This window comes from Physeter macrocephalus, chromosome 9, assembly GCF_002837175.3.
Source record: "Physeter macrocephalus isolate SW-GA chromosome 9, ASM283717v5, whole genome shotgun sequence".
Lineage (NCBI taxonomy): Eukaryota > Metazoa > Chordata > Mammalia > Artiodactyla > Physeteridae > Physeter > Physeter macrocephalus.
Genome location: NC_041222.1, coordinates 75,926,908 through 75,995,320, shown reverse-complemented (window position 1 = coordinate 75,995,320; position 68,413 = coordinate 75,926,908). Strand labels below are relative to the sequence as shown.

The 68,413-nt window shown below is 38.9% G+C and overlaps 4 protein-coding genes and 1 pseudogene across 20 annotated transcripts; 3 read left to right on the top strand and 2 right to left on the bottom strand.

The window, feature by feature from the left end:
• Positions 1 to 7,984: 7,984 nt before the first annotated feature.
• Positions 7,985 to 24,841, bottom strand: RMI1 (RecQ mediated genome instability 1). Of its 6 annotated transcripts, XM_028494093.2 has the most exons (6): positions 24,118 to 24,841; positions 23,931 to 23,975; positions 19,335 to 19,395; positions 10,837 to 10,933; positions 9,541 to 10,066; positions 7,985 to 9,309 (listed from the first exon to the last, which is right to left on the bottom strand). In XM_028494093.2, the coding sequence occupies exons 5-6, from the start codon at positions 10,028 to 10,030 to the stop codon at positions 8,165 to 8,167; spliced, it is 1,635 nt and encodes a 544-aa protein (XP_028349894.1). In that variant the 5' UTR covers positions 10,031 to 10,066; positions 10,837 to 10,933; positions 19,335 to 19,395; positions 23,931 to 23,975; positions 24,118 to 24,841; the 3' UTR covers positions 7,985 to 8,164. The 6 variants fall into 6 exon arrangements, with proteins under 6 accessions (XP_028349894.1, XP_007102504.2, XP_028349895.1 ...); XM_007102442.4 differs by having other exon boundaries at positions 7,985 to 10,066; XM_028494094.2 differs by having other exon boundaries at positions 7,985 to 9,766.
• A 63-nt stretch (positions 24,842 to 24,904) lies between these two features.
• On the top strand, positions 24,905 to 37,240 carry HNRNPK (heterogeneous nuclear ribonucleoprotein K). Of its 11 annotated transcripts, none has more exons than XM_007102445.4 (17): positions 24,905 to 25,027; positions 27,011 to 27,089; positions 27,197 to 27,281; positions 27,743 to 27,840; positions 28,516 to 28,572; positions 30,018 to 30,061; positions 30,937 to 31,009; positions 31,540 to 31,611; positions 32,115 to 32,228; positions 32,563 to 32,691; positions 33,286 to 33,593; positions 33,714 to 33,768; positions 34,078 to 34,161; positions 34,443 to 34,458; positions 34,535 to 34,617; positions 35,002 to 35,171; positions 35,878 to 37,240. In XM_007102445.4, the coding sequence occupies exons 3-17, from the start codon at positions 27,224 to 27,226 to the stop codon at positions 35,909 to 35,911; spliced, it is 1,395 nt and encodes a 464-aa protein (XP_007102507.1). In that variant the 5' UTR covers positions 24,905 to 25,027; positions 27,011 to 27,089; positions 27,197 to 27,223; the 3' UTR covers positions 35,912 to 37,240. The 11 variants fall into 11 exon arrangements, with proteins under 11 accessions (XP_007102507.1, XP_023988608.1, XP_007102508.1 ...); XM_055087260.1 differs by having other exon boundaries at positions 24,920 to 25,027; positions 34,550 to 34,617; XM_007102452.4 differs by having other exon boundaries at positions 24,920 to 25,027; positions 35,938 to 37,240.
• Positions 25,139 to 27,132, bottom strand: LOC112067365 (proline-rich protein 2-like). Its single transcript, XM_024132870.1, has 2 exons — positions 27,114 to 27,132; positions 25,139 to 26,046 (listed from the first exon to the last, which is right to left on the bottom strand). The coding sequence occupies exons 1-2, from the start codon at positions 27,130 to 27,132 to the stop codon at positions 25,139 to 25,141; spliced, it is 927 nt and encodes a 308-aa protein (XP_023988638.1).
• Positions 37,241 to 41,023: 3,783 nt separating the features above from the next.
• Positions 41,024 to 44,537, top strand: LOC102975214 (phosphoserine aminotransferase-like; annotated as a pseudogene).
• A 7,120-nt stretch (positions 44,538 to 51,657) lies between these two features.
• On the top strand, positions 51,658 to 65,041 carry QNG1 (Q-nucleotide N-glycosylase 1). 2 transcript variants are annotated; one of them, XM_024132920.3, is made up of 4 exons: positions 51,658 to 52,134; positions 53,212 to 53,471; positions 59,422 to 59,617; positions 64,226 to 65,017. In XM_024132920.3, exons 1-4 carry the CDS (start codon positions 51,765 to 51,767, stop codon positions 64,456 to 64,458), a joined length of 1,059 nt encoding a protein of 352 aa, XP_023988688.2. In that variant the 5' UTR covers positions 51,658 to 51,764; the 3' UTR covers positions 64,459 to 65,017. The 2 variants fall into 2 exon arrangements, with proteins under 2 accessions (XP_023988688.2, XP_007102501.1); XM_007102439.4 differs by lacking the exon at positions 51,658 to 52,134 and adding an exon at positions 52,141 to 52,675 and having other exon boundaries at positions 64,226 to 65,041.
• Positions 65,042 to 68,413: the final 3,372 nt, after the last annotated feature.

Here is a 68,413-nt window from a genome sequence, read left to right as displayed (position 1 = left end):
CTCAGCGGCCATGGCTCACGGGCCCAGCCGCTCCGCGGCACGTGGGATCCTCCCACACCGGGGCGCGAACCCGGCTCCCCCGCATCGGCAGGCGGACGCGCAACCACTGCGCCACCAGGGAAGCCCTTATCAGTCTTTTTGATTATAGCTATCCTAGTGAGTATATAGTACCTCACTGTGGTGTTCATTTGCATTTCCCTAGTGACTCATGATCTTGAGCATTTTATGTACTTATTGGCCATTCATAGATCTTCTTTGAAGAAATATCTATTCAAACACTTTGCCCATTTTTAAATTGGGTTGTCTTTTTATTGTTGAGTTGTAGGATTTTAGATACTAATCTCTTATCAGATATATAACTTACAAATATATTCTCCCAGTCTGAGGGTTGTTTTTTTCATTTTCTTGATAGCCTTTGGAAGCACAATTTTTTTGTAATTTTTATGAAGTCCAATTTATGTTTCTTCTTTGGTTGCCATGTATAAGAAACCATTGCCCCATCCAAAGTCACAAAAACTTACAACTATGTTTTCTTCCAAAGAGTTTTATAGTTACAGCTCTTACATTTGGGTATTCAATCCACTGAGTTAATTTTTGTATATGATGTGAGCTATAGGTTCTACTTCATTCTTGCATGTGGCTATGCAGTTGTATCAACACCATTAATTGAAAAGACTATTATTTCCCCTTGTCAAAAATAAATTCAACTACTTTAACAAATATGGGGCAATTTAGATTTTTCTTTCTTCTTGTACCTGTAGCTTTTCAGGTATCTGACCATTTCATCTAAATTGTTTAATGCCTCAGCATTAAGTTATTCATAATACCTTCTTAGAAGATTTTTAATATATATAGAAACAATAAGTGATGTCTCCATTTCATTTGATATTTTTGTCTTCACACTTCTCCCTTCACTTTAATCTCAAAGAAGCAACTCTTAGCTTTAATTTTATTATGTTTGATTCCTATTTCAATAAATTACACTTTCTTCCCCCTTTGTGCTTAATTTGCAGTCTTTATAACTTACTGGGATAAATGCTCCACTCTTGACTTTTAGCCATCTTTTCTACTAAATTAAAGATATAAAGTCCCCTCTAAGCACAGCTTTACCTACACCTCATGAATTGATACTTTATTTTTTAAATGAAATATTTTCTAATTTTCATTGTGGATTCTTCCTTAACCCAAGGTTACTTTGGAGTATGTTTTGTAGTTTCTAAATACATGAGATTTTCTAAACTCCCCCTTTTTTTTTTTGTATCTCATCTTAATTATGGTCAGAGAATATACTCTGGTTACAATTCTTTAAATCTTGTTTAGATTTGCTTCCTGGTATGGAAAATGGACAGTTTTTGTAAACGTCCCACAAGTCCATGAAAAACTATTATCCATTTGTTGAGTACAATAGCCTACACATGCTTATTAGGCCAATTGTAGTTTCTATATCCCTACTAACTTTTGATTACTGAGTGTGTGATCTTCTATGATTGTAGATTTCTCTATTTCTCCTCATAGTCCTCTGATAAACTTAGAAGCAACATACTGAATTCTATAAATTTAGAATTGTAAAATCTTCCTAATTAGTCCTTTTATCATTATCAACTACTAGTAAGTCTTTACTAGTAGTAAGTCTCTTTACTACTAGTAAGTCTTTTGCCTAAAATTGTTTGATATTAATATAGCCACAGCAGCTTTCTTTTGGTTAGTGTTTATATATTTTTTATATAAACTTTTCTGTATCATTACATTTTGTCTCTCTTGTATATACAAGCATACCTCGGAGATATTGTGGGTTCAGTTGCAGACCTCCACAATAAAGCGATTATCACAATAAAGTGAATCACACAAATTTTTTTGGTTTCCTAGTGCATATAAAAGTTATGTTTACACTATACTGTAGACTATTAAGTGTGCACTAGCATTATGTCTAAAAAAATGTACATACCTTAATTTAAAAATAACACTGTTGGGAAAATGGTGCAAAAGACTTGCTTGACACAGGGTTACCACAAACCTTCAATTTATAAAAATCACAATAAAGCAAAGCACAGTAAAGCAAAGCACAAGGTATGCCTGTCAACTGGATTGTGTTAACTGACAATGTTTGTCTTTTACTGGAAGAAGTAGCCTATTTACATTTAATGGAATTTCTGATCCATTTGGATTATTTTTTTAACATCTTTATTGGAGTATAATTGCTTTACAATGTTGTTAGTTTCTGCTGCATAACAAAGTGAATCAGCTACATGTATACCTATATCCCCATATCCCCTCCCTCTTGCATCTCCCTCCCACCCTCCCTTTTCCACCCCTCTTGGTGGTCACAGAGCATCGAGCCGATCCCCCTGTGCTATGCAGCTGCTTCCCACTATTTCACATTTGGTAGTGTATATACGTCAATACTACTCTCTCACTTTGTCCCAGCTTACCCTTCCCCCACACCGTGTCCTCAAGTCCATTCTCTACATCTGCATGTTTATTCCTGTCCTGCCCCTAGGTTCATCAGAACCTTTTTTTTTTTAGATTCCATACATAAGTGTTAGCATACGGTATTTTTTCTGACTTTCTTCACTCTGTATGACAGACTCTAGGTCCATCCACCTCACTATAAATAACTCAATTTCATTTTTTATGGCTGAGTAATATTCCATTGTATGTATGTGCCACATCTTCTTTAACCATTCATCTGTCAATGAACACTTAGGTTGCTTCCATGTCCTGACTATTGTAAACAGGGCTGCAATGAACATTGTGGTACATGACTCCTTTTGAATTATGGTATTCCCAGGGTATATGCCCCGTAGTGGGATTGCTGGGTCATATGGTAGTTCTATTTTTAGTTTTTAAAGGAACCTCCATAGTATTCTCCATAGTGGGGGTTTTTTTGTTTTTTTTGCTGTACGTGGGCCTCTCACTGCTGTGGCCTCTCCCGTCTTGGAGGACAGGCCCCGGATGTGCAGGCCCAGCAGCCACGGCCCACGGGCCCAGCCACTCCGCAGCACACAGGATCCTCCCGGACCAGGGCACAAACCCGCGTCCCCTGCATCAGCAGGCAGACTCCCAACCACTGCGCCACCAGGGAAGCCCATTTTTTAATTTTATTTTATTGTGTGTGTGTGTGTGTGTGTGTGTGTGTGTGTGTGTGTGTGTGGTATGCGGGCCTCCCTCTGTTGTGGCCTCTCCCGTTGCGGGGCACAGGTTCCCCCGCATCGGCAGGCGGACGCGCAACCACTGCGCCACTAGGGAAGCCCCATTTATTTATTTTATTTTTTTTGTTTTTGTTTTTGTTTTTTTAATATTGAGCTGCATGAGCTGCTTATATACTTTGGAGATTAATTCTTTGTCCGCTGATTCATTTGCAAATATTTTCTCCCATTCTGAGGGTTGTCTTTTTGTCTTGTTTATGGTTTCCTTTGCTGTGCAAAAGCTTTTAAGTTTCATTAGGTCCCATTTGTTTATTTTTTGCATTTATTCCATTTCTCTAGGAGGTGGGTCAAAAAGGATCTTGCTGTGATTTATGTCATAGAGTGTTCTGCCTATGTTTTCCTCTAAGAGTTTGATAGTGTCTGGCCTTACATGTAGGTCTTTAACCCATTTTGAGTTTATTCTTGTGTGTGGTGTTAGGGAGTGTTCTAATTTCATACTTTTACATGTACCTGTCCAGTTTTCCAGGACCACTTATTGAAGAGGCTGTCTTTTCTCCACTGTATATCCTTCCCTCCTTTATCAAAGAAAAGGTGACCATATGTGTGTGGGTTTATCTCTGGGCTTTCTATCCTGTTCCATTGATCTATATTTCTGTTTTTGTGCCAGTACCATACTGTCATGATTCCCGTAGCCTTGTAGTATAGTCTGAGGTCAGGGAGCCTGATTCCTCCAGCTCCATTCCCCTCTGTATATTCTTTCCTCCTTTATCAAAGATATGGTGACCATATGTGTGTGGGTTTATCTCTGGGTGATCCATTTGGATTTAAATTTACCAGCTCACTCTGTTTTTCCTATATACCATTTTTTCTTTGTTCTTTTCTCTTTCTTGCTTTCTTTTGGGTTGAGTACATTTTTTTGCTGTTACTCTTTTTATGCCCATTAGTATACAGTGATAGACTACTTTTCAAATCTTTTAGTGTCTATACTCTAAATATTATATCATGCAACTTTGAATATTGAAGTCCAATATAAAACAGCAGCTTTAACCTTTTCTCTGACATAAGGACCTTAAAATACTTTTCTTTATCCCTCACTCAACTTAACTGCCATTGTTTTCATGTAGTTTTAGTCCTTTGGTTTTTTTTAACCCTCAAGACATTATTTTCATTTCAAAACTGCTACTCATTTAACCCATATATTTACCCTTTCAGTTGTTCATCATTCCTTCCTGCGTCTCCAAGCTTCCATCTGGTTATCATTTTCCTTCTGCTTAAAGACAACCTTTTTGTGTAGTTTGTTAGGGAAAAAATTATTTTTTTGTGTGAAATTTTCTTAATTTTACCAATTGCACCCTTACTGTTAAGGGCATTTTTGGTTTGTATAGAACTCTAGGCTGGTACTTACTTTTTCCATCATTTTGAAGATGCCATCCCATTGCCTTCTGATCCTCAAATTTTTAAATTGAGGTAAAATTGGCATATTAAGTTTCAGGAGCACACCATCATGATTCCCACTGTATTTAGTCAGTTGCCATGTTTTTGGTCCTTTGAAATATGCCTTCTTTCACTGCTCTAGCTTTTTTTCTTTTTGTAGCTTTCAATGGTATTGATAATATTTGCACAGGTATGATTTTCTCTGAATATATTTTGCTTGGGGTTTGTGGGACTTCTGAAACCTGTAGCTTGATTTCCATAAACTTTACAAATTTCTTAAGCATTAACTCTAAGTGTTCTCTATTTCCTCTCTTTTAGGGACTACAGTTACATTAATGTTAGCCCTTCTTGGTGTTATATTGTTTGCTGGTTCTTTTCCATGCTTTTGCCTCTCTATACATTAATCTGAATTTTTTTCTTCTGACCAAATTTAATTCACTGTATCCTCAGCTGTGTTTCATCTGGAGTTAAACTCATTTACTGATTTTTTATTTTTAGTTATTATAGTCTTTTAGTTTTTTAAAATTCCCAATTCCCTATTGATATTTTCAAACTTATCTTTTTCGTTTTCCTCTTACGCATATTACAGTTGTCCATGAGTGTCTGAGCATTTCTTGTACTGCCTGCTAACTCCAGAACTGAGCAGATGTACCCACCCAGTCACAAGCAGTGGTGGACTAGGGCAGGGGCCAATACATGTAAGATATACAGAATGGAAGAGCAAAGAACATGTACTCTCTGAAGGCAGATCCACTAAGAGGAACACGAAGATGATCTGATTATGTCCATTTTTTCCCCTTCCCATTTGCTTCTGCCAGCCTCCCACAGCGTCATTCTTTTTTGAATTCTCAGTTGGAGATTATCATGCAGGTAACTTGAGTGTCTGCTTAGCCTCACATAAGAGCAGACCTATGGCTACAAATTCTCAGGGAAAACTTTTTACCCCTCTACTAGAATCTAGGCAAAGTCAACCAAGTTTTCTTATAGTCTCCCTTTGCTATTGGGCAGATTTTTCTAATTTACTCTTTCACTGAAGAAGATATTTGAGGTGCCATGTATGCAGAGGTTTCAGGGCTTTAAGTACCACGCTATTGAACAGATGATGAGAAATCACTAAAAGATATTAAGCAAGGGAACACAGATGATCAGATATGTTGATTCATTTGTAATAACAATAAATACTTACTGGAGCTACAAAGGTAAATCACTTAGCCATACCCCCAAGCCGCTTATACTGCATTAAAGCAATGGTTCTCAACCAAGGGCAGTTTTGTTTCCCAGGGAATGTTTTCTGGTTGTCACAACTGGAAGGATTCTACTGACATCACATGTGTAGAGGCCAGCATGTTGCTAAAGGGAGCCCATGACAGCTCTCTACAACAAAGAATTATTCTGCCCGAAATATAGCAGTAAAGTTAAGGGAAGCAAATAAGTACAATAAAACATATAATACTAGTCTGTACAATGCATAGAGGGCATGAAAGTGGGCAGGGGAATTCATGAGACACTTCAGTGGGCATCTAAAGATTAAGCTGAGTGGAAATACAAATGAATATGGGAGGTAGGGGTAATACTATGAGCCATGCATGAGGTATATTCCCCATATCTGGAGGACAACTATGACTAAAATTTAGTGGCAGACCAGGTAGGTGAAGAATAAGGAGGCAAGATGAGGCTGAAAAGGAAGGCAAGAGGCAGATTGCAAAAGGCCTTACATCCTATACATGAAGAGTTTGGACTTCACCCTGTAGGTAAGCAGACAGGAGGAGGCTGATATTAAAGGATAACAGAGAAAACAAGAAATTTATTCAAGAAAGATCATTCAGGAAGAATTACGGGAAAAGGCTTAAGGGCAAAATAAGGCACAGGCCAATTAGTAAACCTACTGGAATACTTAAGGCCAGAGAAGACTAGAGCCAGAATTAAAGCACCAATTAGAAGGATGGACTGATATGGTAAAGTATTATACCCAGTCTTTAGTGACGGAATATGAAGAGAAAATAAGGTTTAATCCCAGCTTTCCAGCACTACTCAAAGAGATAGCGTACAGGAGAACATTTACAAGAAAGATAATGAAAGATAACGCCATCCATTTAGATCTCTTGTAGTAAAAGAGCTATGCAAGTATACAGAAGTGGTTATTATCAGAAGATGTAACAGCAAAATCTGGATTGTGCCTTGAACTCTGATTACCATCCTTCAACCAATAATGACAAAAGATTTTTAGAACATTTTTCTACTATATCCATATCATATTTTTATATATGTATTTATCTTACTTCCAGATATTTTCCTATTACATTATTTTAACTAAAAACACAATGTCTTCCTTTTATTATTTAAGTATTTGTTTAATGTTTTAGAATTCAAGATACTTTAATTTAGATTTTTTTAAAGACAAAAGAATAATAAAATAATTTTACCTTTCAAATGTGACTTTTTAACAGCAAAGTAGAAAAGCGGGAAACAGTCTCCCTTCTGGTTTTTTTTTGGGAGGATGGGGGGCCGGGGGGAACAATCTCCCTTAAAAAAGAAATCAGCACTTCCAACAAAACTAAAGGAAGTACTTACATGTACACCTAATTCAGAAAGGAGATAACTGGGACTTCCCTGGTGGTGCAGTGGTTAAGAATCTGCCTGCCAATGCAGGGGACACAGGTTCGAGCCCTGGGCCAGGAAGATCCCACATGCTGCAGAGCAACTAAGCCCATGCACCACAACTACTGAGCCTGTGCTCTGGAGCCCACGAGCCACAACTAATGAGCCCACGTGCCACAACTACTGAAGCCCGTGCGCCTAGAGCCCATGCTCCACAACAAGAGAAGCCACCACAATGAGAAGCCCGCACACCACAATGAAGAGTAGCCCCCGCGGGCTGCAACTAGAGAAAGCCCGCGCGCAGCAACAAAGACCCAACGCAGCCAAAAATAAATAAATAAAATAAAATAAATTAAAAAAAAAAAAAGGAGATAACTAAAGACATGCATAAATACCTTATTTTAATCCAGAAAAAAAATGAAATACTTACTGGATCTTCTTAATAATAATAGATTATCGTTGAAAATAAGGTTTTTAACTATTCAATATAATCTCTGAAATTGTATCTAGTTAATATTTGCTTTAAATATACCAAATATTTCCAATCAGCAAAACAAAAACAATTTGCATCTAAGAGTCTGACATTCTAATCCACTGGATTTACATTTTTTCCTAATAACATAAACAAATCTTTTGGGGTACTCTACATATTAGAAGTACTCAACTACCTATTTGTAATTGTTACCTTTCAACAGTATGATTCATCAGTGAACACCAATACAGTACTTTAGCAGTCACCTTATGTGAAATAACAAGTGGAAAACAAAATTTCTCAACAACAGTGGGTCATCAAATTGCTTCAGCAGTTACTATAAAAAAATTTATTAAAAAAACTTACACATAAACATAATTAAACATTTTAAAATTAGACTGAAATCAGTTATGAAACTTCTTTTTCCCCTTTTACAAAAAGAAAGTTGTGAAAGTAAAAGGACAAATTTAATTTTAAATATTTCCTTGTTTTTTTTAAATTGTTTGCTAGTAAATTATTTCTTTACTCGCCTCTTTAGGTTCTCAAGGTGTTCCACGTTAACATCTTGTAATGCCAGTACTGTTGCCTTAGACAAGGAGGGATTCAATGAAATAGTCATTAGACAGCACAAATCTATTAGATCTCTCTGACATTTCTGCAAACCTTCCAGGAACTTTTGGTATTTACAAGGATCTTTTTTTAACTGTTTCATTTCTAGTACTGAAAACCCTATCAGACCAGTAAGTATTTCATCTACAAAGTCTACATCTAGATATGCAGTACCATCAGAAATTTTTGCTGTTATACTCCAAATGCCACCAGAACTTGAGAGATTTCCAGTTAAGGTTACAATAAATGCTTTGACTTTCACTGTTGTAACTTCCTTTGGTTTGCTGGCCATTAGAACAGACAAATAGATAAAAGGTGGAGAATATAAATCCATGGTGATAGAAAGATTAGTGCTATTCTCTGAACTTGAAGAACAAGTTTGTAAGTGGTACTCATTTTTTGAACAACTTTTTGGTACATAATTGACCAGCTCTTCGTTTAATATTTTATTATTTAAGGAATGTCCATCTGAACTGCTGGTTTGTTTTATTTTATTATATGTCTCTGAGTTCTTATCTTTATTTGTAAAATTATGGGGTAAGGGTACATTATGATTAACTGAAACAATACTACTGTTTTGGTCTCTAGCAGATGGACAACTAAAAGATTTGTCTTCATTAGTTATTTGCTCAGATAAATTTTTTTCATTCCAATTATTATTTCCATTTTTGCAAATCAAGGAAAAATTATTCAGAGTATTAGATCTATGTGAAAATCTCTCTATACTTTCATCTGCAGTTCTGTTCAAAGTCAGTGGCTGTAATTCTTTGGTCTCTGTTTGTTCTTTCTGGACAGCTTCTTCTAAAAGCAAGGCCTCCTCCAATGAAAAGTCATCTAATTCCTCATCAGTAAAAAGCATAGACTGGTTTCGTGGTTTCTCCTTTGGTCTTGGAGAAATAACAAGTCCTGGTTCAAAATCTGACTGTCCGATGGGAATAGTATTTGAAGAACTACCTGTGCTGAAACAACTTCTTTCCAAAGAGGTGTTATTATTTGCTGCAAGCTCATCGTTTTCATCAAGACTTGCCAAGAGTTCTTCATCAGAAGGTCCTAATGCAGGATGTAGAACATCTGTAATTCTGGGGATGCTTTGGTTAGAATTATTTGGTATGACTGGAACTATAGGATCAGGTTCCCCAATTAATCTTGCAAGAACTTTTTCTTGGGCATATTCCTCTAAAAGAGCATCTACTTCTCCTCCCAACACCTTCACATTTTCTGGTTTCAATAAGAGAACACCAAGACGGAAAGAAATGTTTCCATAAATCAAAATTTTTGTACCTGGAGGAAGATCACTATGAAGAGCTGGAATAGACTGATATTCCATCCCCTGTATTTGTACAATTCCATCAGTAAGCTGTAGCATCAACATTCGTGAAGGCTTTGCTTCCCAAGGTTTTGGGGTTACTTGTGTTTCAGCTGTAATTAGGTCATTGGTTGTATTCTTTCCTCTCAACTTTTGTATTTGGGCATATGCAGGTTGACTTACATCAACCAATGAATTAATCTGCAGAGCAAAAAATCCATTCAGTTCTCCTTTTGGAACTTCTAAAATGCCATCAGGTAAAAGACGATGCTCCAAATCTCTCAGATCAGTAAGGAGCCATTGCTCAAACACTTGTTTATTCATTTGTGCCTGACTCAAATTAACATTATCATTTTCTTCTTGGATCCAGTTAATACAAGCTTCCAGCCACATTAAAGGCACTTTAACATGCCATGTAGCTAAAAGCCAGGTTTCAACTCTTAATGCAATACTAGTTATACTCATTTCTTTTATATAAAAGAAATATTAGGCATCTATTACCTGAAAACAAACAAACAAAAAATTATGGTAATTCAGTACATCTAAATATAGTTTCTATAATTCTCTACAATGCACAAACAGGAGTAATCAAACTTTTAGATTTTTCTCTCTTCAGCACCTTTGTAATTCTTTGACTTTCTACATGGCAAAACTTCAAATGCCACAAGTAATCAGATGGTAAAATAAGAAAAGCAAAAGGTTTAAGACAAGATATACCTAGGTTTGAAGGCTAGCTCTTCAAATTATAAGTTCTGTGACCTAGTATAAATTTCTTAACTTCTCTAACCTAATTTTTTCATCTATAAAATGTCAGTACCACCTCCTATCTAACACAGTTGTTGTGAGGATTACATGATTAACATTTGTAAAGCATAATGTCAGACCTACAAAATACATGTAGTAATTAGTAGTTATTATGTTAATATAATAGATTCTAATAATTTAAAATTTAGCTAAGAAACAATATTTACTAAGGTTCTCTCTATATCTATAATTCATACTCTATTAAAACGTATACCATTGTATTCCATAAAATTATAACAAGTAACAATAGATTCTGAGCTGATGTAAAGCATCTTATTTGTTTGGCTAAATAATTCTCAACAGTCCTATCAGGTAAATATACTTCTGATTTTCTCAGTATGATAAAAAAGTAGCCAAACACTAAAGACTAACCTTTTTTCACAAAAGTATATTTTTTCCTTCTACAGATGAAGATATCTAAGAGTTCGAATTTATAAAAGTTTTAACATGCCCGTAAGAAAACTTACCATTTGGAACAGGAGCACAGGATTTGAGGACGGGATTTGGAACTGGTTGTTCAGTGGAGTACTTGTAATCTCTAATGCTCAGAAATGGCCCTGAGAGCTAAGACAAGAAGCAGTAAGGGTTATAAGAGGAAGCTGCAGAAAGAATCACTGGCCTATTTTTCGTAAGGGCAAAGTTTGATGGTATGGTTTGAAGGTTCCTATTATCAATCAGGGTAGAGTAGAGGTAGTACAGAATAAAAACATGAGGTTTGGAATTAGATAAACAAAAGCAAGTTACCACGAGAAACTCAGACACTCTACCTTAGCTTGTTTCCTTCCCTATATACTTACTTCATAGGGCTACTGTGAAAATTAAAGGATAGGAGAAGATGGCAGGCAGAGCAACAGCATAGGCACAAATCAGCTGACCCGAGGAGGCAATCCAATCATTTAGGCTGCTCACTTAGGCCCCAGAAATGGTTGCAGGCCAGAAGCAGGCCACCCAAAAGGCATCCAAGGCCCGCAAGCAACCTGAGGCTGAAGCAGACCAAAGCAGCTAAAACTGAAATTGAACAGTACCAACTGCAGAGGGAGAAAAGGTTCAAAGCCAGAGAAGCTGGAGCTCTGGGATTCCATGGCAGGGGCAGCACTGGGGTGGAAAAAGAGACCCAGGTGATGACCATTCTCCAGATCTACCTCTGGCAAAACAAGGATGAAGTGCTAGATAACCTCTTGGCCTTTGTCTGCTACATCTAGCCAGAGATCCATGAAAACTACTGCATAAATGCATAGGGGAAGAAGCTCTGTTCCAGGGACTGGCATTTTAGATGCCTTCATGGAAAATGAAATTTTAACAAAGCTCAAGTTACATTCTTGTGAAAAGGCATTAAATTATCTCTGTATATTATACAGTAGATCCTCTCACTTTTTGGAAAATAGCAAATCTAGCTTCCTTGTAAAAACTTAGGGCTTATCCAAATATTTCCTTTTTTTTAACCTTGCATTTCTTAGAAAATTTAATAGGCATATATTGTCTGATTTCCCACATCTTTTAGCTAAAGCAACATATATATATATATATATCAATACTGACTTCTTTTGTAGATGTAGTTTTTTGTTTGTTTTTTTTAATTTTTAAGAAAAAAAGGGATTAATTTTTTTCCCCCTAAAGCTTTGTGAAGGTCAGGGGATTTATCTATGAAAAAATAGTAAATAGTTATTTGTAACCTGTACTAAGCAGCATCCAGCCTTAAAACAGTCTTTTCTGGCTAAATGTTAGAACAATGAATACTAGTATAATTGTTTGGGCTGCTTTTAATATCTTTAAATAAAAATTACTAGAAAACAGAAATCAAGAATCTGTTACATGTTGTTATTGATAATCATTTAAAAGTAAAACCCCCTTATCGTGTAAAAAAAAAAAGAATTAAAAAAACAAAGGAGAGTCAGTATATAATCTAGCAGTTCAGAGTGCAAGTGTGATGCCAAATTATCTTTCACTTACAAACTCTGTGACCCTAAACAAGTGGTCACATTATTAATTTAACAAATGGTTAAAATTTAAAGGAAGAGTTACAGTTATTGTGAGGAATACAAGAATAACATTTTAAAGGAGGAATTAAGAAAGTCATAACTACCAAACTGATGAATCTTTACACTGAAGAAAATAATTGAGAGTACAGATATATAATTTTTAAATTACATGTGAAAAACAATGTAAAAATTCAAAGGTAGGAGAGGTCCCTGCCCATAGTGATAAAAATAAACCATGCAGAGTCAAATCAGCATGTCTCTTTAACAAAGAAACCAACAATCTCTACATGAGCCCTCTGATTTATCAAATGGAAATATTTTCTACCTTCTGGCTAAAAAAAGCAAAACACAGTGTGCTAACTTTTGTGTACAAAAGAAAGGAAAATAAGCACATTCTTATTTACTTTATACATATATTATACATAAAGGACCTCTAGAAAGATATACAAGAAACTAGATAAAACTTTAAATACATAGCTACACTCAATAACAAAGAGTAAAATCTTGTGGTCCAGGGCTTCCCTGGTGGCACAGTGGTTAAGACTCTGCCTGCCAATGCAGGAGACACGGGTTTGAGCCCTGGTCCGGGAAGATCCCACATGCCATGCAGCAACTAAGCCCATGGGCCACAACTGCTAAGCCTGTGCTCTAGAACCTGCGAACCACAACTACTGAGCCCGTGTGCCACAACTACTGAAGCCCACGCACCTACAGCCCATGCTTCACAAGAGAAGCCACCGCAACGAGGAGCCCTGCACCTCAGCGAAGAGTAGCCCCCACTCGCCGCAACTAGAGAAAAGCCTACACACAGCAACAAAGAACCAACACAGCCAAAAATAAAAAATTATTAATTAAAAAGTCTTGTGGGCTAGGAACAGAGGAGAAACCTAGAGTTTTAGTGCTGATTTAGAGCCGCCAGGAAAAGGGGACTTCAGGCTAAAGCTCCAAGGCTTTGAGTTTAAGGGTCCAGTGTGCCAATTATAGGTCAGAAGACCAGAACAGACTACTTGCTAGAACTGGGCCAAAAAAATCTTCCACTCAATACCTACCTATGGCCTACGGAGGGAACAGGGATAACCTAAGAATGGAAATGGGGCCTACATAACTTGTATAGTACATATAGCATGGTCCAGAACTAGGCTATTCACATAAAAACCCAAGTCTCTAATGACACAGCTGATCTAGAGCTATGCCAGTCAGAGGGTCAGGTTGAAGCAACACCAAAAACACACAAAAGGGAAAAACACACATGGGAAAAACCTCTATCCAGCATGAGCTCTCAAACCAAAATTATAACATATTTAAGGAAAATCACCACCATAAGCCACATCAGCAGACACAACAAACAGGAGAATTTATACCTGGAGAAATCTGTTTTTAAATGAAGAATCTTAAATATTTTTAAAATGTCTTCGAGCATACTAAATACACTTTAAAAAGTAGGACTAATCCTTAAAGAAGAATAGAAGATAATTAAACAGTAACAGGCATTTATGAAAAGTATCAATTGGACATCTTGGAAATGGGAAACAGCCTCAGAAATTTAAAACTCAGTAGATGGGATAAACAAAAGGCTAAAAACAAATGAAGAAAGAACTTACACTTTGGAAATTACATAGAACAGAGTATGAAAAGCAAAGAAGGGGAAAAAAAGCTAAGTAGGGAAAACAGGCTCCTATGCTGAAGTAATCACAGTTTCAGAAGAAAATAGAAGAGGTGAAGGAAACAGTTTTTTTTTTTTAAGATAATGGCTGAAGGTGGTCAAAAGGAACAAATTTCCAATTATAAGATAAACAAGTAATAGGGATGTAATGCACAACATGATGACTGTAGTTAACACTGCTGTACAATATATACAAAAGTTGTTAAGAGAGGAGATCCTAAGAGTTCTCATCACAAGGAGAATTTTTTTTTTCTTTCTCTTTCTCTTTCTTTTGGCTGCGTTGGGTCTTTGTTGCTGCCCGCAGGCCTTCTCTAGTTGCAGTGAGCGGGGGCTACTCTTCCTTGCAGTGCGCAGGCTTCTCATCGCGGTGGCTTCTCGTTTTGGAGCACAGGCTCTGGGTGCGTGGGCTTCAGTAGTTGTGGCACGCGGGCTCAGTAGTTGTGGCTCGCAGGCTCTAGAGCGCAGGCTCAGTAGTTGTGGCACACAGGCTTAGTTGCTCCGTGGCATGTGGGATCTTCCCGGACCAGGGCTCGAACCCATGTCCCCTGCATTGGCAGGTGGATTCTTAACCACTGCACCACCGAGGAAGCCCAATTATCTTTTTATCTATATGAGATAATGGATGTTAGCTTAATTTGTTGTGGTAATCATTTCACAGTATATATAAATGCTATACACCTTAAACTTATATGGTGATGTATGCCAATTATTTCTCAATAAAAGTAGAAAAATATATATAAATAAAAGTGAAATTTTATCATAATAAAGAAATAAAGAATAATGGTTGAAATTTTTCTAAAATTCAAGAACGATATGATGCTGTAGGGTGTAAAAGTTCAATACTGCTAAGCAACATGTGTAAAAATCCACCTGTAAACATAGCATGGTAAACTGTAAAACATCAAGGACAAAGAAAAAAAATCTTCTTTTTTTAAATCTTAAGGTTCAACAAGCTGGATCTAAAATTTGAGGTAACAAAAATGTAGAAAATACAAAAAGAATTCAGAGGGAACTTAAGGTATTATGTTTTGTCAAGGAGGATAATAGAGATTCTGATTATGTTTACTATTTTATAAGAAAAATATAAAAATTATGTGTTTAACGGTAAAAATGAAAGATTGAAAAAAGATTCTTATAATCCCCATAAAACTCAGATAATAGATATTTTAAAAGCCATAAAATTCTAAGAACAAAGAAAATGGGAGAAGAAACAATGGCAACAGGGCTTCCCTGGCGGCGCAGTGGTTGGGAATCCGCCTGCCAATGCAGGAGACACGGGTTTGATCCCTGGTCCGGGAGGATCCCACATGCAGGGGAGCAACTGGGCCCGTGCACCACAACTACTGAGCCTGTGCCCTAGAGCCTTCGAGCCACAGCTACTGAAGCCCGCGCGCCTAGAGCCCGTGTTATGCAACAACAGAAGCCACCGCAGTGAGAACCCGCACACAGCAACAAAGACCCAACGCAGCCATAAATAAATAAATTAATTAATTTTTTAAAAAAAGAAACAATGGCAACAAATTTTGGAAACTGGAAAGCAAACAGATTAGTACATGATTTAGCAGACACTAGAAAGTTGAATTCTAAGGTGGCATTAAGAATGGCTGATATAAAAACCCAGAACCCACAAAAGGCAATACTAAGTATGCCTGGAAGTAAATGGTACTCTAAAAACAAGATTGATTAGACGATTCTTTAAGACATTTAAGACTGTGCCATCCCTATCCCACATCAGGATGATATATAATGTATACTTCAAAACTGTTAAGAGGGGAAATTTACGTTATATGTTTTTTACCATAATTTTTTAGAAAGAGAGAAAAATCAAGAGGGAAATAGAGGAGGAAAAGAAGGAAAAAATAAAATTACCTCTATTTGCAGATGACATGAATGTTTATGAAAAAATGCCAAAGAATGTACAAAGAAGCTATATCACCTGATAAATGAGTTAGCGAGATGCAAGTGTCTTTTTTGTGCTCTATTTAGTGCCACATTTTCACACTTTTGTGCTTTTTGTTGATGATTTAACTATTTAAAACGGCCCCGTAGCACACTGCTGAAGCGCTGTCTAGTGTTCCAAAGCATACGAAAACTGTGTGTGATGTGTCAAATGTAAAATCTGTGTGTTAGATTAAGTTTCATTCAGGCATTAGTTATAGTGCCACTGGTCATAAGTTCAGTTAATGAATCAACAACATATAGTGAACAAAGTGTCTTTAAACAGAAACACAAATAAAACAAGGTTATGTACTAATCAGTTGGTGAAAATGTCATGACCAGAGGCTCACAGGAACCTAACCTTGTCTTTCCCCTAGGAACAATAGTTCAGTATTCCCTAACTCAGTGTTCACAGGGACTTTATATAGAACATAACTACCAGGAATAATGAGACTTGACTGTATGAGCAATGAACAAAGAGTACAATTTACAGTAGCACTCAAAACTTAAATCTAACAAAATATGTGCAGCATGTATATGCTGAAAACTACAAATTACTGTTGAAAGAAATCAAAGACAGCCTAAACAAATGAAGAGATATGCTGTGTTGAAGACTCTATGATCAAGCTTCAATTCTCCCCAAACAGATATATAGATTCAATGCAATTCCATTCAAAATCCCAGCATTCTTTTTTTTTTTTTTAAGAATGGCAAACTGATTCTAAGATTTACATGGAAAGGCAAAGAAACTAGAATAGCCAAGGTAATTTCAAAAAAAAAAAAGTTGGAGACTCACACTGAGTTCAAGACTTAGTATTAGTATAAACTACAGTAATCAAGACAGTGAAGTATTGGCAAAAGGATTAACATATCAGTCAATGGGAAGAGAAGACAGTCTAGAAAATAGACCCATTCATATATAGTCAACTGATTTTCTACAAAGTTGCAAAGGCAATTCAAAGGAAACAGGACAGTCTTTTGAACAAATGATGCTAAAACAATTGGACATCCATATGCAAAACTATGAACCTCAACCAACACCTCACATCATATATAAAAATTAAATGGACCACAGACCTAAATGTGAAAACTAAAACTATAAAACATCTATAAGAAAAGTTAGGAGAAAAAAAACCCAAGCTCATAGATAAGAGAGAACAGATTGGTAGCTGCAAGAGGTTAAGGGGTGGGGATGGGCAAAATGGGTGCAGGGGGTCACAAGGTACAAACTTCCAGTTATAAAATCAGTAAGTCATGGAAATGTAATGTACAGCATGGTCACTGCAGTTAAAATACTATATTTCATATCTAAAAGTTGCTAAGAGAGTAGATCTTAAAAGTTCTCATCACAAGAAAAAAATTTTTTTGTAACTAAGTGTGGTGATGGATGTTAACTGGATTTACTGTGGTGATCATTTTGCAATGTATACAAATATCAAATTATTATGTTGTATACCTGAAACTAAAAGGTTATATGTCAATTATACCTCAATTTTTTTTAAAGGGGAAGAAAAGTTAGGAGGAAAATCTTTGTGATCATGGTTTCTTAACAGTGTTCTTAGATACAACACCAGAAGCATAATCCATAAAAGAAAGAAATTAATAAACTCAGCTTCACCAAAATTTTAAAATTCTGCTCCATGAAAGACACTGTTAAGAGTATAGGGCTTCCCTGGTGGCGCAGCGGTTGCGCGTCCGCCTGCCGATGCAGGGGAGCCGGGTTCGCGCCCCGGTCTGGGAGGATCCCACATGCCGCGGAGCGGCTATTAATAAACTCAGCTTCACCAAAATTTTAAAATTCTGCTCCGTGAAAGACACTGTTAAGAGTATAAAGACAAGCCAAACACACACAAAGACAAGCCACAGACTGGGAGAAATACATAATTGACAAAAGACTTATATCCAGACTACATAAAGAATTCTAAAATTCAATAGGAAAATAAACTAATTTTAAAAGGAACAAAAGATTTGAATAGACATTTCACCAAAAGATATGCAGATAATGAGTAAGAGATTAGGGAAATGCAAAACTGAAATCACAGTGTGATATTACACATCTATTAGCACAGCTAAAATAAAAAATAACTGACAATACCAACTACTGGAATTCTCATACATTGCTGGTGGGAAAGCAAAATGACACAGCCACTTATAAAACAGTTTAGCAGTTTCTTAGGAAGAAAAACATTTTAGCATTTTCTTACAAAGTTAAACTCACAATACAACCCAGCATTACTAGGTATTTACTCAAGAGAAATGAAAACGTATACTCATTAAAAATCTCTATGTGAACATTTATAGCAGCTTTTTTCATAATCACCAAAAAACTAGAAACAACCCACATGTCCTTCAACTGGTGAATGGATTAACAAAGTGTTGTACATCATTACAATGTAATACTATTCAGTAATAAAAAGGAATAAACTAATAGATGCAATAACATGGATGAATATTGCTACAGATGGTATCACTCAGAAAATTCGTATGTTGAAATCCCAATGCCCAATGTGATGGTATTAGGAGGTGGGGCCTTTGCGAAGTGTTTACATTATGAGAATGAAGCCTTCATGGGACTCCCCTGGCAGTCCAGTGGTTAAGACTCTGTGCTGCCACTGCAGGGAGCACAGGTTCGATCCCTGGTTGGGGAACTAAAATCCCACATGCCATGCAGCATGGCCAAAATAAATCAATAAATAATAAAGTCAGAATTCTGAAAAGATATTAATTTAACAAAAAACTTACAACCCAATAACAAAAAAATAAATAAACAGTAGAGACGTCTCCACACAGCTACTTACCCCTTCTGCCATGGGAGGTTACTGTAAAAAGACTGTCATCTAAGAACCAAGAAGCATGTCCTCATCAGACACCCACTAAATCTGCCATCACCTTGACCTTGGACTTCCCAGTCTCCAAAGAAATAAATCTCTGTTGTTTATCAACCACCCAATTTATGCTATTTTGTCACAATAGCCCAAATAAACTAAGACAAATGTTAAATGCAGCGAGCTAAGTAAAAGAAGCCAGACAAACATTGTATAAGTCCAAGATGGCATTATAGAAAAGGTAACACTATAGAAAAAGGTGGCAGTGATGATGTGACTAATGTTTGTCAAAACTCATAGAACTATATACAATACAAATAAGAACATGAATTTTACTGAATGTAAATTATATCCTCAATAAAAATACTGAAGACAAACACCAAAAGGATAGATATTTAATAACTAATTTTCAAACTTGCTGAGGAAAACACAGAATAAAGAAAACAATCCAAAAGAAGGCACAAAAGGAACTGGAAAGCACTATAAATAGAAAGAATAAACAAGGTGGTAGAAATAAGTCTAAATATATCAGCAATCATAATGAACATAGATTAACTCACCTGTTAAAAGATACTCTCAAATTGAAAAAACCAAGTTCAGCTGCATGCTTAAAAGATGACCCTAAAACAAAATAACATCGAAGCATGAAATTAATTAAAATAAGGCATGTTAAAATCTCCAAGCATGATATTATGAGACAACAGTTGAGTGACATCTTATCCTCAAGACAGAGATCTGTACTTCTATAACCTGACTCCCAAGTGCTACTTTATCGCATCTGTTGTCATTTTTTTAACCTCAAAAATTAAGCTAGATCCAAGGCTCTTAGGTGTGCTCATTCAATAATAAGTTACCTTACTTCCTCCACTAAAATTTAAACACCACAGAACTGGCAAATGGGCCTAGTCTAATTGGCACAGGTGGTGTAGTAATGAGATGACAGTCATTAAGTAAACTGAAATCAAGACAGTGTACTCTCAGTAGAATTATGATTATTTAAATGAATTATCAAGTATAAATGCCACAATTGTTTGCAGAATGTTTTGTACTATAAATTACTCGGTGTATACAGTATATACCCCTAAATTATTATATGCAGCCATTTAACACAAATGCGATTTTCTACCTGAACCTGTTAAATAGTAGGAGTTAATACTGTTAGTACTTCTAGGAGGAGGAAGGAAGCAATAAAAAAGAAAGACTGATTGTGAACTGAAAAGGTCAAGGCTGGATAGAAATTGAAAGAAAGGAATTTCAGTGGTGTTAATTCTATATCCCAGCAGTACAGCTGTTTAAACACAGAACTGAAGAAAAAGGTTTAATAAAAATTAAAACCTATTATTTGTAAGATTTTAAACTTTTTCAAAATACATACTTTTACATCTGTAATATTATCTAAACCTCAAAATAGTCATTTATGATAGAAAGGGTAGGGATTGTCATCTATTTGGGTGAGAATAAAACAGGCATGAAGATTAAGACATACAGATCATACATGGTAGCAGACACAGAACGAAATTCTGCTAACCTCCATTTCTATATCATTTTCTAGACCCTGTTTGACTTAAAAGAGAAAGTAAAGCCAGTCCCTCATTTACATATACCCACTTGCATATAAACTATAAAACTCATTCATAAATGGCCATTCTATAAGAGCACTACACTATTACAATGAACAGACTTTTCTCAGATCTCATTTAAACGACAAGCTCACCTAGTATATTCTAAATTATTTCCTTTACAAAGTCAAATCAAAGAAACACAACATCACCTATTGCATCTATCTTCGTAACAGCTTCAAGTGTTATCATTAAGTACTTTTCCTTTTGCTATAACTCTACTAAAATATGACATAAAAGTTTTTTTAATTTTTAAATATTACAAACTGATATTTTAAGGCTTATGTATTCATTTATTTTATTTTTTTAATTTTGTAGTTATTTCAAACATGCACTTCCTTGTTTGTGTTGTTGAATACGGCAAGTGACAAAACTCCTTTCAGATGATAGTTGGGACAAATTCTGAGAAACAGTGCTCAATGAACCACAGTGAAATTGTTCTATTAACACGTGGCAGTTCTAATTAATAATTTTCTCCAAATACTACATTCTAGGATTTAAATTTCCACTTCCAGAGCTACATGATATACTACAATTTTATAATAATGTTATAACTAAATGCACATTTGCTACATAGAATTCTTCATTTAACAGCAAAGTAAAGTGGAGGGCATATTTTTTTTTTTTTTTTTTGGTGGTATGCGGGCCTCCCTCTGTTGCGGCCTCTCCCGTTGCGGGGCACAGGCTCCGGACGCGCAGGCTCATTGGCCATAACAATTTTAATAAGAAGATGTTTCTACATGTAATAGGATTTTTTTTTCCTACAGGTAAAAAAGAAAAGCTTATTAAATTTTTTAATTAAATGGAAAAAGTATTATCATGTGGGATTAAAAGTTTAGACTGGGTTTCAATAACCAAGCCCCTTAATAATTTAGTAAATTGTATTACTTGCATCTACTCCTTCAAGAGAATTCCTAAGGTTTTTGTTCCTCCCTTTCTTGAGAAACTGAGTAACCATAGTCACCGCAGGTAGAAGCAACTCAGAGGGGAGGTGTTAGCTACAGCAGCACAACTTCTCATCTGCTCATACATAAAAAACAGCCCCTGATCCTCAAGAACATCTCTGTCCAAGAAAAAAATATGAAAAAGTATACGCTGTTGAAATTGTACATTAAGAAATGTTCACACCGTATGATTTCAAAACTTAATCTTAAGAAAATAATCAGAAATGAGGACAAAGATTTTATGTGCCAGAGTGTTTATCACTGTGCTTTTACAGTGTGGGAAAAAAAACAGAAACAATCTAAATGTTCAACAACAGTAAAAAAAAAAATTTTTTTAATTAAATATATTACGTTGGATCCATGAAATAGACTTCTGAAAAAACATTTTTAAGTACTATTTAATGACATGAAAATATGTTCACATTTTATTGTTAGGAGGTCAGATGTAAAACTACATACATCTTAATATCCATTAATTTTATAATCATGAAAAAATTTTTTAAAAATTGATTTAGGGCTTCCCTGGTGGCGCAGTGGTTGAGAGTCCGCCTGCCGATGCAGGGGGACACAGGTTCCTGTCCCAGTCCGGGAGGATCTCACGTGCCGCGGAGCGGCTGGGCCCATAAGCCATGGCCACTGAGCCTGCGCGTCCGGAGCCTGTGCTCCGCAACGGGAGAGGCCACAACAGTGAGAGGCCCTCGTACTACAAAAAAAAAAAAAAAAAAATTGATTTACATCTTGTGCTTGCTAAACTTGGCTGACCACACTAATCTACATTCCAGATCTCGACTGCAGGAACTGAGCAGAAGAGAATAGAGTAAGAAAATTCTATCATTTGCCACTAAGACTTAGGCAAATTTGATTCTTAAGTTAATTTTCAGTCAGCCTGACATATTTCAATTTTTTAAAAAACAGAAAAAGAGGCAGAAGTATTGTTACCATCCTTTTGGACACTGTATGCGGCAATCAATAGCTAAGACTTAAAAGCACTAACAAATACTCAAGTTATAACCAGTCCATGTTTCCACTGTCTTCATCTAAAAAATACAGGTGAGTCCGTGTTTTAACTCCTTGGGGATGACTTTAAGGTAACCCCAGAATTTTGAGAAGGCACTCTGAAAATTATGGGAAAAAAATTTATATTTAATGACTGAAATCAGAAAGAAGTAATTAGTGGAGCTGTTTGTGGATCCTCCATAACCTAATGTAAGGAAAAGACAGAGAATAGGTTTAGGAGTCTGAATCTCATTTCTGCTATGTGACCTTAGATGTGTCCCTTAACTTTGTCTTAACCACAATTTACTCGCAGAACTGTAATAAGCATTAAACTTCCAGCACAAGGTCTGGCACAAACTCAGAAAACGGTAGTTATAAAATTTTAAGTAATCATCTAGCTCGCTAGCGTACAATCTCAATTCTATTAGTTTATCTAAAGTAAATCCCACAGCTAAGTATTACTAGCTCTAAATTCATCAGGAGTCCAAATAATCAATTGTTTACTCAAGACAGGAGCCACAATGTATCAAGCAAGTTGGTAAGTCCTTTAATGAGCACAGATGTAACACAGTTTGGAGGAAAACAATAGAGAATGAAAGGATGGTTAAAAGACTTTCCTCAAACTAACAAGTCCCTGAATGAAGATGGTGGAAAAAACAGACTTTATTGTTATTTAAAGAGTAAACCTATAAAGCAAATTAAAAGAGGTAAGGAAGAAAACAAGTAGAAAAAGAAAAAAAAAAATCTGACAACGGCATCTAGAAAAGAGGAATAAGACCTTTCAGCAGTTAGGCTCCAGTCAGAAGACAGTGAAACTGGGAATAAATTCTTAAGATAAAGCTGCTTACTTTGCATTCCTGCCCATCAATCATCACTGTTTATCAAGGCAGAAAATGATGGTTGCAACAGAAATACTAGCTTGAAAGAAAACATCATTAGTACAATACCCCTATATGTGCCTATTTGTGTTAGTGAAGTGTCCCAGGTTTTAAATGACAGATTCAATTAAATGCTGCAAATCCTGACTGGCAGATTAAATGTCTATAATCCAAGTATCCCCAGCCCCTTCACATACTCAATTTTCTTGGCTGAACATTAAATAAAAATCCAAACTATGTATCGTAAAACCAAATGCAAGTTAAGTTTTACCTCCCAACAAGACTATAATATTCTTCATAATGGGGCCATTAAAAAATTATATTACAATTCAGAGAGCCTTTTAAAAACTCCACAATCCCAGACACTATGCTCTAACAGTATTTGTTAACTATCCTCCCAGCCAATAAATGTTGGTGCTTCATGAAGTTCTCAGTTCCTCCTGAGCAAGTAAAAGATAAAAGATGACGGAAATCAGACATTTTAAAAAAATGCTGGTTACATCTAATTTGCAAAGTATTCAAGAGGAAAATCAAGTTACAGCGGAATGAATCAGCACAAATTCATCATTACAAAAAAAAAAACCAAAAAAAGTGTATTCTAACCGTGGGTTTACGTCCCATGTAAATTATAACATTTTTATGCTTCAACACAAGTTTGGGGTTGTGGGTGAGAGCTGGAGGGCTAACAAGACAGGATGCGAATACTGGGTTCTACTTACTGGCAATTTCCCAAGTTTGTCACCGATTCGGAGTGACCTTAAGTGCTTTAACAAAAAAAAAAGCATCAAAGCCTGACACAGGGGGCTTAGAAGTAACCGCACACAAAGCAAGAATAAACTGAACACGCTAGAACCGTAACATATCTGAGGGCGAGGGTTTTAGTCTGTTTTAATCACTGCCGAATACCTTGACACACGGTAGGCGCTTGAAAGAGGTGAACGAACGCAAAGCGGATGTCTACAACGCATTTTGCGATTTGCATTCATTGTAGGATATGAAAGCAATACTTCCAGAAATTTTTCACACGTAGCGGCAGCACCGACACTACAAAATACTCGTATCGCAGGTCCCATTAACAAAAAAGAAAGAAAAACAAAGGAAAAACAAAAGGTTTCGTCAGAACGGAGAGCCCTGTAAAGACCCCGGGAGTACAGGCTCAGCGCCGGAAGCAAAGGGACTGAGCTCTCCCGGACTCCGAGGCTCGCCCGCCACAGCCTAGCGGGACGGCCAACATTTCCCGGAACCCCGAGCCGCCAGCGGACAGCGGGCCGCGACCCTCCAGCTGCGCCCCCGGCCCGGGCCACGCCTGACGGGCGCTGCGGCCCGTTACACACAGCTAGCCCCGCAGCCCGGCCGATAGGGGAACACGGGGGAAGAAAGGAGACGCGAATGAGGGCTGTGGAAACGGGGGCATTCGTCTGGGCCTAACACCGACCTGGGCGTCCCGCCTTCCCCTCGCGCAACACTGGTTCCTGGGCCTCGCGACCGTGAGAACAGGAACCGCCACGGCGCCCGCCCTAATCCTTTTTTGCTCCTTCCCGCCCGTTTTGCCGCGCACTCACGCCCCTCCTCCAAACCCTGAAGACTCCTCAGGGCCCCGAAGACGCCCCTTCACCCGCCCTCTCCCTGTGCGCGTGAACTGGACAGGCTTTAGTTCTCGCGAGAGGTTTTCCCCCCTCCCCCCAGCTAGTGAGTGCGCGAACGAGAAAGGAGGAGGGCTCTCCAGGCGAAAGCACTGCAGGCGCCATTATCCTCTGTTTCTCTGCTACACCAACCTCGACGTCTTGTCTACTTCCCGGTTATTTGCGGCCTATAGGTAATTAGGGTTATTGGGGCTTGGGTATTATGGGTTCGGGAAGGGGTTTGGCCTGCCTAAAGGCTGCGCTGACTTTTTTCAAGTCTGTTTTTTCTCGGGCCCTTAGCGGCCTTACAGCCTGAAGGGAGGCGCCGGCGGAGGCGGGGCTGTCGCCTCCTCCAGCGCCTTGATTGACGCGGCCTTGGGCCAATCGCTTCGCCCTCGCGCCACCGCTGTAGCTGGGGCAGCCAATCGGGCCCGGCGGCGGGGTAGGAGAGCGCGGGGAGGGCGGTGGGGGCCTACGCTCGTTCTCTGTCTAGCTGTGAGCGGCTGAGGCGGTGCGGCGGCATAGGGACGGTAGCCTTGCCCGGTGAGGAATGGGGCTGGGCGAACGGCGCGTGGGGGCGAGGGCCGGAGACCAGTTTCTCCACTTGAGGGAGGCGGTTGGGGCTGCTTGGTGGTTGGCCTGTTCTGGGATGAAACGTTCCGGGTTTCCCCTCCCCCCACCTCCGCCATTTCTCTGAGCGTATATCTGCAGTCCGCGCTGCGGTACTGGAGGCTTCGGGGAGTCGCGAGGCTTGTGACGGTGGGATGAGCTGCAGTTTTGTGGTGTTGGGAACTAGGTCTTGTGGGAAGGAGAGGGGGTCGGCGGGCGGCCCCCGAGGGCGGTAGAGAACGCCGCCACTCTCTTTGTGTAGGTCCCGGCGCACTTGGGCGCTCCCGGCCTGGGCCCGATGCGGGAGCGGGCGAGCTGGAAGGATCGGGGCTGCCACCGTTGCTTTGTCTCTCCCGCGGTGGGGGGAGGGCGCGGGGGACGAGGTCTCGGGACCGCGTGGTGGGTGGGGGAGGGGGTCCGCGTTCGGCTCCGCCTAGTAGCACGTAGTCGCCATTACGCGGGCCGCCATTTCCTGTCGGATCCTGGTGAGGAGAGGTGCGGCGCTGGTGCTCTCGCCTTGGGAGCTTTTTCAACTCCTGTTGCTGGGCCGTTGCCGATCCCGGTATCCCGGGCGTTGGAGAGAGAACGGCATGTTTGCGCTCGGCTGGACACGCATGTACTTAGCGATTTTCACGGTCTAAGAAACGGTGACTAAAGGACCTGAAGGATACTTGTTCATTTTCATAAATAGAGCTTGCGGTCTTTAAACCACTTTCCCCAAATCTTCCACCACACCTCAGTATTTAACTGAGTGATGGGCCAGGTTAGCGTTTTAGTTGGTCATTGGAAGAGTGGAAGGCGTAAATATGGCCTTGATTTTTAGCTCTAAGCTGTTCAGCTATTCCTGGGGGCCGCAGGTCGCCGCTTTTTGCCAGTCATGAGAGGCGAGCTTTGCAGTCCTATCGCCAGTGTGGTGTTGGAGGTATCATTGTGAGGTTATATCGCTTTTAACGTAATGTAAAATATTTCGCTAGGGATGGTGTTGGTGTTCAGGGGTTCTGTTGGATTAGTCGAGTAGTATTAGGAGTTCGGGTGTGCTCCAGTATTTGCTTTGAAGGTTTATTGCTCCAGTAGATCGACCTGCCGGTTGGGTATGACTTGAATTCGCTTTTGTATTTGTAAACTTTAAAAATTTCAGAACGTAGTTTTTCAAGTCGCCAATGGAAAGAAACCCAAAAGCGGTTTAAAATCCCAATGTAAAAATAATTTTGTGTATCTTTTCATAAATTTATATTTTTCGGGAACAATAGTGAGACTCGTGGGTTTATCGATATGCCTTACATGTGTCTTACATAGTTTTCTTTGTATTTATTATATAAAATAACTAATTGCTGTGGTGGGACTTGATCCAAAGGCTAAAAATGTGTTTTTTCCTTTTACAAAAGAATCAGATACGATCTTTTGGTTTGTGTTTTTGTGTTTGAAGGCAATCGTTTGGAAGTTCAAGACCCTAAAACAAAGAAGCAAGTTTTAGAAATAGGTCTTTTTGTTTGTTGTGTTCAAATTGGCGTTGATTAATGTTCAGTAATAACCGAAAAAGCAAAACTGATTTGTGTTGGTTTTTATAGGCTACTGCAGCACTAGGGTGTCAGTTGGTCTCGCCCAGAACACTTCAGTTCTGCCCTGCAAGGATATATTTAATAACTGGTACGTCTTAGAAACAGTCGTTACTTTCCCTTGTTTTTAACATTTAGCAAGATGCACAGCTTACTTTCCAATAAACCAATTGTACTAGCCTCTTTATTTTTCAACAGATTGGTGTGTCCCTTTAATACAAGAAAATGGAAACTGAACAGCCAGAGGAAACCTTTCCCAACACTGAAACCAATGGCGAATTTGGTGAGAAGACATTTTAACAATTTCATTTTTGTTGTTGCTGTTCTGTTAATTTTATTATTACTTTGTATGTTTAATTTGAGATTTCTGTCAGTTACACCTGAGCGTTTATTTATAAACCAGAAGTAACTTATTTGCATCGGTAACTGTAAACTGATTAAAAGAAAGCAAGTAAATGTAAAACTAATATTTTTCTTGCATTTTGAAGTTTCTTATCCTTTGAAGTGTTGTCACAATATCTTGTGTTTGGAAAACTATTTGGAATGGAGTGCTTAAATTCATGCTTAAAAGTCCAAGAACCAGTGCCTTTGGCCTTTTTAAAACATACTTAAGATTAGCAACAAATTCCTTTAAACAGTGGAGTTAAAGTTTCTCTAATCTGTAGGTCAAAACTGAAATGTAATTAAACATACCCTTTCTTGAAGATGCTGGTGCTTTCTGAAATTTGAACTGTTAATTTTTAGGTAAACGCCCTGCTGAAGATATGGAAGAGGAACAAGCTTTTAAAAGATCTAGAAACACTGATGAGATGGTTGAATTACGCATTCTGCTTCAGAGCAAGGTATAAATTTTATTCTTGAAACTTTGAAAGTGGTTTAAGTAGGAATTAAGAAAAGTTCTGGTTGAGCCTTCTGGGAAGTTTGCAAAACCTTACAGGCTGCAGAATATAAAAGATTGTGTGGCTTTTCTTAAACAGACTTTCTAGGTTATGGTAATTGTGTTATTTTGCCAACAATTAAAAAGAAAGCCCTTAACATAGTGAGCCTACTACTGGGCTGAACTAGGAGATGGGTGTGGATGATCCTTAAAGCATTAACGGATTAAAGATTGTGTCTGATTACATTGTGAATTCATTAGAAAACATCCTGGTTGGCAGCTTACCTGACTGATAATACACCTCACAATGTGAAAGTACCTACTAGTGTTTAAATTATTTAATAGGCTTGCAGAAAGGCATTGTAAAGTTAGTGCTATTGCTTAAGTTTTAGACTCAGTATGTTTCTGGCGTTCTCAGTGTTTCAAGGCTCTGCCTTGGTGTTTAGTCCCCAAAGCACATAGACTCTCTAATTTTTGCTAACCTGATGGTCTTGATATCCTCAAATAGATTTTCATCTCTATAACCAAAAAAGAGGTTAGACGTGTGTGGTGTTTGTTTTTGGCTAAAAGCTTAAGAGCGTAGGAAGACACATTAATTCTAGGAAAAGACAAAATATAAGTTTCTTTTTATTTTCTCCAGAATGCTGGGGCAGTGATTGGAAAAGGAGGCAAGAATATTAAGGCTCTCCGTACAGACGTAAGTATTAAAGAGTTTAAACTACTACACAGGAAGCTTCAGTTTATGTGTTTGTAGGATTAAAGAATTGCATCATAGAAATCATTTAATAGTCTAGATTCCAGCCTTTATAATAATTGGTTACATAGATGATTTTCGAGGTTTGACATTCCTGATTTAACAAAGCCCAGATTGAGTTGGGGGGGGTCTATATTAAACCACCTCACTTTCTAATAACTTTACACCAAATTATTCACTTCAAACAAGATAACATCTTAATTAGAAATAACAATATAAAACTTCTTAATTTGTACCATTTCCCATGTATGAACCAAGTACAGTATTACTGGAAACCATTGCAGGTGGCTGATTAAACTCCAGAATTTTTATTCCCTTTTTTTTCCAATTTGCCCATCTGTTCTTTAACAGCTTGCACATGGAGCACAAAGAAATTAAGGTTGCATGATTAAGATACGGGTAAAGAATAGAGTAGGCACTTAATCTTACAAGTGGGAAGCCGTTTGTCAATGCTGATGATATGTTTGAGTCTTCATATTTTATAGTGGGTTGACTCTTGTGATTAGACACATTAAATGTTGGTATCACCAGAAGTGAGCATATTTATGGGACTTGGGTACACCAAATTTCCTAAATTTTTTTTCTCATGTACATACTCTTGATGTTTCCTTGCTAAAGTTGAGGCAAATAATAACTGTGTTGAATACTTATTTGGTATTTTTTCATTTCTCTCTTGGTCACAGATCTTTGTATGTTCCTCTTGATTACTGTAAACTGAACTTGAAAATTTGTTTAAATTTTACAAACTTGCCTGTTAGGATCTAGGAGTGCGTTTTTAAATCTCCAGGAAACCAAACAGTCTTTTAAGAGTTAGGGTTTTTGGTGGTGTGGGAATTTTTGTTTTGTCTTTTATAAACCTCTTTCCTTTTAATCCAGATGTTCTATATAATTATCTGGGTTAATAATTTCCCCATTTCCTCAAGAATTCGAGTCATGACAGGTTTTGTGTCTACCCTCATGAGCCAGCCTGCTACTGAAACATTGTTTGTTTAAAAAAAAAAAGTACCATCATTAAAGGTCCTTAAATGTTAAGCCACAGTCAGATATAGAGAAGTCCATTATTGTGTTAGTCTTCAGAACAACTTAAGCTTGTTTCATTAATTGAGAGTATGAGTATAGTTTGTATTAAATTAAAATTTATTGCTTTTCCCCCTTTTCCCTCTCCTTGTTTTTTTGGCCATATATCTCCGTTGCCCATGTACTGGATCGACTTACCCCTGCGTTGCCCACCATGACGTTGGCCCATCCGCCCCTGAACGCCCATGTGAAAACCCTGGTTGGCTATGCCCAAAAATGTGCTCGTTGCCAAACGGGTACCATACTTGACAACTTCTGATTGAATGCCCATGCCCAATGCCAACATCCACGAACGCCAATGACCAATGCAGTACAATGCCAGTGTTTCAGTCCCAGACAGCAGTGGCCCCGAGCGGTATGTCCCAACAGTTTATGCCTCACTGCCTGATTAGAAAGAGAGAAATGTATTTTATTACCTGCCTTTTATATAATTAAATAGTATCCCCTATAGACGGTGTATTGTTTTTCAAGTTTCTGTCTTATTTTCCCCATTAAGTCTTTTTGTCACTGAACTTTTACCGTGAGTTGCCCACCCAAACGATCCACTAATTTTATTTCGATGGAAGGAGCACAGCTTCAAGTGTTGCATATTTGCTGCATTGTAAATCAAATTGTTACCGAAATAGTCTCTCGCTCTGTCTTTGTGGCCCACCTTGCTTCCCAACATTGCCTGTTCATAATTTTTTCTGATGAAATGCTAACTCTGGTTCACTTTCCTTCACTTCTCATTTGTGTTGTCTTTGTTTTTGTCTCGCATTTGTATTTGTTTTCTTGCAGAGCCCATTAGTGATCTAATTTCTAACTGGTATTCATAACCTTACTCCAAATATAATGTTCACCACTTGCATATTCCCCCACTTTGCCTAAGAGAAGGTGTGCCAGTTTTACCAATGTAACAGCGAGGGTATCCTTAATTAACTTAGTGGTGGCGGGGAACATAAGTATTCAACTCTGCTTCAGTTCTGGTCAATTTATTGCCCACTTAATCTGAGCCCTTCCAAGAGCCCATTCTCTGTCTCTCTGCAAGTCTCCTAATAATGTTACCATGTTTGTATTGGGCATAAAACAAAATGCATGTGAAAATGTATAAATAGGCTACTTTAAATGGGGAGGATTAAATAATTGTATGTTCTTCTCTGTAAAAGTTGTTTGACTACTGGTGATGACCACAAAACTCATTTTTCTTTTCCACCTTTTTTTGTACTATCTGGTATTTGTGATGTTTGACAGCATATTGAGTATCAGTGCTGATATTGAAACAATTGGAGAAATTCTGAAGAAAATCATCCCTACCTTGGAAGAGGTAGGCTCATTTTTAAAATGTATTTGGCAGTTGGGGGGTGCTTAAAGGATGTTTTAATGAGGCAAAATGGGGGAGGCGGAGAGACACTGGCTATAACAGTTTTGTAGCAGCAACGTGTTACACTCTGCCACTTAATGTGCAGGGTTATTATACCCACATTACTTGTTTGAAAATGTAGTCTTGCCACTGGAGTAGATAAGGAACTACCTGTGGCCATGCACTTTCTTGAAGTTTAGCATATATTTTATGGGCTTTAGTTTTAGAGGAGGTTTTGAGTTAGAATAATTGTGGGACTGTGTCAGAAAGGACTGTGTTTGATCTAGTTCGAGGATTTTTAAATTTTATGCAATCATTTATTTACTAGGTGTATAGAGAAAAGCAGTGTATGTTGATTCTTAATGTAGATAAGCAGTTTCTTGTTATTTAACGATATAGATGTGAAATATGTTGTAGTAGCTTTACCAATATATGCGACAATAGCCTGATCACACTAGACACTTAACCTATTACTCTTATTTTTCTACTTTCAGGGCCTGCAGTTGCCATCACCCACTGCAACCAGCCAGCTCCCGCTCGAATCTGATGCTGTGGAATGCTTAAATGTATGTCATAGTGCCATTGAACCCCACTGAAGTATGGAGCCTGGCCCATAGGATCAATTTTATTTTCAACATAGCGTACTTTTCCCGTCTCTATAGAAAAAAGGCTTAAAAACGTGATAAATGAATGGTCTTCCAACTCACTGTTGACCCTGCTCCATGCTGCAGTGGGAATTAACTACATTTGCAAAGTGCTTTGCAGTCATTTTTATTATGGTGTTATTTGAATGTTAATAATAATTTTGTGGTAACAGCGACATGCTAAATGGCTGCAGTGTGGGTATGGTGTTGCAGGACCTGAAAATAAAATAGTTTTTTAAGGTGGTGCAGAATGTCCTTTTTGGGCCTGGCTATTGAGGATAATAAGCACATAACTGGTAAAGTTATTGAAATATAAATTCAGGTTGCTCACTGCAACAGTATATTGGTATGCTTATAGCAGATAAGTGTGTATTCTTGGGGAATCCTTGATTTGGGACTAAAATTTTATAACTCTCCCTCCGCAGTACCAACACTATAAAGGAAGCGACTTTGACTGCGAGTTGAGACTGTTGATTCATCAGAGTCTGGCAGGAGGAATTATTGGGGTCAAAGGTGCTAAAATCAAAGAACTTCGAGAGGTAAAGTGATAGTTCTGTTTTCTCCTCCTGCCATATTACTAGAAAATAGCTTTTTATGTGGACTTGGTTCCGTGGGCTTCTCTCATTCCCTTTTGAGTTTCCTCCCTTAAGTTTATTTAGTTTGCTAATTAAAATATAACAGAAAGGCCTGGCCATGCTAGACAAGTTATTTTGCCAAAAATTTATCATGCAAAGTCCTAGTGTTACTAACAAGCTTTTTATATGGGGGGAAATTTTACTGAAACACAAATCTGTCTAAACCTGGAAAGTTTTTTGTACTGCATTTCCTTTTTTCTGATTGAGTAATGCTGCTTTTTTTGTAAACCTGTTACAGAACACTCAGACAACAATCAAGCTTTTCCAGGAATGTTGTCCTCAATCCACTGACAGAGTCGTTCTTATTGGAGGAAAACCTGATAGGGTTGTAGAGTGCATAAAGATCATCCTTGATCTTATATCAGAGGTACCTTCAGATCCCTTTATTTTACTTGGGTTTAATTTTGTAAAACAAGTGTCTTGTTCTAAAGTACTTTGAGAACGTTTAGACAAATGGCTTTTACTTTTCCTTCACATAACAATTTTCTATCACCCTGCTTTTAGCTATCACTTTAACTTAGAAATACTTTGGGAGAATTTGGAGAGTTGTCTTTACATTGTTGGTGAGGTTTTTAATAGCCTTTGGTCCTTCAAAAGAAGTTCCTATGGTTCCTCACTGCATACCCAGGATACTGATCCCCTCAGCCCTTGGGGTGGTCACCTCTTCATAATCCCCATTGTGAGATGTGAATGGGGTTTGTAGTCTGTTACTTAAGCTCTAAGGGTAAAATAAAGCTGTTAATCCTTACCTCGCAAGCATTAAACCTCAATTTTTTTGTTTGAAACTCACCAGAAATGCTTTTTTAAAATTCTTCCTATCTTTGCATATATTCCTATCCCTATCTCGAGTACCTCCCAGGATAAATACAAAGGGCTTGAAATGTTCTGTTTGTTAAAAGAATGGTTGGTGTGAACTAAGGCTTCTTCCTCAGCCTGTAAAGTTGCTATGTTTTTGTTTCAGTCTCCCATCAAAGGACGTGCTCAGCCTTATGATCCCAATTTTTATGATGAAACCTATGATTATGGTGGTTTTACAATGATGTTTGATGACCGCCGTGGACGTCCTGTGGGATTTCCCATGCGGGGAAGAGGTGGTTTTGACAGAATGCCTCCTGGTCGGGGTGGGCGTCCCATGCCTCCATCCAGAAGAGATTATGATGATATGAGCCCTCGTCGAGGACCTCCTCCACCTCCTCCTGGACGAGGTGGCCGGGGTGGTAGCAGAGCTCGGAATCTTCCTCTTCCTCCACCACCACCACCTAGAGGGGGGTAAGTTTCTTTCATCCACACATTAAACGTACAAGAAGCTGCACTTTATGGGTAGAGGGGGGTAGGTTTTTATTTGATTTGTGTGACCAGCTGAGATTACAACAAATACTATGCTTGCAGAGATCTAATGGCCTATGACAGAAGAGGAAGACCTGGAGACCGTTATGATGGCATGGTAAGAACTTTGATATTTCATCAATGTTATTTATGAGTGCTAAAAAGGGTCTTAAAGTCAGATAGCTAACGTTTTGTTCAAGATTATTAACTGAGGAGTTTTGTCTTAAAAAGGGGTTTTGTAGATAGCCACTTAAATCATTGTTTCGGGTGTTTGCTGGGATATTAAGACTTGTTCCATCTTTGTTTCCCCCAAAATACATGATTACTGCCAGTTTATATAGAGATGTGAAGTAGTAATTGGTCATATAAAAATGGTGCTTCAGACAAATATAGTGCAGGTTCATATTAATAGTTTTATCTCTAACAGGTTGGTTTCAGTGCTGATGAAACCTGGGATTCTGCAATAGATACATGGAGCCCATCAGAGTGGCAGATGGCTTATGAACCACAGGTTGAGTATCAATGGGTGTTTTATTATTCATGTCACTAATAATTTTAAGATTCTCATTTACTCGTCGATCAGTGTTTTATTTTCCCCCCATAATAACATTTTTGTTTCTTGGGATGCTGTGTACCTGAATGGTTTCTTCCCCTGAGGATTGTCTTTGAAATTTACTTACTAGGGAAGATATGGAAGGACTTTGGTTTCCTAAACTCTGGGGGATTTAATGTTAAAATACTTGAAGTTTTGAAGGCAAAGTAATTTTCTATTTTTTTCTGTTCTGTTTTTAGGGTGGCTCTGGATATGGTAAGTTTTCTTCTTTGTGAAATCAAATATTATTTCATGCTTTGTAAATGAACTTAATACTCATTATTTAAATCAGATTATTCCTATGCAGGGGGTCGTGGCTCATATGGTGATCTTGGTGGACCTATTATTACTACACAAGTAACTATTCCCAAAGATGTAAGTATCTTTAATATTATAAGGGACATTTAATGAGTCAAGTTCCCTGGCTTTTAATACAGGTTTTAACAAAAATATTCCATTTTAGGATTAAAATTGTGTTTCAAGGTGAGGTGTCATTCTCCAGTTTAAGCCTTGTCAAAAGATGTTCAGTACCATTAAAAAGCAGTTAGGAGGGTTCTGAGCCCCTGGTTCATTTATTAAAGGAAATGTCAATGGGTGATGTAACTACATTGTAATTCAAACCTTGACTAGTGTGGGACATTAAATTAGCACAGCATAGTCAATACATTGTACAAAGTAATAACGCTTGATGGTCACTGAACATACAGGATAATACTTTGAAAGTATGTAATAAACACTTGTTTTTAAAACTCTTTTCAGCTGGCTGGATCTATTATTGGCAAAGGTGGTCAGCGGATTAAACAAATCCGTCATGAGTCAGGAGCGTCGATCAAAATTGATGAGCCTTTAGAAGGGTCCGAAGACCGGATCATTACCATTACAGGAACACAGGACCAGATACAGAATGCACAGTACTTGCTGCAGAACAGGTCAGTTTGTTTAGCTTTATGTTAGCCTAAACATACTAAAACCTTAAAAAGCTTCTCTTCTCAACTGATTTTTCTTTTTAGAAGCCATGGTGTCTCAACCTTTTGGGGACCTAACTTCTAAACATTCTAATAGCTTTGCTTTAATTTTCTTCTGCTTTCTTACTAAAAAAAAGAAGACATTCAATACTAATCTTGCTGGAAGAAGCCTTAACCAAGCAAACTTCTCATTTCTCTGGTGAAAACTGCTGCCAAAACCACTTGTTATAAATTATACAGAGCCTGTAGAAAATATAGAAGATTCAATGGATGTTGGTCTAGTTCTGTGTGGAAGACTAGTGATTTTGTTGTTTTTAGATAACTAAATCGACAACAAATCACAGTCTGCCATATGGCACAGGCCATGCCTCTACAGGACAAATGATTGGTGCTGTAAAATGCAGCATTTCACACCTTAACTGACATTTCTTTTCTACCAAATATTAACAACTTTTGATTTTCTTAATTCTGCTCTACTAATGTCTGATTTACTGTTAATCTCTTTTCTTGGGTTTTACGTTGCTCTAATTTGTAATTGCTAATGTCTTAATTCTTATCTCTGTAATGGACATGTTTATCATTTTAATTTAGCATTGAAATTGTCTTAATGTTGATTAAGATGTTACGAACAAAAATTCTAATTCGTACTTTTTTTTCTTTTCTTTTATAGTGTGAAGCAGTATGCAGATGTTGAAGGATTCTAATGCAAGATATTTTTTCTTTTTTATAGTGTGAAGCAGTATTCTGGAAAGTTTTTCTAAGACTAGTGAAGAACTGAAGGAGTCCTGCATCTTTTTTTTTTTATCTGCTTCTGTTTAAAAAGCCAACATTCCTCTGCTTCATAGGTGTTCTGCATTTGAGGTGTAGTGAAATCTTTGCTGTTCACCAGATGTAATGTTTTAGTTCCTTACAAACAGGGTTGGGGGGTGGGGGAGGGTGTGCAAAAACTAACATTGAAATTTTGAAACAGCAGCAGAGTGAGTGAATTTTAATTTTTGTTCATTGTTGGTGGTTTAAAAAAGAATCCCCCCATGTAATTATTGTGAACACTTTACTTTGTGATCACTGTAACATTTGGGGGGGGTGGGACAGGGAGGAAAAGTAACAATAGTCCATATGTCCCTGGCATCTATTCAGAGCAGTGTGCAGAATGTAATGCTCTTTTGTAAGAAACGTTTTATGATTTTTAAAATAAATTTAGTGAACCTATTTTTGGTGGTCATTTTTTTTTTTAAGACGGTCATTTTTCAAATGGCTGAATTCCCCCCAACCTGTCCCCAAACTAAACACTAAGTTTAATTTTCAGTCCTCTGTTGGATATAAATAAATGCATCTCTTTCTTGGACTTAGGCAAAATATCTTGATACATTCAGTTCTGGTGATTTCTTAAGTGATTTGAAAGTCCATTGCTTGGGAGGAAATTCCACCACACATTCATGCTTATAATAAGCTGGGGATTTTTGTTTGTTTTTGCAAATGCTTGCCCCTACTTTGCAACGATTTTCTGTTTGTAATTGTGAAGAACCAAGGTGGGGAGCAATACAACAGATGGAGTAGTTGGTATAGGTATATACCAGAGGCCTAATGGCAGCAAGTTTTATTAATCAGAATAATACTTGGTTATGGAAGTGACTGATGCTAAATAAATTCTGATTATTTTTTATTAGATAATTTCTCACCTATAGACAAACTGTCAGCTTGGTAGTGTCTATTAGTTAAACTTTGTAAAATATATATATATTCTTGTTTTTCCATTGTATGCAAATTGAAAGAAAAAGATGTACCATTTCTCTGTTGTATGTTGGATTATGTAGGAAATGTTTGTGAACAATTCAAAAAAAGATGAAAAAAGTTCCTGTGGATGTTTTGTGTAGTATCTTGGCATTTGTATTGATAGTTAAAAGTTCACTTCCAAATAAAACTCCCAAAATGCTAGATTTGATGTGTGCCCAATTCGAACAAAGGTTGATTGACACCTGTAAAATTTGTTAAAACATTCCTCTTGTAAGGAAATACAGTAATCTTAAATTATATATTTTTTGCGTGAAGTGTTTTTCTAGCATTTATAAATCAGATATGATAGGGGTGGTAAGTTAAAAATTACAGTAGTTGGGCTCTTAGTTTTAAAGGAAGTCCAGCATAATGAGAGCGGAGTCATTCCAATTCTACAAGTCCTCCTATTCTCACATTACCTGTGAGCTGCTTTGAGTTTCTTAGGTTTAACTTTAAAATAGTTCTGGTTTGTTGTGAGAATGTTTACAGATGAACGTAAAATTTTTTTTTCTGGTTCTTAGCTCGTAAATCCTTAAAATGCTACCTGTTAACTTCCAACTGTCCAGAAAGCCTGAGAACAACTCAGCAATTACATGGAAAATAATTCATGGATGCAATTCTGTTTAAGTTTAGAAAAGAGACTTGTGTGTGATAGAAGAACGTGAAGTGAGCAGAATTTTCTGAACTATATGACTAGTACACGCAAAGTTTAAAATTTCAGTGATACCCCTTTTGGTTTAGGGAGGGAGATGGGGTGTTCTCTTGATAAGTGGCAGTGGTATCACAGCATCACTTAAAATGCTACCTGTGATAAGGTTTCCCCAAAGGTGAAATTAGTCTGAATTGCCACTTGGGTGTTAGTTTTCCTCTTGGGTATTTTAAGTATGGGTAAGTTTGGGTTGCATAGGGTCAGTATAGTGTACTTATGCTGAAATGTGCCCCTCCCCTAGAGAAAAACTATCGGTAATGACATTTTAGTGAAATTGTTTACTTATATTGGAGGAAAGTATCCCTGCAGAGAGCGCTGGCTTTCAAAGTTTTCGTTTGTCATTCAAAAATTAGTTGTGTAGGGACTACCCTGGGGGTCCAGTGGCTAATCCCCCTTCCAATGCAGGAGGTGCGTGTTCCATCCCTAGTCCATCCCTGGTCTGGGAGCTGGGATCCCACATGCCCTGCAGCCAAAGAACCAAAAAGCAAAAGCATTATTGTAACAAGTTCAATAATAAAGACTTTAAAATGGTCCACATCAAAAAATCTTTAAAAAATTACGTAAATAGACTCGGCTGAAAGTTTTTATTTTTGCCTTTAAAAAATCAGACCTTGAACACAACCTACCAAAAAAAAATACCTGACGGTAAATTGGGGACATACCTTTGGAGGGAGGGGCCTTTTTCATTTCCACCTGGTAAATGGTGTCTGAACATGGGCTGGCGATTTGAGAAAATTCTCTGAAGTAAGCTTAAAATTCACTGAACAAATGGAATTTTGAACCTATTTTGTAAAAAGTAAATACTAGGCTGATTTATTGAAGTTTTTAAAGTTTAAATGTAGTTTCAAAAATGTTTTTAGCTTAACTTTTTGAAAATCAACTGATAGGCAAACAATGTTGGAAACCAGATTGCACCAAAGTTTTTTCAGAAGGAAAGGAATTTAAATCTTTTCCCTCCTATTCAAATGTTAATAGTTTGCATAATGAAACTGATAATAAAGTACTTGAATTTTATTGAATGATCTGTCAGTTACTCCTAAATCTAATCACTGATATCACTGCAACACATAGAGACTGAATCTTTTAGGAAAATGGACAGCAATTTTTCTCAACCATATTAGTGGTTTTGTATTGAAATGCTTTATGTTGTTGGTACTCAAAATGGAATTACTGTTCCACAAACGATAGGTTGTGGTTTGCTTAATTAAGATGGCTGCTAGTTAAAGAGACCGGTATTTTAAATTCTCTTTAGATCAGTGGAAACTTTTCTGTCAATAGGTGTTCAGTGCCATCAAAATGTTTATTGAAAAGGGACTCGGCGATGGCTGAGTGTAAATTAAAGTAACCTTGAATACTACATTTTACATCTCCCACTTACCAAGGTTTGCCCATTGTTGGCAAGTTTGAAATGAAACTGATCCAGCTTTTTTTTTTTTTTTGGCCGTGCCTTGTGGCCTGCAGGATCACAGTTCCCCAAGAAGGAATCAGACCTGTGCCTCCTTGCAGTGGAAGCGTGGTGTCTTAACCATTGGACAGCCAGGGAAGTCCCAACCCAACTTGATGGTGGCATTGAACCCTTGGGAAGCAGTGTTGCAGTGTTTCTCAAATTGTTCTTAGGACCACCTTCAAAATCAGTGCTGGTTAAAAGAATTTCTGGACCATACTTAGCTCTACTGAACCACAATCTCTATAGAGAGGTGCCAGGAATCTGCCTATTTAACAAATTCCTCAAGAGTTTTGAAGACCTGTAATATAGCAACATGTTGTTAAGAGAACCACAAGTTTCCATATTTTTTCATTAATTCATCAAATACATATTTAGTTCCTAGGTGTACAGTGGTAGGCCCTGAAGAGGCAGTGGTTAGCAAAAAGTTATTTGGAGAGACCAGTAATTACCACAAGCTGGTATTGAAAAAGAAACCTCATAGTACTGTGAGATGTGTTTAAGTAGAAACCAGCATACATGTGTGTACATGTATGTATAGTCATTCACAAGCATATTGCTTGAAACAAAACTGCACCAGGAAAATCCCAGTGTGTTGACTAAAATTCTGCCTTCTGCTCCTCTTAGCAGATGAAAAAATAAAGACATGGGGCATATATACACAGATTAACATCATTTACCCAAGCCAGGCCTCAACACCCAGTCAGGGAAGAAATCTGATCTGAGGAAAAGGAGAGAAGGGAATATCTGAAAAATGAAAGCCCAAGCAGTTATCCATTTGTCTATATTAAAATGGGGAGCTCATCTGCTGAGTCAAGGTGGTTGGATGTGCAAATACATATTGAAAAATGTGAAATGCAAGTGTTTTGTGGGGTTGGGCTTCCCTGTTTGCTAACTGAGCAACAGGCACTAGCAACAGTGTTGGAGTAAAATGACATACCAGCTATCCTATGACCTCAAAGCTTTCTATCCACCTCACTCTTTGTCCAGAACCCATAAGAATTTCCTATCCTCCCTCTCTACAGATCTCCCCCTATTTCTCCCTCCTCCCCCGAACTCAGACCTATACCCCCAAACCTGTAATTGTGAAGGAAATAAACATTTGGTCACCAAAACCTCACACTTTTCAAAATCTCAAACATTCTCCCCAGAAATAAACATTTGGTCACCAAAACCTCACACTTTTTGGCCACAGCACATGGCTTTTGGGATCTTAGCTCCCGGACCAGGGATCAAACCTATGCCCCTGGCATTGGAAACGCAGAGTCCTAACCATTGGACTGCCAGGGAATTCCCCATTTTTCCCTTTTGGACATCTTATTCCCTTTGCCCCTTTTTTCCCTAAAGTCTTTCTACCATTAAGGACAGGCTTCATTGGAAAAGAAGGGCCACCTTGTTCACCTAGTATGAAGAAAGTCTATAGAGTAGCAAGGGAAAGCATACGATATCTGCGTATCAGACCAAAAGTGGGAGAAGTGATTTTGATAGTAATGAGACAGATTTGGCAGAAACTGTAGAAAGTGCTAGCTAAGTCCCTCAGATATCGCCCTAGGGTTCAGCCTGGGGCAGGGCAAGTGAGAGCAGAAATTCCAGGAAGGTTGAATAAGAAGCCAAAAACAGAAGCAAGGCTCAAGACACCTATTTGGAACACTGCAAAGTGTCCCTATGACCACATAAGCTAGTAAAGCACAGCAGAATTTAGACATATCATGTTTGGGCACAGAGAGAACCTGACTCTCGTTCTCTCCTCAGAATTTCCTTTGATGCCTATATGGCATAAGAGGAACATTAGTTAAGTGCTAAGGGGCTTGCCATGGGGCCACTGTGATGAAGGGGGTGGTTACTGCATAACAGGAGCTATAAGGTAGACAGAGCCCACCCAGGGACTGGATGGAGACAGCAGAATTTCAAAGGGTTGTCAATACCAGTGAAAGCCAAAGTGAGATCAAGTTGGTCAAGGAAGACCACTGGGCTGAGTGCTGAGAAACCAGACCACCAGTTAACACTAGCTTTGGTCATTCAGTGGTAACTAGGGAGAGTAGGTGCCAAAATTCAGACACCAGACAGACTACGCCTCAGTGGTCAGAGTTTACTAACAAAGGCCCTTTCCTTCCATTATCAGAACACCTAAACCCTTTGCACCCAGACCTTGGAAAGTCTTGGAAAGGTGGAAATGAAAGAGCTTCTAGGGAAAACAAACAGCCCTAATAATAGGTCTGACCTTTAAGTTAACTGAAGAGTTATCTAATTTGAATTAGATCATTTTAAACTGGAAGAGATGAACTTACTTTTACTTGGCAAGTTTATGTGTTTTTTTCTAACCTCAATGGAAAATGGAAACAATGAGAAGGAGGGTATAAGGGAATTTGGGACCTCTAGAAGTCCCCATTTTAAAAGCAGGAGAGGGGCTTCCCTGGTGGTGCAGTGGTTAAGAATCCGCCTGCCAATGCAGGGGACACAGGTTCGAGCCCTGGTCTGGGAAGATCCCACATGCCGCGGAGCAACTAAGCCTATGTGCCACAACTACTGAGCCTGCGAGCCACAACTACTGAAGCCCGTGTGCCTAGAGCCCATGCACCGCAACAAGAGAAGCCACCACAATGAAGAGTAGCCCCCACTCACCACAACTAGAGAAAAACCCACGGGCAGCAACGAAGACCCAACGCAGCCAAAAATAAAAAATAAATAAATAAAATCAGGAGAGGTAAGGCTAATACTACCAAACTATATGTTCCAGGTGGAGGTGGCCCCAGATGGGTTGGGGCCTTCATTTGGTAAATCACGTGGCCTTTTTTATCTAGATCATTTATTCATACCTGTGTTTCAAACTGGCACCAATTCTGTGTACGGTCCAGACTCCAGAATTCTGTGGGATCAGGCTGACACTAATCTCCAGCTGAGATCAAATCATGGCTTGACCGATTCCCTGCCCTATCCAGCTTCCCTCACTCCCTTTCACCTGAGAGCATTTCCCCAGCAAATCATTTGCACAAGAATCCCAGGGCTGGGCTCTGCTTCTAGGCACTTAATCTAAGACAGCTGAGCTGGAGCTAGAGCAGAAATTTATTTCACCTAGACACACTTGACATAGAGTTTGATGCAGTAAATACTGATACATTGAATTATCTCCTTCTGAGGAAGGAGTGCGAATTTTTTTACTTTATGAGGCATAGCTGCATTCTGTTAGTCAGGAGTATTTTTGAAAGTATATATATGGGAATAAAATTGTTTGGATGCTGAACAGCCATAGGGGTGAATTTTGTTAAACAACACAGCAGCAGTTTTTCCTTTCTAATAGAACCCTGTTTTCCTTTTAGAATTTTTCTCTCCTGGTTGTATGTAGACTTGATGAGATAGAAATCTTGGTCATTAGAGACTCCTTATCACCCAAAAGAGTAGGCATTTGACCCAGCCTTGCCCAACCAGACAATTTGTCCTGGGACTTTGAACCTTGAACAAAATCATGGAAGCAAGTTAAAATTATCAGTTTTTTCAGCAGCACCAGTAAAAGAGAACTTTGGGTAGTGTCTGCTCTCAGTACTCTAGAACTGCCTAATTTCTGTTTACACGTTTCATTCCCCAGCCTTCCCTTCCATCCTGAGAGCTTTTTCATAACTCTTTTAAAAATTCGTTTTCCTTAATTAGCTAGCTAGTTGCTATTATACGCAGCCCATCAAATGAAGAGGCTTTTCTATTTATTTATTTATTTATTTATATTGAGGTATAGTTGATGTACATTATATAAGTTGCAGGTGTACAACATAGTGAGTCACAATTTTTAAAGGTTATACTTCATTTATAGTTATTATAAAATATTTGCTACATTCCCTGTGTGTACTATATATCCTTGTAGCTTATTTATCTTACACATAGTAGTTTGTACCTCTTAATCCCCTACCCCAATCTTGCCCCTCCCCCCTTCCCTCTTCCCACTGGTAACCACTAGTTTGTTCTCTGTATCTGGTAAGTCTGCTTCTGTTTTGTTATATTCACTAGTTTGTTGTATTTTTTAGATTCCACATGAGTGATATCATACAGTATTTGTCTTTCTCTGTCCAGCTTATTTCACTAAGCATAATACCCTCCAAGTCCATCCATGTTGTTGCAAGAAGAGGCTTTTCTTGTACAGGCAGCATGGCTAATTTCAGGGAGGAGAGCCACAAAGTATGGGTGAGAGCTTCCTGCTCCACCTCAGCTGCCACTGCTGCAACCAATGTCAGTTGGGCCTTCACAGCTATGCCATCTGGGCATAAATCAGTCATTTTATAGGAGAGTGCCAGGCCCTATCTCAAGGCTGCCACTGAACATCCAGAGCAACTAGCAATGTGCCCCGAGTTTCTGGCTTTTTCTTCCACTTTCAGACTGTGATAAAATGCCACACCTCACAGGCAAGGAATCTGACTTCTCTAACAGCCACCAAAGGGGCTGGTTGATGCAATCTGGAATGATGAAGGAGTTAACTCCCAGCGGGGAAAACTCTGACTATAGGGAAATAAGAGACAGGAGAGAGATGTGCACTGTCCCGTGATGGATCCTCTCCAGCCAGCTCCACCCATGCCGCTCGGGATGCACTGCGAACACTTGGAGGTAGGCAGTCAGTTTTAGCTCAGGCCACCAAGCTGCCTAGCTCTGTGTTGTTAGAGATACAAAAAGAACTACTAGACCACAAAGGAGTTGGCATTAGTGTTCTTGAAATGAGCCACAGGCCATCAGCTTTAGCTGAGATTATTAACGACACATAGAATCTCATGTGGAAATTGTTAGCCATTCCAGATAATGATTTTTGTGCAAAGAGGAGGGTTGGTTGGGCCAGTTCAGTGCTGTCCCCTTAAACCTGATTGACGTGAAAACCCCCAGAAGCCTAGAAGTTTGGGAACTGTGAGTGTCATCCATTCTAAACTTAGAAGTTATAGGAATATTCTGGATCCAAGCCCCTGGAACTTCAATCAGGTCACTTCCTCTATGTATTACTGCACAAATGAGACTAGGTCCAGAGTGGAATTTTACTTTATCCCTGATGTCAGGGGAGCACTGCTGGTTTTTGACATGTCCTCAAATTTCCCATATAAACCAGTTTGGTGTTTACAAGTTTGGTGTGATTTTTTTTTTTTTTTTTTTGGTGTGATTTTTGATGGTGCCCAGCAGAATACTGGCTCTGCAGGGGTCACAGTGGTGATCTTTCAAGATATCCTGCTAGGATTCACCCTCAGAAAGTGCCCCTCCATCCTAGAATACAAAGCGCAAGCCAGAAACAACTCTATTCAACACAGCTCCCTGTTTCGGCTTCTATGGCATTGGCTTTGTCTTGGAGTATATTAAGAATAACAGTGGTGAAGGACTTCCCTGGTGGTCCAGTGGTTAAAACTCCATGCTTCCACTGCAGGGGGCGAGGGTTTGATCCCTGGTCGGGGAAGTTCTGCAAAAAAAAAAAAAAAAAGACTAACAGTGGTGAAGCAACCATGAAGCTTAGCTCTGTCAAATCTCAAATGATTTATGATAATTATTGATAATTCTCAAGGGTCCTATGTATATCCAGTGAAGCCCAGAATAGAAGCAAGACAAATATTCCATTCTGAAGCAAGATGAATATTCCATTCTGCATTGGCAATGCCAAAGGAGATGATGCTTTAGACTAAAAGATTTCTCAATAAAGCTCTTGAATTCAATATAATCTCTTTGAAAGGGCATAGGTCTGTGGCAGGCATCATGGCTTCTCTGTATAATGCCAACAGGAGGGAAGATGTTCAGAAGCTGGCAGCCTTCATGAAAAATTATTTGGAGATACATCTATGAACACATCCTAACCAATACGTACTCTGTCCTTGAACATCGGACAAAATTTAAAGTAACTTGGGAATGGCTAAGAAAAACTTAACAAACATGGCATTTTTCTCGAATGGACATATTTATTATAGACTCTTCCTTTTTTCAAGGAACAATAGCAAAACATCCACAGCTGGTGGGACTTAGACACCTTAATTCTGACTTGAACTGGAAGCATTTAAAAAATCTTCCTCTTGCTTTTCTAACAAAAACTAGCTTATGTTGCCTTTGCTGCTACTTTTTCTAGCTAGATCTCAGTATTCACACTTGATTGTGGATTTAATTATGCAAACTGCAGTTAATTGTTTCTAGAGGCACACAAACACACAGTGAGGAGGGTGGATGGTGTTCTCTAGAAACCCGATTCTTGATCCTTTACAAAGTGACAGCAGTGGGGTCTCCTGGGTTCCGCAGCTGTTAATTCAGGTCTGCACTGACCGTGTGCTGAGTGTTCAGAAGTTCCAGACTAAAGGGCAAACTGGAGATCTTTCTTTATACTGTTATTCTCATAAAGAGATAAAAGTGACATACTACATGTTTATATAGCAAGGTCTGTTTTTAGTACCAAATAGTTTATATCTCTATGCGCTTATATTTCCAATAATGTGGTTCTCAGTAATACACATAGAGACTTTTAGAATTTGTTAGAATCCTTCACTTCCTGCATTATAGCATTACATTAGCCACAGTTGCGCTCCCCACTTCCACCCTCCCTCCCTTTTAAAGATGTTTTACAAAAAAGATTTAGAAGTTCTCAGGTTCACTTTTGCTTTCCTTTCAGAGTAGAAGAGAAGGTTGGTTGATTGGCTCTTTTTTGGTTATGCCGTTGAACTAAAATTCTCTGTTAAACTCCCTTATCCTTTGTTCACTTGAATGTTCTCTTTATAGTGTTTGACCAGAGGGAAACTGTGAGTTCTGGAAGGTCTTTGCTGAAGAGTCTTTTCCCTTATTGTTTATACATTGTCAGTATTTTATGTCGAATAGGTGAAGAACATTAAAATCCTAAAACAGCTAAAAAAAGAGAGAGACAGAGAGAGAGGAGGATTTCCTTTCTTTTCTCCCTCCACAGACTGCTCTGAGGCAAAGTTTCTTCACATAGTTTGTCCAGGGTAGTGCAGGCTGTGCCAATGCTTCTACACAGTGATTAGCTGTGTCTCTTCCAGGCTCACCATGAAGCAGTAGTTAGCACACATACTATGTCCCCCTGTGTTACTTGCCAACCAAACTTCCTCTTTTCCTCTCCCTCACTGTCAATGCCCTCAGGTTGCACCTCATAGATAAAACATCAGCACTTAATCCCTGCCTCAGGTTCTGTCATGATAAATATTCCTTTGTATCTATTTATTTTTGCACTTTGTACAAGTAGGTTTTTTACATATGTTGCTGTGAATCCCCACTCCACCCACACCTTTTTTTTTCACTACTAAGTGATCTACTGCCAACTGGCACCAATTCTGCAAATCAAAGTGTACATTGCAAACATGATCATGTGATCCACTTTACTAGAAGGTACACCAGGCAATCTGTCTACTTCTGTTCCCCAGAACCTCTCCCACATTTGCGTTTTTTTGGTTCGTTTGTTGTTTTCTTCCAGTTTTATTGAGATATAATTGACATACAGCACTGTATAAGTTTAAGATGTACAGCATAATGATTTTTTTTTGGCTACTTTTGTTTGTTTTTTGGTCTTCATTGCTGTGCACAGGTTTTCTCTAGTTGTGGCAAGTGGGGGCTCTTCGTTGCAGTGCACGGACTCCTCACTGTGGTGGCTTCTCTTGTGGAGCATGGGCTCTAGGCGCACAGGCTTCAGTAGTTGTGGCACGCAGTCTCAGTAGTTGTGGTGCACGGGCTTAGTTGCTCCACAGCATGTGGGATCTTCCTGGACCAGGGATGGAACCCATGTCCCCTGCATTGACAGGTGGATTCTTAACCCCTGCACCACCAGGGAAGTCCCCAGCATAATGATTTGATTTACATACATCAATTTTACTATGAAGTGATCATCATAATAAGTTCAGTGAACATCCATAATCTCATATAGGTACAAAATTAAAGAAATAGGAAAAAAATTCTCTTGTGATGAGAACTGTTAGGATTTACTCTCTTAACAACTTGCATATATAACATCTGGCAGTGTTAATTATATTTATCATGTGGTACATTACATCCCTAGTACTTATTTCTCTTATAACTGGAAGTTTGTATCTTTTGACTGCCTTCATCCAATTCCCCCTTCCCCTGCCCTGCTTCCACATATTTAAATATCAGTTATGGAAATTTCTTTAGCTTGTGTTTGGGCAGTGCAACAACCCCTTGCTTGATGATTTCCAGAACCCATTCCACTGACAACTCACTCAGCTCCAGCTTGTAGCATCCTTGAGCTAAAGAAGGTGATTACCAGATCAATATTTTGTGTTATATCCTGAAATGAGGAGTGAGTTCAAAATTGTTCAGAGAGATCTCATGTGCAAAGCAGTGCATACACCAAGTTTGGATGGTGGTGAAGAGAATTTGGCAGGCAGGAACTGATGATCTCTAATATCATTCAAATCATTTCTTCAATGACATTTAAGTCTTGTTTGTAATCTGCTAAAGGAACATCCCTGGAACTCGGCAAACCTCTCAAGGACTGTCTGGCTTGTTCTAGAACTTTGTTGTGTTTTTTAGACAGCAAGGAAAACAAATAGATTATCAGTTTACTGTAAAAGGATAAAACTCAGGAACAGCCAGATGAAAGACACACATAGGGCAAGGTATGTGGGAAGGGGTGTGGAGCGTCCATGCTCTCCCAGCATGTTACTCGCCCCAAATCTCACCAATCTGGAAGCTCTGTACTGTTTTTTTTAATAATACTTAGTTCTTCCTCCAAAGTAGGAAATGTTAATATTAATATTTCACTAGTTAAAAGCAAACTATGGTTCAAAAAAATGCTAATTGGTTTTGAACTGTAGTGAGAATGTTAATGATATATAATGGAAATGATATATTTATTCCATTATAGCTGCATATTTTTAAATAGAAATTGAAGTATTTAAGAGTCAGAGTTTTCACTAAAAAAAGTCAATTCTGTCCCTAAGCGAAGCCTGTAGATGGGACATTTTACATACAATAAGAAGAGAGGAGGAAGAGAAGGAGCCTTCAATGGTACTAAGAAAACTAGGATAATATAATGCCCTAGAAGCCAAGAGTGAATTTAAGGAAGTAATCAATTTTAAATGCTATACATGGATAAATCAAGGCGAAAATGAACAGAAAAATTACATAGTAGTGAACCATATCTCTTTTCTGTTAAGCCTTCTTGGGGCTTTAGTATATTGGTCACTTCGGGAGAGTCAGGAGAAACGAAAATAACAGATATCCTACCTTCACAAAATCCATTTTACTTCTTTGATTTCCTCTTTCTGCATATATCAGAAACTACTGCTCTCTCGCAATGTCTATTGTCCATCCATTGCTCTAGCCAACTTTTGCAAATTTTGCTCAAGAATACATTTTAACCCACTTTCTTTAAGCATCTGCCATAGCAGATCATGACAGAAAATAGCAGATGTAGCAATGATTGTTGCCAATGCTTAACATTTAATTTAGCTATTCAGAATTATGGCTCTCTTGATAGCTGGAATAATCTATCTTGATTACTGTTTGGGGGGTGGAAAATGATAGGGACACAACATCATTGATCATGCCTCCCTCCCTTGATCTCTTTAAAAGCCTATGCCTATGTGGTAGAGCTTCTGGCAAAGGTTTTCAAAAGAAACATACTCAGTTGGCACGTTTCCCTGGCCCTTTGCCCCCTTTACTTTCCTCCTTCTTTTTGTGGACACAATGCCTTGTAAGGGTAGAGCCATCTTACAACCATAAAGCCACATACTAGTGATAGAAAGCGAGGAGCCTGGCTCCTTGCTGGCATTCTCAAAGAGTTGCACCAGCCCTGGAATGCCTACCTCTGGACTTCTTATTATATGAGAATAACAATCCCCTTTTTGTTTAGTCACTAGAATCTGGTTTTCTGTTGTTTGAAGCATAATTCTACCCAGACATTTGATTGTCTGCCTTCCCCACTAGATCATAAGATGTCAGATAGCATGTCTGTATTTGCTACCTAAGATAGGAAGCTTTCATAGCAAATAATAGAAAACCCAACTCAAAACTGCTTTAACTATAAGGAAGTTTATTAACTCAGATAACTGGAATCCAAAAGTAAGACAAACTGAAGAGTTGATGTAATCCCATGACTCCAGTTCTGATACCGAGGAGCGCGCTGTGGGGCTCCTGAGCACAAAAGCCTGTCCCCCATTTCTTTGATTACAGGAAATAGGCTTCATTCAGCCTCCATGACCTTCCCTGAGTTTCAACAGGGCAGATTCAAGAAGTTTTTAACTAGAGAAGTGAGGGGTTGTGAGACAAGGAAGAAACAGTCAAGAGAAACAATCGTACAGCCTTGGGGCAAGGTCCTGGTTCCCCACCAGTGGATGCACATAACAATATCTTTGAGCTGTTTTGCAGATACTGAGACCCCCACCAGGTGGGTATGGTGTGCTGCCCACAAGCACTGTAGACCCCGACCAGCTGGAAACAGAAGGTTGATGATGCTGACGCACACCTACCTCACCACCAACCAATCAGAAGAATGTCCACGAGATGATCACGCCCTCTTTGAACCATTACGATAAAACTTCTCACTACCCTCTCCAAGTTGGGACACACAGTTTTGAGGGCATTAGCGAACTGTGGTCCTCTCTGCTTGGCAAAGCAACAAAGCTATTCTTTTCTACTTCATCCAAAACTCTGTCTCTGAGATTTAATGCAGTGTCAGGGTACAGAGGCCAGATTCAGCTTCAGTTCCATTTCTCTGCTATTCTTTTGGCTTCCCCCATGTGTAAACTTCATGCTCAGGTTGCGATCAAAAGGACTGTAGCAATTTCAAGCCTCATATCCAAGAACAACCATGTCCAGAAGGAGCATGAATCACTTCTGGAAGTTCTCCTGGAAAAGTTTTTCTGGAAGCATCCTGCAAACCTATCCTTGCAACTCATTGAGGTGAACTGCGGAACATGCATGATCCTAATCCAATCCCTGGCAAGAGGGTAATATTACCCTTAGACCAGTCTAGACCACCTCTGGAGCTGAGGATGCTGTGCTACACCAACTATGGGTAAGAGAGAGAGATTCCTGAACAACATCAGAATTCTGCTGGACAGGGAGATCAGCTCGGTGCTTTGTGACCACCTAGAGGGGTGTGATAGGGAAGGTGGGAGGGAGGGAGATGCAAGAGGGAGGAGATATGGGGACATATGTATATGTATAGCTGATTCACTTTGTTATAAAGTAGAAACTAACACACCATTGTAAAGCAATTATACTCCAATAAAGATGTTAAAAAAAAGAATTCTGCTGGGAAGGAAGAAAGAGGGAAAGGATGTTGAGCAGGTAAAGAACTCACTTTTTCTATTCCTAGCATCTTGCAAACATACTTAAAAAAAACAACTCCTCCTATACACGAAAAGTTTATGCTTTATCTTAACAATTTCCTTGAGAGAAGGAAGCATGTTTTACTTTTGTTTATACTACTCTTATGTCTCACTCAATAGCCTGAACATAGTAGAAGTTTGATTTTTTTTTTTTTGTCAACAAGCCTCAGTATAAGAAAATGGCCTAAATTATTTAACCTCTTGGATTCTTTCATAGATTGCTAAATTTTCTTGCTAATCAATCAACTTTTTTTCCTTTGGCCACATGTCTTGCGGTATGTTAGCTCCGGACCAGGGATTGAACCTGGGGCCGTGGCAGTGAAAGCACCAAGTCCTAACCACTGGACCGCCAGGGAACTCCCTACTAATCAACTTCTTTGACTCCCAAGACTTACAACTGCTGGGGTAGTCAACAGGTTGACATTTATTCAACAACCGTATTACTGTACTAGTGACTTGCTGAAAGAGCAAATCGTAGTGAAGCTCTTAAAGTTCCTTTTTCTTATCCAAATGAAGAAACTGCAGGGATGAAGGTGTTCTGCTTCTCTAAAGGCACAGCTGTCAGACTTAAAGTTCCAAATACTCTCCAAATTCAATAACTAGAGATGACTACTGATAATTATTTTTAATAGGTGATTTTCAAAGATGTGAACGTTTTATATGATCCATGGAGATTTAAGTCTCTGAAGGAGAAAAAAATACATGCTTCTATACCAAAATTTCATCACGAGGCAAAATTGGATCATCACTAAATTGACTCCTAAACCTCTCTCCTTATACTAGAAGGTTTGTGTGCGTTTGTTTTGTTTTGCTTTTCTTAAGTTTGGGGCTGTAAGGTGATACTTGTATTTTATAATAATGTCTCTTCAGTTGATTAGAGCCACTGACATAATCCCTTACTTGACCGGGATGGTTGGCACTGGTGAGCTTGGTTCGTGGAAAGTGCCTTTGACTTGGAGATGGAATCTCAGTCCAGACCACTGCTGTGACCAGGAAGTAAGCACTGAACCACTCAGCTTCTCTTGCACAAATGGGGATTACGATTGCTGCTTTTGACACGGCCGTAGACTAAATGGGATTCGGTATCTAAGCACAAATCCAGGCACATAATATTAATTTACGATTTAATACACTTGTTTCCTCATCCATTTCTCCAAACATTCCAACTAATCCTAAACCTCCAAATGGGCCAGGATTCAGCAAAATGAAGAAGTGGCCTGCCTGGGACATGGGGCTGGGGGTGGCGGGACCGCCAACCCGTGTCGTAGTCTAGGGGTGGCTCGGCCCCCCACACCGAGACCCGCGGCCAGAAAGCTCCTCGCGTTCCAGGAACCCGGATGCAGGGCGTCGCCAAGGGTATCTTGCCCAGACTTCGCCCTCCACGGAGAGGGGAGGGGCGGGAGCCGAGTGAGGGCAACGCACTACACTGGTTGGAATCATCGCGACTCGGGCCACGGCGGCGGACGCAGGCCCACCTTACCGAGGGAGGGGAGAGCACGGGCAAGACGGCCGAGCCCCACGTCTCGGACTGGACAACTCCCAGCAAGGGCGCGCCGGACGCTTCGAGGCGGTTTCCAGACCTTCAGAAGCGGAAGCGTGTCCCGGGAGTGCGCCCCGGCGCGAGTGGGCGGGGCCTCCCTCCCGGAAGTGCCTGTGGCCTCGGGCCGGCGCGCGGCTCAGCGCAGCGATCTGCACAGTTCCCCAGTGGTACGGCTGCGGCTGTCGGGGCCGAGCCCCGTCGGTTTTGCTAGCCTCTCTGAGAGGGCGGGAGCCTTTTAGGGCAGCGATCCCACGGTGGAAAGGGAGGGGGAGTCGTAGGGGACCCTAGCCCTTGCCCCAACTAGAGAGGGAAGAGAGTTTGGCCGGCCTGCGGGCGAGAGCGTCCGTTCCCTTTCCACAGCGGAGGGGCGGATGGATGGGCTTCTGACTCCCAGGGAGTCCGCAGAATTCATTGCGGAGAACAGTCGAGATGTGTTCATTGACGGCGTAGGCGTGCGGAGGGTGGCCGAGCTTCTGTTGGCCAAGGCCGCGGGGCCCGAGCTGCGCGTGGGGGCCTGGAAGGCCTTTCACGATCTGAACCCCAAGGCGGCCGACGAGGCCGCCGTTAACTGGGTGTTCGTGACAGACACGCTCAACTTCTCCTTCTGGTCGGAGAGTGACGAGCACAAATGTCTGGTGGGGTATGGGGGGAAGACGTACAGTGGGTACTGGTCCCTGTGCGCCGCGGTCAACAGAGCCCTGGACGAAGGTTGGTGCCCCTTCTCCCGGTCAGACCCAGCAGCTTTGAGGTTTCAGTTTAGTGGGAGGGTCCCACAGAGCGGGTTGGGAGATGGAATAATGTGTTGATAAGGCGAAATTGAAGTTCTTCACTGCCGCTACCTCTGCTTAAAAGTATGAGAAGAGGCTGGCATGAAATCTTTATTCAGTGGGAAATGATTCTAATATTTATCATTGTCACAGCTAAGTCAAAGTCAGTTTTCTAAAGAATGCCACTTTGATGGCATCTGAGGAACGAAGGGCAGAAATTATAACACATTTTACACAGTCAAAATACATCTGATGTAATATTACAATTTTTAGAAGTGGATGAATAAATACAGACAAGCAAATAAAGAATGAGGGATCTGCTTCTGATTTTTACTCATCCACTTTTACTGCATTCCTGTAACAATTATGCATTCCTTTAACAATTATGTGGTTTCATTTTAATTGTGTTGCAATAGCAAGGGCCTAATGAATATAAAAGTATGACATTGTTCTAATGCCTCTTCTTTTCTCCCCAAGGGATACCAGTAACTAGTGCTTCGTACTATGCCACAGTGACCCTGGATGAGGTTCGGCATATACTCCGTTCTGACACAGACGTCCCCATGCCTTTGATAGAAGAGAGGCATCGGATTCTCAATGAAACCGGGAAAATTCTGCTTGAGAAATTTGAAGGCTCTTTTCTTAATTGTGTCCGAAAAAGTGATAAAAGTGCTCAGAAGTTATTGCACCTAGTAGTTGAAAGCTTTCCTTCTTATAGAGATGTGACTCAGTTTGAGGTGAGTTGCTTCTGTTGGCCATTTTATTTTTTTATTTTTATTTTTAAAAATATACTTATTTATTTTTTGGCTGCATTGGGTCTTCGTTGTGGTGCGCGGGCTTCTCATTGCAGTGGCTTCTCTTGTTGCGGAGGACGGGCTCTAGGCGCGTGGGCTTCAGTAGTTGTGGCACACGGGCTCAGTAGTTGTGGCTCATGGGCTCAGTATTTGTGGCTCACAGGCTGTAGAGCGCAGGCTCAGTAGTTGTGGCGCACAGGCTTAGTTGCTCCGCGGCATGGGGATCTTCCCGGACCAGGGCTCGAACCCGTGTCCCCTGCATTGGCAGGCGGATTCTTAACCACTGTGCCACTAGGGAAGCCCTTGTTGGCCATTTTAGAATTCTTTAATTATCTTCTCATAGTTAACTCTTTTACTTCCAGAATTCCTTTTGAGAATAAAAATTTAAATTTTGCAATTTTTTTCCATGTGGAACAAAGGAACAATAACAAAATTATTAAGTAGTGTTTCAAAGATATTACTTTTCTTAATGTTTTCTAATCAGTGTATTCTCTTTATTCTTCTGTCCTTTAAAATGTTTCAAACCTGAATTAACACTAGACCTTAAACATGATGTTGTCACTTAGGGATAGTGAGGTCCTTTTAGTACTTCAAAAAATGTACTTAATTGGATGAAAATCAGGATGTATACTAAATTCTAATAAAAAATATTTCTTGCAGAGTTCTAATGTATATATACTATGTGTTTTCTTTTTCATACACAGGGTACTTTAACTATTATTTGCTTTATGGTACAAAAAAATTTAAATAGGTGTTCTTTTAAAATGGTGAACATTTTGTGTACTCTCCCAGTGTACACCTGGATTTTGCTTTTGTATAATTCTTTTAGAATTCGTTATCACTGTTTAACTGATGTAGAATTGAAAGCAACTTCAGGGGGATCATGTAATGTAAATCTATTGACTAAGTTAATGAATACTTGTGTCAACTTAAAATTTTGAAGCTACCCTTTTGTAATCACAATTCAGCAACTAAAATTACCAGTAATATTGTTCAAATCGTTCTTTATGATTTACAAGGTGTTTGCACAGACACTCTCATTTAATCCACAGAACAACTCTGTGGGGCCTAGGGACAAGGAACATTACCGTCCTGTTTGCAGACCAAGAACCGAAGTCTGAAAAAAAGAAAGGTTAACTAGTGTATCTTAGGTCATTTAGTCAAGAAATAGCTAGCTTTTCAATTCTGCTATAAAGTGAGAGATGCCTGATTATGTATGTTAAGATTCTTTTAATTGCAACTGACAGACACAAAACAAGAAAAAACTTAAGCAAAAAGAATTTGGGGATAGATACTGGAGATAAACATCCAGGATCAGGGACTCAATGCCATCAGGATTCAGTCTCTCTTCTTTGTTTCTCTTGACTCCATTTTTCCCTTACTGCAGACCAGCTTTCTCCGTGAAGTAGAAAAGGTCCATGAATTTTGCATTTTATCGCTTCAGCCATCAGGGAGAGAGGGAGAAACTTCCTCTCTGTTCTAAAACTCCTGGGCGAGGACTGAATAGACCGGACAGAGGCAGTTCTTAGAACAGAGGCCCTAGGCTACTGTTGAACTTTATTCTCTTCTGAGGAACCATTTTACTAATGCAGAGGGTACTTTGAGATTTATCTTTGTCTTCAAAGTATGTCATTTCAACCTTGTTTTTCAGGAAATTTGGATCCAGTTCCTTGGTCCATCATTCTGACCATTTATAAATATATTAAACAGTGTATAAAATAAATCAAACTGCCATTAATGTGGCTAAGATTCTGTGTATTCCAGAATTGACATGGTTGTTGTAGAAGAAGGGCTGAGATTAAATCTAACATGACTTCAGGATGGAATGAATTCAGGACACCATGTAGTTTATTTACTTTCAAGTTGTCCTGAATTTTGTCTTTGTGAAAGAAAGGAGTGATTTTTTTGGTAGATTATGATATTGATTTAGTAAGCATTTGTTGAATTTCTCTTTTATTTACAGCATAATGCTTTCTTTTGATTTGTTATGTATGCTGAAAAGTTCAGTTAAAAACTGTACCAGGATATAGATTAATTTTAAGGCTGATACATTTTAAATGAAAATTAGTACCTGAACCATTTCCCATCAGTATTTATTTCTAAAATACATTCTTACAGAAATATCCCCAAAATGTAACAAAAATCAAACCTAAACCTTTTAACACTTTCCTAAAAGAGTTATTTTTTCATGTATTATTTTTTCATGTATTTTTTCATAAGATTATCATTATTGTTACTCAAAAGCACTATATTTCTGAAAGCCATATGATTCCTAACATAACATTGCGCATGTAATGGGTGCTCACTTAACCCTTTGATTAGTTAATTTACAGTTACCTTTGCATATTCATTTAAAAGATATATAAATAGTTAAAGCACTTTGCTCAATTAATTCCAAGTCTAAAGGAATTCTAATTAAGTTTGGGCGCTGCTTCTTAATTCAGAAAGTGCTAAAATCAAATGTCTTTTAATCCATATTTTAAAATTTTCTAATTGCAAAAGTAAAACAAATTAATACAGAATTTGGAAGGTACAGAGGAGCAGTCTTTATTCTGCCAAGAGGTAACCACTGTTCACAATTTGGTCTTTTTCTCTGAGTGTGTGAATGTGTATGCATATGAGCGGGGGAGAGTTATGCTATACGAACTGTTTTAAAAATTAACATATTATGAGCATCTATGTCAATAAAAATTCTTTCACAGCACACTTTTTTTTCCATACTGCTATTTTTAATGACTTCACAGTATTCCACCGTATGGATGTACATCATCATAATTATTTGCCCAAACTATTTTACCACAATAATTGTGATACACAGTTTTAGTTTTTAAATTGAATTTTGTATCTTATTGTTTTCAGTTTTATATAATAATAAGCAATACTGACAACAGTTCACACCCATAATATTTTCTTAGGATGGATTCCTAGTAATGGGATTGCTGAGTCAGAGCATGGCCAGGATTTTCAGACTTGTGATACATAAAAATGGTAACTCTTCTCTAGAAAGATGATCAGCCACAGCATATTGGAATGCCCTTTTCCCTGCTCCTTCGTAATATGGTCATGCTATTGGTTGCTGTATTTTTTAATCTTCAGCAAGTTACATAAAAATAGTTACAATTGTTTTTAATGTTTAGTTACTGAGATTATCATTCATTTTTAGACGTTATGAACAAATTAATGAAATTAGAAAATTTGTCGAAATGAGACAGTTTTAGATCAGTGATTTCCCAACCTGGCTGTGCCCCAGAATCAGTTAGGAAGCTTCAGAATTCAGATACATTTCTAAAGCACCATCCTCAAAGATTCTGATCTATGGGTAAAGGAACTATTTTTTTTAAGCTCTTCAGGTGACTCTGATTTAGACTATTCAGTAGCTATATAAAAGTCCTAATTAATAGATTGGCTTCCTTTACGCTGATGTACTGATAAATATACATGAAAAGCATGAGCTTTTCTGATATTTTAATTGATAACATTTTATGTTACTCAAGCATTTGTAATTTTTGACCCTTCTAATTTGTTCATAATAAGTTTGCTGCAGAAAATCAACTCATGGTTATAGAGTTTTACACTGGTAATTACTTTATAAAGGTACTATTTTGAAAATATTTTATTCACAAAGCAATATTATGGAACATATAGGGTAATTGTTATTTGGGGATTTACTGGTATTTTCGGTGATATCAGTTAATATTTTAGAGATGTAGAATTTTATTACTAAAATTATTTCATTACTAAAAACCATATCAACTTGTTAAGAAAATGTTTTATAGGTGACTTGAGTTTATTTTTAGATTCCTTGCTTGAATTTGTTTTTGTTTTTGTTTTCATTTTAGGGTATTATAATCTAATCTTTGTGATACTAGTTGGCTACCATGGAATCAGTGCTCATGATGTGACAATTTGTGTTTTGTTAGATGCTAGCACTGATTTTGTTATATAAGTCTGGTTCCTAGATTTTTCCAGTTTGCTCTATGAATCTTTTTAAAAATAGGAGACCATAGCTTCTATCATAGTAAATATTATGATGTAATAATTTTGTTTGAAATAGTTTTATTTTGCAAATTAAGTTTTATGCCTTGCTGTTTAATAAAGTAGACTTGAATTAGAAACCTAGTTACCTATATAAGTCCAGCGTATATAGAGGAACAGCTGCCAGGTTGTCACATTTTGATAGGTTTGAGAATATAGATTATTAGCAAATGATATAGGGATATTTCTTAGTGGTGATTTGTTTCCCCAGCACTCAGTGTAATTTACAGCCTTTACACTATGTCAAAAAATGAGTGTCGAGCTTCCCTGGTGGCGTAGTGGTTGAGAGTCCGCCTGCCGATGCAGGGGACACGGGTTCGTGCCCCGGTCCAGGAAGATCCCACATGCCGCGGAGCGGCTGGGCCCGTGAGCCATGGCCGCTGAGCCTGCGCGTCCGGAGCCTGTGCTCCGCAACGGGAGAGCGCAACGGGAGAGGCCATAACAGTGAGAGGCCCGCGTACCGCAAAAAAAAAAAAAAAGAGTGTATGTGTTTGCCCTAGAAAACAAGATACCCGCTTTTTTAGTGGTGGCCTTAGTAAATTTAGTTTAAAAAAAAAAAAAAAGAAATTTAGCTTATTTAGTAAAAGTAAGTCTGGATTGATTGTAAGAGGTATACCTTAAGGTTAAACAATATTAGGTTATTTCTCATTAGGACAGTGTAGCATTGGAGGTTTTTTTTAGTAAATAAAGGAATCTATATTATCATCTTAAAGAATTTTTATATAGAGTTTTTCCTTGAAGAATTTAATTTCATTTTTTATTTACTTCTTTATGTCATTTACTTATTAAAACATTCTCCAAGGTGGTCAGTTTATATTTTGGGAGCCAGTGATACTGATTATTCACATTTAGCAGACTAGCAGTTATAAAAGATGATTTGAGGTTATTAGCATTGGTGTTAGGACTAGGAGTAGACTGTAATTATCTACGTTTTTCCAAAGTGAAAGCTAATGAGCATTTGTAGTTTTATAGAGAGTTTAAATATATATATTTATTTATTTATTTATTTGGCTGCACTGGGGTCTTAGTTGCGGCATGTGGGATCTTTAGTTGCGGCATGTGGGATCTAGTTCCCTGACCAGGGATTGAACCCAGGCCCCCTGCATTGGGAGCGTGGAGTCTTAACCATTGGACCACCAGGGAAGTCCCTATAGAGAATTTTTGAGTTAAATTATGACCCATTATCTTATAATGCCTGGTTAAATTTGTTTCTTCCATGTATAAATATAATTGGTAACTAATTTTGTTATATGGACTTACATATTAACTTGGACCATTTCCAAAAAGGGTAGACTTGATAAATTATAGCTGTTGATCAGTTTTGTCTTTATCTCTGAAATAAGTTAATCATTTTGTCTGAAAGGAAATGTTAAAAAATGGATGTTGTAATTCTCTTCAGAGGTGAATTTAGGAATGATTATTTTCTTCTTTATACTCTTCCATATTTTATACAATTAATGTGAATTATGTTGCAATCAGAAAAACATATATTTTTTAACTTAAGAAACTTTCTAAAGAAATGCTATCTAGCCCTTAACAATAGCAAGCAGGTGGATTATAGTGACACAGAAATATGTATATGAAGTAATGCCATTGAAAAAGAACACTAAATAGTGCCATGATTACATAAATTGTATTTTATGTGCTTTGAAAAATATAGGAAGTAAATTTGGAGTGATAGAGATAACTTAGTGTTTATTAGACCCCTTCTTTTTTTCTGTAAAAGGTCTATAAATTCTTACCAAAGAGTAAGATTATTCTACCCTTGAAAAATGTTTTCTATGTGTGCCTTTTTTTTGATAGCATACATAAACCTTTCACATACCCAGGTAACGTTTATATTCTCCTCATTCATCAGGGGAAAAGAATTTCTTTTTACAAACGGGCCCAAATCCTTGTGGCAGATACGTGGAGTGTATTAGAGGGAAAAGGAGACGGCTGCTTTAAGGACATCTCCAGAATCACCATGTTTGCCGACTATAGATTACCTCAGGTTCTTGTTTACCTGGGAGCCCTGAAATACTCTGACGAACTACTGGAGAAGCTTCTCAAAGGTTTGCCAGCTTAATTAAGACATTCTTTGTTATACTATGAATTGTTGGGTCTTTGTCTAGTTTCTTTCACAAAAGGTCTTCTTTCCTTAAAAAACAAAACAAAACACCATTATTGTTAAAAGCACATGTAAAGAAGAATGCAGGGGCAATTAAATTACAAAGAAAATTGCTTTTTGTTGTTTACAGTGTGGAATATAGATATTGTTGGAAATCACACTATTTGGACATCATCATTTCAGATTCTTATAATAAAATGAAACCTAAATTTATGTCACGTGAAGGTGTGCAACACTAAGACAGTTCAGGTTTGTATTTAAAGAGTGTTAAGCTGAAGAGCACACTACACTGTGAAATAAAAAGTGGGCTGAGAGATAGGTAATATGTACTGGATTTTGCATTAGGAGGCTCCAAGGTCTGTCACTGGCTTATCTTGCACAAGTCACTAACTTTCCTAGGCTTATTTATTTACCATTATTGGGTTTGATTATTGATTCTCAAGAGTGGGAGCCTTATAATATGTGAATATAGATAATTGTGTTTGTATGAAAAGTAGCTTCTGGTTTTTTAAACATTTCTTTGTATAAGGAAAATAATTATATTGTACAATTTTCATGTTAATTTCTCTTTTAGGTACAGTATTTTCAGCTACTTTTTTCTTTATTTTTAAAAGAAGTAGTTTTTATGATTGAATAATTTTCTCTTGTGAAATAGATTTCAATCACCCAAAATAAGAATAGCACAGGATATAAAAGTACCATTATTCCTATGATTGCTTCTACCAGGTTTTTATGCAGCCTTGGGCAATCCGTTTTGCCCATTTCCTCATTTGAAAAATAACAAGCTATTTTATGTCATAATGCTCATGTCTGGGGTCATTAATTGTTGGATACCTTTAAAAGGGACAACATTTAGCAGTCAGAGCTTCTACATACAGCCATATTCAGCTGATTTTTTCCTTGGCCAACGTATAGAATGTTCGTTCCTATCTCTAAACACACTCTTGCTTGGTTTCCCTCACCCAAATTTTCTTTTTTTTAATTCAAATCCTACACATCCACAAAGGCTTAGTTCAAATGTTACCTCTTCCACATAGCTTTTCCTAACTCTCCATGCTTTGTCCGTCTCCTTCTCCTGAGTTTTTAGAGCACCCAGTTGTCTCTGCTACTGTGAGAAAAACTCTGCTGAGAAGGGCTCACCCAGCATAGTTGTACAGAGTTGTCTGAATTTTCTTCTACCATCCATTTCAGAGGCTCTTTTCCAGATGTCCAGCTGCAGCTGTTACTGCCTCTTATTACATCCAGCTTCAAACTATCCTTTGCTAGTTTGTAATAAGGGGAACAAATTCCCTTTCCTCTTAGTTTATTTAAGCAAAGTTGGAATTTTTTTTTCCCAAAAAAGTACTTTACTAGCAAACTAGAGGAGAAATATTGATAGAACCTATAAATATAAAGGAGCACACATAAGTCTAGGACACTGATTTAAAAAAATTTTTTTAAACATTTATTTATTTGGCTGCGCCGGGTCTCAGTTGCGGCATGTGGGCTCTTTTAGTTGCAGCATGCGAGCTCTTAGTTGCAGCGTGCGGAATCTAGTTCCATGACCAGGGATTGAACCCGAGCCCCCTGAATTGGGAGCATGGAGTCTTAACCACTGGACCACCAGGGAAGTCCCTAAAAATTATCTTAAGTGAAATCTAGAACTAGGTGGCTTGATTAGATGAGGTAGAAACTTCCTTAACTGATCTCCAGTGATACTTTTTCCAAACTTGAAGATATGCTACACGTATAATTCTTCTCTTCTTTTCTGGGCAGGGCAGCCCTTGGAAGACCTATTTAGATTTCTGTTCATTTACCTGCCTAGATTTCTGTTCATTTTATCTTTAGTCCATCTCGTCGCCAAAGGCATATTTTTTAGCTAGCTATAAAGACTGACAATGCAGTTTGGCTAAATTAGATTCTTCATTGTGATTTTAAGGCTGACTTTTAGGCCTAATATGTTGGCCAAGTTACCTTCCCTGACTCTAATCTATGTCAGTCCTCTCAAATGGTTTCATTCTTTTTCTGTTTGAAAGTCCATGTCCTATTCCATACTATAAGTTGCTGTATTAGTTACTTTGTTAGTTTCCTTATGGCTGACATAAATTATCACAAACTTGATGGCTTAAAACAACAGAAATATATTCTCTCATGTCTCTGGAGGCTAGAAGTCTGAAATCAAGGTGTTTGCAGGGCCATGCTTGCTCCCTCTGAAGGGTGTTGGGAAGAATCCTTCTTTGCCTCTTCCTAGCTTCTGGTGGCTGCCAGCAGTCCTTGGCATTCCTTAGCTTTGTAGCTACGTCACTCCAACCATGGCTTTCTTCCCTGTGTGTCTCCTCTGTCTCTTCGTATCCTCTCCTTTTTTTTATGAGGACAGCAGTCACGGCATTGAAGGCCCATCCTAACACAGTTATGACCTCATCTTAACTTGATTACATCTGTAGAGGCTCTTTATGAGTAAGGCCACATCCACAGGTACCAGGAGTTAGGACTCGAATGTATTTTGGTGGGGGAGGGGTGGGGGGAACACAGTTCAACTCTACAGTTATTTGTTACTGTGTAACAAATTATGCTCATATTTAATGACTTAAAGTAACAAACATTATCTCACAGTTTCTATGGATCAGGAATTTGGGTGCTGCTTAATTGAGTGCATCTGGCTCAAGGTTGCAGTCAAGCTGTTAGCTGGGGCAGTGGTCTTATCTAATGGCTCCACTTGGGTGGTAGTATCTACCTCCAAATTCACTGTCATGGTTGATTTGGCAAATGTGGCAAGTTGATAGTCAAGTTTGAAGGAATTGATTAGCAAGAGAACTGAAGAATGGATTTGTATGCTGGCACCTGGGGCAAAGTAAGGAATGGAGGGACACAGCCAGTGTCTGTTCTTCCACCTGCCCCAGGGATCAGAGAGAGATGGATGGAGGGGACACTATTTAAGATCCTAGGTGACAGAGTGGGACTCAATGGGGCTAGGGTATTTTCCCTAGGTCTCAGTGGATCGCAGGGCCTCTCAGGTACTGTGAAGCTCTGTGCAAGGGTACAGATTGGTGTCCAGAGGCCAAATATAGCTTGCAGATGTGTTTTGTTTGGCTTGAACAGTGTTTTAAGCAATTTTTAATTAGTTATCAGCACTTGACAAGTAGATTTCACATGAAAATCAACTTTCTGGCTTCTCTTGTAAGAGTAGAGAAATATAGGAACATTGGGTTTACCTGTACATGGGGCAGCACATGCTCTCTAGCTCACCACAGTTTGCATCTGGCAGCTGCATCCACTTACTCTATCTGGCTTATCTTTATAGGCAGTTGAGTTGATGAGCCCAACTCTAGTCTCCCTGGCAAAGCACTGCCAGTGCCCACCCTGCAGGATCAGATATACCCTGGAGATGGGGGTTGAATAGACTGCAGGTCCTATAGGAGCTCGCGGCTCCATATTCAGGCAGAGCTGACTAAAGGATCCTGAATCCAGGATGTGAGGGCAATCTGGCTGTGACATCTGTCACCCCATTGATGGCCAGGGTTGATTCGGCTGATCTGGCTGGCTAGGCGGGTGTCCCCTTCCTCCCTCACTGCTCCATGTGCGTCCCTCCCGAAGCTGCGCGCTCGTTGGAAGAGGACGACCTTCCCCGATAGAGGAGGACCGTTCTTCGGTCAAGGGTATACGAGTAGCTGCGCTCCCCTGCTAGAACTTCCAAACAAGCTCTCAAGGATCCTAAATCCGAAGAACGATGATGGTTTTCCTTGCTCAAGCTAAGAACTTTGATTTCCTAGGTTTTCCTTGATGTACCTGGCATGTCCCCAAGACAGTGTTAAGTGGGGAAGGGAGGTACTGTTTATTTGGCCCCCTAGGAGTCCTCCAGATTTTGCAATAATGTTTTTATTTTTCCTGACATTAAACCCAAATTTTAAATCCTCTCTAAAAGTAATTTAATAAACTTGCTGTCATATTTTTAAATGTATGGTTAGGGACTTCCCTGGTGGTGCAGTGGTTAAGAATCCGCCTGCCAATGCAGGGGACACGGGTTCGAGCCCTGGTCCGGGAAGATCCCACGTGCCACGGAGCAACTAAGCCCGTGCTCCACAACTACTGAGCCTGCACTCTAGAGCCCACGAGCTACAACTACTGAGCCTGCGTGCCTAGAGCCTGTGCTCCGCAACGAAGAGAAGCCACCGCAACAAAGAGTAGCCCCTGCTCGCTGCAACTGGAGAAAGCCTGCACACAGCAACAAAGACCCAGCATAGCCAAAAAAAAAAAAAAAAAAAAAGTATGGTTACCCCATACTCATTTAGCAAATTTTTATTGGGGAGCTAGTATATGCAAGGTGCTAGGTTAGGTCCTAGGAATATTGAGACAACTAAGCCAGACATGGTCCTTGTCCTTGTGGAACTTAACTTGCAATTTTGAATTAATGCCTGAGTTTAGAAATGGTTTAAATTACCAAAAATAAATCTGAGATTTACAATTTTAAACTCAGTACTATTTAAATACTGTGTTTTGTCCTATAGTAAAGTTTTGAGTAGATTTCATTTCATTGACTATTAGTGCTTCTTGCTCTGTCTTTTTTCCCTTGCAGGAGAAATGCTTTCGTATGGGAATAGGCAAGAGGTGGAAATCAGAGGGTGTTCACTTTGGTGTGTTGAGCTGATCCGGAATTGCCTTCTGGAGCTTACTGAAAAAAAGGGTGAAAAAACTAGTGGAGAGATCAATTCCATTCTTCTGGATTATTTCTTATGGGACTATGCCCGTGATCACAGGGAAGATATGAAAGGAATTCCATTTCATCGCACACGTTGCATATATTATTGACCCACAGTGTAAACTGATCCTAAGAAAACTTGCATTTTTATATCACATAATTATTTGTATAATTTGTCTTTGTTATTAGAGAAGGTGGTAGAGGTTACAGCAACAAGAAAATTGATTACCCAGGCTCTCTTAAAATATTTTTCCTGACATATCACTCTGTATTGCCAACTTTTTCCTTTGTTTGCTTGTTTAGTTTTGACTATATTTTCCTTTTCTGTGGATACATGACAGAAATAGTAAAGGAAATTTAATGCTTTCTTTAAATCTCATTTCTTAAAATTAAGCATGCCTTATAATGTGACTGATCTTTGGTAATAATATTTCATCCATTCAATTGGTATCTTTTTTCAAGGTGTCGTAATGTTCTATATACTTTAATCATTTGATATAAGAGAGAGAGAAAGTAGGGTCTTTGCTGTAAGAATGCTGCTGCTCTTGTAGAAATCAATCTTGACAGATTTTTAAAAACTTCTTATTGATAAACATAATGATTTTCAACTTAGGATATCAGTCCAGTTTTTTTTTTCTTCTTCAGGGTAACTACATTAGAATTTATTGAATAAAGATTTTTTAAACTTCTCTTAAATCTGGAATGAATTATTTCATTAAAATAGAATTTACCACACATACTTTTAAAAGGTTTACAATGAATGTGACTACTTTATGTTGCAGGACTCTCATTACCTACCAAGCAAGCACTCGTCTCCCACCTTCATCCCCACCTCCCTTCTAACATAATCTTGATTTTTGTTACCTACCTTATCACCTCACTGTGACTTTGTGTGAATCAGAAAAAGCCATCCTTTCTCCAAGCACTTCACTGCCATCTGCTGGAAACTTGTCATAATAGCTTTACAAATGACAATGAGTGGGAATGTGAGTGGGGCCCCATGGAGTCCTGTACTGCACAACTTGCCCCACCAGAAGTAGTGGTCCTGTATCTGTCTCTCCCCTATGTGACTCCTTAGTCAAGTTGATCTTGTCCCCAGTTCTGGAGATAGACCCGAGTTAATATGAATGGTGTATTATTCATGATAATCCTATTCTCTGCCTGTGATTGTTCTAGTAATAGATATATAATCTAGTTCTGGCCAGTGACACTGGAGGGCAAGTCTGCAGGGAGGCTTGTGGGAAAAGGTTTCTTCACTTTTAAGAAAGGGCCATGGGAGAAGATCCCTCTTCTTCCTCTGAGCAATGTTCTGCCTTAAATGTGATACCTGAAGCTGTAGTAACGATTGTGTGGAGCCAGAGCCCTCCTGAACCTGCCCTGCCTGAGTCCAACCTAGCTATGGCCTTCATTCCTGAGATAACAAACTCAGCACCTTATTATTGCCATAATTTTGAATTAGTTTTCTGTAGAAAGTATCATAGTTAATAGTTTCCAATTTAACCCGCTCTTACAAGGCTCCAGGAAGCACAAGCAGAACAGTTGCTTAGACCTCAGGACTGGCCCAGCTCCTCCTCCTGTCACCCTTCTTGCTCCTCTCCCTGTCCTGCCCACCCCTGTACCCTTTCCCCTGCTTCCTGTCTTTTGCCTCTTCTCCCTCCTCCCCACCTCTCCCTCTCCTCCCCTCTCCTTCCCCTTCCAGACTCAGCCAGCTCTGGGCTTCCTGCTTTCCCCATTTACTTCTCCATCATGTAAAAGACAGGGATGGCAGTTTAGGGCTGTATGGTGCTCCTTGATGTCCAAGACGCAGCTGTCTTTTCTCTTGTTAGGCTGAGCATAGCCTGGACTCGTGATCCAAGATGTCTGCGTTCTAATCTAGGCAGCAGGATTGAAGAAGCTATGAAGTTGAAGAGTGCAAGGGTTGACAGGAAGGCTCTAGCAGTTACCACGTGCAGTTTTGCTTTCATTTCACTGACTAGAACTTAGTCACATGACCACAACTTACTGCCAGGGAGGCCAGGGAACAATTCTCTATTCCAGGCATTGGGTACCAGCTAAACTAAGGAGTGTGGATGGATATTAAGAAACAGCAAGTTTTCATCACCATGCATGGATTTTATAGTTTTCATACCTGATACAGACTAAGAATTTAAATTAAATAACAATTCACCTAATGGTTTTAACAGCCAATGATGCTCACTTTCCAGATCTGTTGTTTCATTAAGGATTGCAAAACAGTAATATTCTAATTCTAATATTCTTGGTTGTGTGAGCCTTGCACAGAGATAACTTCTCTCTTGATGGATTTCAGAATAGACTGAAGAGCATAATGAACTTGGAGCCAGCTCCTGAAGTTCCAGAAGATGAGAATGTAGAAATAGGATCTAGAAAGGTTTTTGGTTATGTTGATTTATTGTGCATGCTAATCTCAAAGACAATGTAAATGTGCACAGCTCCTGGAGCCCCTCCCCGCCCTCCCCATCACAGCCCTCCATTCAGGCAAGTCCTTTGTTTACTGTCGTTAAACCAGTTCCCTAGCAGAGATCAAACATTAATTCCGATTCCTTGGTGACTGTTTCCTTTAATAGCTTTTGCTTTGTAACAAGCTCAAAAAACATTTTTTTAAAACATATTTCATTGATTTCTTTAGGATTATCTGGTGGTTTAGCTGTGGTACCATGTCGATGTCCTCCAGCCAAAGTAAACAGGTTGGGTTAATTACTTGTTGCAGCATGGGATCTCAGTAAGAGGATGCCTTGGGACAGGGTCTAAGGAAGCAAGGTTCTCTCTAAATTGGATGCCATCAGCCAAAGGCGGTTCTACCTTTGGCTGTCTCAAATCTTATCTATAAGGAGGGCAGGCTGAAGCAAGGAAAAACGGAAATTGGTAAAGAAGCAGCAGTCACTAATTTCAGCCAAGATAGTAGGATGTTTGGTTCTGTGTGTGTGGCACAGTAGCCTAGGCAAAATTATCAAGTGGCCTTCTTTTGTCTCACTTTATCAAGGTCTCTGAGTAACCTTGTCTGAGATTATGTTCAACAGGAGAATACCATGGCATAGCTGTGAGTGCCAGGGCAGCTTTTGTCAGGGGCTGCTTTTGTTCCTTTCTCAACCTTTAACTTCTCCCTGATTAGCACTAAAGAAATTAATAGATTTCATTCAATTCAGTCCAGAAATATATTAATGAACTCCTTCACTGTTCCTCTTCCCTGAAGCTGAATGGATAATGGTTTAATAATCCAGTTGAGGAGGTACAGGTTTAATGAGCCACAGTAGGTGACTTGAGGCAACTACACCTTCCTTTTCCTTGTAGCTCTATGACATCTCTCTCTCAGTGTGCTTAGATCACTTTTTTCTTCTTCTTCTTCTTCTTTTTTTTCTTTTTTTTTTGCGGTACGTGGGCCTCTCACTGTTGTGGCCTCTCCAGTCGCAGAGCACAGGCTCCAGACGCGCAGGCTCAGCGGCCATGGATCACGGGCCCAGCCGCTCCACGGCATGTGGGATCTTCCCAGACCGGGGCACAAACCCGCATCCCCTGCATCGGCAGGTGGACTCTCAACCACTGAGCAACCAGGGAAGCCCTTTTCTTCTTTTTTTACTTTGGTTTTTTATTCTCAGCCCTTTGGTGGATGTTATTGCCAAAGACAATACCTGAACAAGTAAGGAAATGGACCTTATTCAGTTAATTGCAATATGAAGAGCACCCCAGATGTGAAGATCAGGTTTCTTGGCAGGGTGGTGTTGCCCTAGTCTTTTATAGGGAGGAGTAGAGAGGTTACAGGTGGGGGAATTCATGGGTGGGTTTGTTTTGCAATCAGGAGGCATCTCAGTCAGTTCGCTGAAGAGGAAATTTTTATCTTTGTGTCTAGCTAGTTTGAGGCAGACAGATAGTTCTAATCTCAGCTAATCATTCACGAGACAAAGAATGAGGAATTGGAGAGTCTGTGGCTGGCCTGTCAGCAGGTTTGGGTGAAAGGGGAAAGATCCGTGTTTGGTCTTGTCAGTCACAAGTCAAGCAGGGAGACGTGAGAAAGAGTCGACAGTTAGTCTTATCTAAGTCACATGGAGA

Excerpts from the sequence above, each read along its gene's own strand:
- HNRNPK (XM_007102445.4), top strand. The coding sequence starts at position 27,224 with ATGGAAACTGAACAGCCAGAGGAAACCTTTCCCAACACTGAAACCAAT. Across the intron at positions 27,282-27,742 it reads TGAAACCAATGGCGAATTTG|GTAAACGCCCTGCTGAAGAT; the intron begins GTGAGAAGACAT and ends GTTAATTTTTAG. Across the intron at positions 27,841-28,515 it reads GCATTCTGCTTCAGAGCAAG|AATGCTGGGGCAGTGATTGG; the intron begins GTATAAATTTTA and ends TATTTTCTCCAG.
- QNG1 (XM_024132920.3), top strand. The coding sequence starts at position 51,765 with ATGCAGGGCGTCGCCAAGGGTATCTTGCCCAGACTTCGCCCTCCACGG. Across the intron at positions 52,135-53,211 it reads ATCTGCACAGTTCCCCAGTG|GGATACCAGTAACTAGTGCT; the intron begins GTACGGCTGCGG and ends TTTCTCCCCAAG. Across the intron at positions 53,472-59,421 it reads GAGATGTGACTCAGTTTGAG|GGGAAAAGAATTTCTTTTTA; the intron begins GTGAGTTGCTTC and ends CTCATTCATCAG.
- RMI1 (XM_007102442.4), bottom strand. The coding sequence starts at position 10,030 with ATGAGTATAACTAGTATTGCATTAAGAGTTGAAACCTGGCTTTTAGCT.